At 43.5% G+C, this 72089-nt stretch overlaps 1 protein-coding gene across 5 annotated transcripts; it reads right to left on the bottom strand.

The window, feature by feature from the left end:
• Positions 1–29006: 29006 nt before the first annotated feature.
• Positions 29007–35735, bottom strand: IRX6 (iroquois homeobox 6). 5 transcript variants are annotated; one of them, XM_008963880.4, is made up of 6 exons: positions 34655–35735; positions 33167–33424; positions 32355–32464; positions 31867–32174; positions 30451–31062; positions 29007–29463 (listed from the first exon to the last, which is right to left on the bottom strand). In XM_008963880.4, the coding sequence occupies exons 1-6, from the start codon at positions 34697–34699 to the stop codon at positions 29456–29458; spliced, it is 1341 nt and encodes a 446-aa protein (XP_008962128.4). In that variant the 5' UTR covers positions 34700–35735; the 3' UTR covers positions 29007–29455. The 5 variants fall into 5 exon arrangements, with proteins under 5 accessions (XP_008962128.4, XP_034796080.3, XP_063454081.1 ...); XM_034940189.3 differs by having other exon boundaries at positions 29007–29460; XM_063598011.1 differs by having other exon boundaries at positions 31936–32174.
• Between the last annotated feature and the right edge of the window lie 36354 nt (positions 35736–72089).

Genomic DNA, 72089 nt, shown 5'->3' with positions numbered 1-72089 from the left:
TTATCATTATTATTATTACTAATTTTTATTTTAAGTTCTGGGGTATATGTGCAGGATGTGCAGGTTTGTTACATAGGTAAACATGTGCCATAGTGGTTTGCTGCACCTATCAACCCATCACCTAAGTATTAATCCCAGCATGCATGAGCTATTTTTCCTGATGCTCTCCCTCCTGCCTCAACAACCCACTGACAGACTCCAGTGTGTGTTGTTCCCCTCCCTGCGTCCATGTGTTCTCATTGTTCAGCTCCCACTTATGAGTGACATGTGGTATTTGGTTTGCTGAGGATAATGGCTTCCAGCTCCATCCATGTCCCTGCAAAGGACATGATCTCATTCCTTTTTATGGCTGAATAGTATTCCATGGTGTATACATACATTTTCTTTATCCAATCTATCACCGACAGGCATTTGGGTTGATTCTATGCCTTTGCTATTGTGTATAGTGCTGCAATGAACACATGTGTGCATGTATCTTTATAATAGAATGATTTATATTCCTTTGGGTATATACCCAGTAATGGGACTGCTGGATCAAATGGTATTTCTGGTTCTAGATCTTTGAGGAATCGCCACACTGCCTTCCGCAGTGGTTGAACTAATTTACATTCCCACCAACAGTGTAAAAGCGTTCCTATCTCTCCACAGCCTCGCCAGCATCTGTTGGTTCTTGACTTTTTAGACATGGTCACTATTAAAAATTAAAATACATAACCTTTCAATTAAGTAAATCACATTAAAAATAAAGATAATCTAGATTCAAAACTCATCACTTTCTATTTTTACCATATTGATGCTTTTGAGATTATTTACACCTATTGCATCTGTAAGGTGGGAAAGCCATATATGTGTGTATTCTTTCTGCTGTGCACCTCTTCCCAATTACACGATCAGTGATGTCCTGTTTGTAGCCAGCATTTGGCTGTGGTAGGAATATTTATACCACAAATTCAGCAAACACTAGAAATCAGGACTTGCCTTTTCTGCAACCTAGAGAACCAGTCAGGTTTTTTTTAACTTTTATTTTAAGTTCAGGAGTACATGTACAGGTTTATTACATAAGTAACCGTGTGTCATGGGGGTTTGTTGTACAGATTATTTCATCACCAAGGTATTAAGCCTATTACCCAATAGTTATTTTTCCTGATCATCTTCCTCCTCCTGCCCTCCACCCTCTGATGGGCCCCAGTGTATGTTGTTTCCCTCTGTGTGTCCATGTGTTCTCATCATTTAGCTCCCACTTATAAGTGAGCACATGAGGTATTTGGCTTTCTGTTCCTGTGTTAGTTTGCTGAGGATAATAGCCTCCAGCTCCATCTACGTCCCTGTAAAGGACATGATTTAGTTCTTTTTATGGCTGCATAGTATTCCATGGTATATATGGACCACACTTCCTTCATCCAATCTATCATTGATGGGCATTTAGATCGATTCCATGTCTTTGCTGTTGTGAATAGTGCTGCAATGAAGATACACATGCGTGTGTCTTTATAACAGAGGAATGTATTGTCCTTTTGGTATATATCCAATAACGGGATTACTGGGTCAAATGGAATTTCTGTCTTTAGGTCTTTGAGGAATTGCCACACTGTCTTCCACAATGGCTGAACTAATTTACACTCCCAACAGTGTATCAGTGTTCATTTTTCTCTGCATCCTCCCCATTATCTATTTTTTTTTGACGTTTTAATTACAGCCATTCTTACAAGAACCAGTCCATTGTTAAATCACCATTGCCTGGAGGTGTTCTTTAGGGCCACTCACTCCAGTAGGCCATTGAGTTATTAGGTCAAGTCAGTGAACTGCCATGGGGAAAACCAAGAATAGGGGTCGCAGCCCAGTCCTGGAGGAATGCGCAATCACCTTCAGTCACATTTGGAAGATGGAGCTTGACCCCAGTAGGGAAGAGAACAGGATTGAGATATTACCATGCTCTCAGGGGATTTCAGAAGTGGCCTTCTGACTTGGTTGAGGCTGGCATTACTGGGCAGTTTGCTGGACGGTGGGTGGCCCTGCAACAGAGGCCAATGAGTGAGCTGACATTTACTCTGTGCTGGTAAAAAATGTAGAGGCCAATATGTGAGAGACAAAAAGGAAGGAAGTGGGCAGTCGCTGAGGAGGAAAGATACAAGAAGAGGTATATGGCAATCTCACCCAGGGGAAGTTTATTAACCATGATTTTCAAAAAAGATATTATAGTAATTCAAGATAATGGTTAGAATTTTTATACAAGCAGCAGGATTTATAAGAAATGAAAAGTAGTCACCTCCTTCTGTCCCACTCCCCAGCTGTTGTTTTCAGATATTTTCATGCAGATGTCTTATTTCTTTCTCTCCCTACCTTCTGCTGTCTGCCAACTCTCAATGCGTTATTTCATAACTTACTTTTATTTCCACTTAAGGATGCAGCTAGGCTTTGTAGCTAGGCAGTGCAATCTTGTGGTTAGAGAATGGTTCTGGCTCTAGACAGCGTTAGCCCATCCACCTACCAGAAGTATAACCCTAGACAAAGTATTCTCCTCTTTATGACTCAGTTTCCTAATCTATAAAATGAGAACAGAGTAAAAGTGTCTCTCTCATAGGGCTTTGTGAGAATTCTATTAATTAATACATGTTAAGCATTAAATTGGAGCTGGCATGTGTTACCTTTCTATGGCAGATAATTTATCTCACTTTAATTTTTACGTCATTTACCATTCTATTTTATGAATGTGCTAAAGTAGATTTAAGTAGCCTCCTTTTAATAGACATGCAGGTTGTTTTCCAGTTTTTGCTACTACAAACACAAACAGTACTGCAGTATGTTCTTATGCAAATGTATTTGTGTAATTGTGTGAGTTCATGCATAAGAAAAAAATTCCCAGAAATGAAACTACCGGATCAAAGGTATTGTGTATTATCTACATCTATTTCTCTCTCTCCCTCTCTCTCTCTCTCTCTCTATATATATATATATGTGTGTATATATGGTTTTTCTTCTTCTTTTTTTAAACAGAGTCTTGCTCTGTCACCCAGGCTGGAGTGCAGTGGTGCGATCTTGGCTCACTGCAGCATCTGCCTCTTGGGTTCAAGTAATTCTCCTGCCTCAGCTATTCTCAGTAGCTGGGATTACGAGTATGTGCCACCACACCCAGCTAATTTTTTTTTTTTTTTTTTTTTAGACGGAGTCTTGCTCTGTCGCTAGGCTGAAGTGCAGTGACGTGATCTCAGCTCACTGCAACTTCCACCTCCCAGGTTCAAGGTATTCCCCTGTCTCAGCCTCCTGAGTAGCTGGGACTAAAGGTGCATGCCACCACGCCTGGCTAATTTTTTTATATTTTAGTAGAGACTGGATTTCACCCTGTTGGCCGGGATGGTCTCGATCTCCTGACCTCGTGATCTGTCTGCCTCAGCCTCCCAAAGTGCTGGGATTACAGGCGTTAGCCACCATGCCTGATCAAAGGTATGTATATTTTAACATTTGATAGATACTACCAAATTTACACTAAATAAGTTTGCAACAAATATATGTTTTCCAAATAGAATTTGAGAACGTCTATTGCATTTCAAAGGCAATAACTCTGGACACTATCCAATCTTTCCATCTTTACCAATACAGTAATTTATAAAAATGATAACTTATTGTTTACATTTTCCAAATTACTAACAAGTTTAACCATCTAATCATATTTTATTATCTATTACTACTTCTTTTGAAGGAAACATAAAATATCTATATACTTTGCCCATTTATTTGCATTTTTGCAGATTGCCTTCTGATTTATTTTTTCATGACAGAGAATAGTTTTATTTTTCTGTGGTCAGATCTACCAATCTTTTGATAGTTTCTGGGTGTTATGTAACACTTCAAAAAGGCCTTCCACTGTGCTTTTATTAAAACAAATGTATTTAGATTTCCTTTTAGTACTTTTATGGCTTCATATTTTATATCTAAATATTTGAGACATCTGTAAGTAGTTAGAAGTGCATTAATGATTAATTTCATTTTTTCCAAATATTGAGTCAGCTTTCTCAGCATCATTTATTGAATAAGCCATAGTTTCTCCATCAACTTGAAATGCCACTTTTATTTTTTATAAGATCCTCACATGTTATTTAGCTTGACTCTTCCTAATTCTCTTTCATTGTTCTGCCTCCTGAGCTCTGCAGTAGCACCATACTGTTTTAAATACTGTAGCTTTATAATACATTTTAAAATATAGTAGTACTAGTACCTTCATTAATTTTATTTTCAGAATTTTCCTGGCTCTCTTATGTGATTGTTTTTCTATGCAAATTTTGATATCCTTATGTCAAGTTGCTTCAAAAAAACTCTATCAAAATTTTAACTAGTAATAACCTCCTTCTTGGAAAGGCTCTTTCTGACCCACCTTCTCTTTTATTCCTCATAATAATGCTAGCCATGCCAAGCCGCCTTTACAGGGGAAGGACCTGAGGCTCTGAGAAGTGATGACATTGGCCCATAGTCACCCAGGTAACATGGGTGCCAAGTCATAAGATCAAACCCAGGTTTTCTGGCTCCAATCTAGTGCTCTTTTCATCACCCCCAGAGAAATACAAATGAGGAATCATTCTGAGAAGCGAGGAGGAAAATATATTCATCTCTGTAGAGAGCCTAAAAAAGAACTAATCAATCTGAACTCATTCAGAATCCAGGTGTATGCTGAGTTGTGCAACACATCTTGTCAAATGAAACCGCCTGTCTACCTGCATTGTACAATCTTGAACTTCCTCAGCTTAGTCCCCATGAATGACTATGGAGCAATTTGTAACACAAAGTGGCATAGGACTTCATATTAATATTATGTGTTAGGTGCAACCACACTACTGCTTTGAGCTACTTACTTAAGATGGTGAAAAAAAATGTTGAGATTTTGATCTCATGTTTTAAATCTGGCCATTATAAATAGATAGAATTTCAGCTTAAATATACTAATGATTTTTTTCACTATGCAAATTATACTGGTTCCTTAGCAACAGAACAGATAAGTGTTTCCTTTCTAATTCTGTGTATGTTAGTTTAGAGAAGGCACACAATAAGTTAATTAGAGAGTGGTTGGGGGTGACTTGTAAATGTCATATGAACATGCTGCTTGCCTTTATAGCACTCGAAGACTTTTAAATGTGTGGGTTTCATTTCTGGCATGGTTGGCGTACTTTTTGTCTCTAGAACCTTTTTCCAACTAACATTTGGAATAAAGATTTGAAAGTGGTATGTGGTGTCTTTGGTTGTAACTTCTAATTACAGATGTGCTCAGTTTTGGGGAAGACAGATATATAAAAATCTAACCAGAAAATAAGAGAAATCAGGGCATGATTAGAATCCCAGGGTATCAGAGGTATTATTTACACAGTAGCACCTCCTTATCCTTGGTGGGGGGGTATGTTCCAAGACCCCCAGGGGATGGCTGAAACTGCAGATTATACTGAACCTTATATACAGAATATTGTATCATTATTAGGTTGAGAACTTTCACCTTTTCACTTAAAGAAAGCACTCTATGGCTTCTCTTTTGCATATCCAAATTGCCAGCATCACTACTTTTGTGCTTTGGGGCCATTATTAAGTAAAATAAGGGTTACTTAAGTATAAACTCCACTGTGGTACCTCAAAAGTCCACAGTTGATTTGATAACCCAGACAATTTAGCAACTAACAGGCTGAGAGTGGTTACAGCATAGATTTGCTGGAAAAAGGGATGATTTCTACACCCTGGGCAGAAAAGAGCAGGGTGCTGGAAGATTCCATGATGTTACTCAGAATTGCTTGCGACTTAAAACATATGAGTGGCTTATTTCTGGAATTTTCCACTGAATATATTTGGACCACCATTGACTGAGGGTAACTGAAACCATGGAAAACAAAACCATGGATAAAGTGGGACTTCTGTAAATCTCTCATTTTACTGGGGAGAGGACTGGGGTTTAGAGTGAACAAATGTTTTACCCAAGAGACTAGTGTCTATACTTGGCTGAGTTTCTAGTCAAACCTAGGACTCTTGTATTAGTCAGCATGGATGTCATGAGAAAATACCATAGAGTGAAATTTATTTTCTCACAGTTCTTGAGGATGGGAAGTCCAAGATCAAGGTGCCAGCATGGTTGGTTTCTGGTGAGGGCCCTCTTCCTGGCTTGTAGACAGCTACTTTCTCCTCACATGGTGGATGGAGGCAGGGAGACAGAAAGAGAGAAAGAGGGCAAGCTTTCTGATGTCTCTTCTTATAAGGGCACTGACCCCATCAAGAAGGCACCACCCTCACATCCTCATCGAATCCTAAGTATCTCCCTAAGGCCCCATCTTGAAATACCATCACATTAGGTAGTTTAGGACTTCAGCATATGGATTCAGGGGGATTCAAACATTCAACCTACAGCAGCTCCCTATTGTGTTTGCTATCCCCCTTTTATTCTAAGGCTTGCTTGCCTCTGTGTTTCTTAAATAACGAACTCTTTAGTGTCTGTTGTTAAGGGTTTGTTTATATTTCTGCCTGTTTCCAATTCATCTTGGACTTGATTTCTGCCAATGCCACCCTGTGTTCCATCTTCTCATTATGGTTGAGCTGGCCTGTATTGTATCTGATTCTTGAACTGTTTTCCGAGAAGGGATAGAGAGAGATGGTGTGCTAACGGGAGAAATTCTATAATATCCTGAATAAATTCTAAGATAGAAAAGCTAAAAAGAGCTTTGAGAAAAAAACAACATCAATTAATTTATTAAAATTATAACATAGTCCAACCTGGTGCCTGGAAGACTGGACCAGTGGCGAGAAGAAGGACTGTTCTGCCATCAGTGGGTTGGTGATCAGAGAACATCAATATTCACAGGTGCACCCAGGGAGTGGGCTTCAAGAAGTGAGCCTCTTGGGCACTTTAAAAAGGTATGGAAATTTTCCATGAAGAAGATAGGAACTCTAAATGTGTGCACTGATACTGAGCTCAACAAAGCTATTGGGGCTAAAGGAATAAGGAACATCCCATACCACATCCATGTGCGGTTGTCGAGAAAAACTAACGAGGATGAAAATTCACCAAACAAGCTCTGTACATTGGTTACCTATGTACCTGTCATCACTTAAAAATCTACAGACAGTCAATGTGGATGAGAACTAACCATGTTTTATCAAATAAAGTTATAAAACCACACACAAAAAAATAAAATAATATCTAGTCTCCTATTTTGATTATTTCAATTGCACAATTTAAGTTTTGACATATGTTTACATATGATGAAACCACTACTTTTACATTGATCATTAAAAGGCTTAAGGCAAAGACTTCCTTTATATTTTACAACATCTAGCAGAGTAAAGAAGAATAGTTAAGTTGACAATGATACAAACTTTCTATTGAGAGACGAAATCAAATTTTCTGTTAGGAATGCATTTAGCTGCAAGTAACAGAAAACTCAACTAATAGTGGCTTAAATCATATGGACAATTATTAACTTTAAGGTGAGTCTGGATGTATGCAGTTTCAGTAATTGTTTAGAATATAAATGATGTCAGGCTTACCCTCTTGGTCGCTGTTGGTGCCACTGCCCCAGGCCTCATGACCTCACATGGCCTGTCCAAAGGCCAGAAACACGGGAAGCCAGAGGCGAGAGGACTCTGTATGCATCTCTTTCCTTTTATCAGGAAAGAGAAACCATTCTCAGGAGCCTCAGGGGGTGTTCTGTTACATCTCATTTGCCACCACAAAGCCAACCTTTAATGTAGAGGAGGCTGGGAAAGCCTTTATGCTGGGACGCCACTGGGGAAAAAGGGGCTTGGGTGTGCTGCTGACTGGCAACCAGTTGTGACATGCTGGATCTGCTAGCAGAATGCCTGGCCCCGGCCCCTTGACACTCACCATCCCAGTATACATAAACTGGGTTCTACTGGGAGAGACTGGGGACTTTCTCTTGGCACAAGTAGGCAGGCCCTTAATGCTGAGAAGTTACACCCCTGGGAGCAGCCCCAAGTCATCGACAAATTGTAGATGGAGGACATACCCCAGCTTCCTTACCCTTGAGTGGGGCAACTCCAAAGAATATTTCACTGTTTCCTGGTAGTTTTCAGTGGGAAGGAGCCCCAGTTGCCCTTAGGGGTCACATGGTCCTCTGAATTAGCTTTCTCATCTTCTGTCTCTTGTTTCTTCACCCCACAGCAGTATTTACTGAGATCATCTTCCCAATAAACCACTTGTGTTCAAGTCTTGTCTTAAGGTTTAGCTTCCAGGAGACATTCAGCCCAAGATACTAGACATGTGAACCTCTTTACCTTCAGTTCTTCTAATTGTGGAAGAGAGATAATCCCACCCAGGTAGGCCAGTTATGAGAGTCAATGACAAAACATATGTAAAAATACATTGCAAATTGCAAAGCATGAAATGGACGCAGGAATAATGTGAGCTGGAAAACAATGTGCTTTTTCACTCAGGCCATCAGTTTAGATTCCACTGATGTAATTTCACCAATATTTGTCAAGGACTGAGTCTTTGGGCAGAGACTCCTTCTTCTGACAGGTAAAGGAGGTTTGATTGCTAAAGTGGTACTTTCTCTCAGTGTCCACTAAGAGCCTTGCTTTTATGCCTGTTACTGCACTAGGATTCAAATTAGCTATTATTCTTTAGAGATGGGGGGTGGTGATGAAATAGTCTGCACTCTTGCATTACAGTTTATAATATTCAGTGTATTGACCAAGATAAACAGCTAATTCTCTGTCAAGTTACTCAACTGGAAATTTCTTGGGGTTGCCTCAAAACTTTACCCCTGGTTTCATTTTCTCCACAGGAAAATACAAGTACCTTGATATATTGGATACAATCACTTTAATGAAGCCAGGCTTTTAAAAATAAGAAGCAAAGCCATCTATTTCCATGCCGTTGAAACTTTCTTCTCATATGGCTTGAGGCTTCGTGTGTGTGTGTGTGTGTGTGTGTGTGTTTTCTTGACCTCCAAACTGGGAAGCTATGGGCTGTCTTCTTTTAACTCCTAGAGTTTTCTCAGTGCTTTTCTTCTGATCTCCTAAAGTGGACCTGTGCTATATTCAGGCTGGCTGTATCTAGTCTAGCTGTTTCTGATAGTCGCACCTGTGTTCGATATTTTTTATCTGCCCCTTCAGATCCATTCTCTGCCATTCTTTGTCCTTCCCTGTGTCCCTGAAGATTGATCTCTATAGACTGCATCACCAGCTCCCTTGATATCTGGATTTCTATTGGAAGGTGCTGGCAGGGGTTTGGAGGGCATGAGAGAGGTATGGGTATTCAGAACCCTGATACCTTTGGGGCTGAGTTGCTATTGGCAGTGGCCTCTTCCTCTACTTACTACCCCAGCTCCTGTCCAGGCAACCTATCTACTTCTGTCTCATATTCTACTAATATTCCCTCTCCTGGCTCCTTCAGGCTCTGGGGAAGTAACGGCTTCCCATTGTTGCTGGTCTCTGGGTGCTTCCCCTCTCCTGGTTGGCTCCCTTAGACCACACTTCTGTAACAGCACTATATTGAACTCTCCCCAGTCACCCCTTCAAGGGTGCCTTCTGCACTCTACTGTCTCAGAAAGCATACCAATTTCCTTCTAAGAAGTTACCTTTCTCCATCTAGATAGAGCTAGTGGGACATCGAGGGATCCTGCCTTTCTTCAGCCAAGATGAGGATGTTGTGTAGGAACATGTGGCTTAAGCAAGTCCAGCCAGATGCTCTGTTTCTGGAATTCAAACCAAGAGCAGAGCAGTCACAAACCTGAGCACAGCTGAAGCTCAGTTTTCTGGCAGCAAAACCAGAGAGGCTGATGAGAAGCTCTTATCACTCAGAAATCCAGAGTTGCTATGGTCAGTGGTTTTCCAGGCCTGATCCTGATGGAGGCAGCATTCCTCTCCAACCTCTGAGCCTCTCTGGAACCATCCAATCAATTTCTTTCTTTCTTTTTTTTTTTTTTTCTCTAGTGAGCTGGTGTAGATTTCTGTTGCTTACTACCAGATAATCTTCACTGATCTACGTCCCAAGCAGCTCTTCCAGAAATTGCCTTCCCCAATCATCCACATGGATTCACCCAGAGGCCCTACCCTTGTTTCTTGATCCTTTTGCTGGACTTTAATTATTGCACTTAGTATTAATAGTTGCTACTTTTGACAGCTTCCATCCTGCTATTCTCATGTGCACCCACATATGACAGTGGCTTTTCCTGATAATTTTCAGGGATCTCCCCCCAACCCTTTTTTTTTTTTTTTCTTTTTTTGAGATGGAATCTCACTCTGTCACCAGGCTGGAGTGCAGTGGCGTGATCTTGGCTCACTGCAACCTCCGCCTCCCAGGTTCAAGCGATTCTCCTGCCTCAGTCTCCCGAGTAGCTGGGACTACAGGCATGTGCCACCATGCCCAGCTAATTTTTGTATTTTTTAGTAGAGACGGGGTTTCACCATGTTGGCCAGGATGGTCTCCATCTTTTGACCTTGTGATCCACCTGCCTCAGCCTCCCAGAGTGCTGGGATTACAGGATCTCCTCTTTTTGCAATTGCTAGTCTTTAACTGTGGTTCTTGTTTATGCATTCAGGACAAAAGACCTGAGTCCTACCAACCAATGCCAAACGATAACGAGGGAGTCTGTGCCTTAAATTAGTTGAAACCTGTAGTCCTTACATATAAAGCTTGCCCCAAGGAAATGTTATTGTCATGACATGGTTTGAATGTAGACACAAATGTTATGTTTAAAATGTAAGTGTGTGATTGGCTTTCAGAAAGATAGTTTTAAAATACTGGAGGCAGCCCAGTCTGGTGTTGGCGGCTTTCTAATAAGCAGCCCAATGATACCTGCATGACCCCATAAATAATAAGGACTGAAAGCCTCTACCCACAGCAGCTTGAGACAACAGAAGGTAAATAGGTCACAGCTTCTCCCATGACCAGCTGAAAAATAATTTATTTTCTTTAGGAAATTCTCCAGTTGTTGGAACAACACCCGCCCCCTACCCTATCCCCACAGCTATTCAGACTGATCCCTTGACTCGAGTGGTGCAGAGCTATAACTCCTTATAGTTCCTCTTTGCTCAAGGACCTCCCTTTCCTTTCCACTGGGTCTTGGGAGAGGTGACTTTTGTTTTACTTGTGTTTTTCACACTTGTGTTCTTTGTGTAAAGTGCACATGAAGACGAGGAGCCGGCTTCCAGTCCTCCCTATGGAACTGGTTGATGCATACTTAATTAAACTGACCCACCATCTCTTTGGGATCACCCTTCTTTCTCTTTCTGCTTCCTCACAGAATGCCTTCCTTAGCAACCAAGGTCATAGTTAAAAGGGTGTTGGGCCTGGAAGGAAGTTTACAGACCATTTCATCCATCCCCACTGTAGTGGGTTGAATTTTATTTATTTTATTATTATTTTTAAGCTTTTTTTTAAATGAATAAATTATTTAGTGGTGATTTCTGAGATTTTGGTGCACCTGTCACCTGAGCAATGTATACCGTACCCAATGTATAGTCTTTTATTCCTCACCCCTCCCACCCTTTCCCCAAGTTCCCAAAGTCCATTTATCATTCTAATGCCTTTGCATCCACATAGCTTAGCTCCTACTAATGAATGAGAACATATGATGTTTGATTTTCCATTCCTCAGTTACTTCACTTAGAATAATGGTCTCCAATTCCTTCCAGGTTGCTGGAATGCCATTATTTTGTTCCTTTTTATGGCTGAGTAGTATTCCATGGTGTGTGTGTGTGTATAATATATTAGGATTTGGGCATGTTTCAGGGAGATAAAATTCAACCCACTATACATAATATATATGCATATTACAAATATATGTAATATATATTTTATATGTAACATATATATAATTTTATATATATATATATATTATAGTGGGTTGAATTTTGTCTCCCTGAAACATGCCCAAATCCTAATCCCCAGTACATGTGTATGTGACATTATTTGGAAATGAGGTCTTTGCAGATGTGGTTAGGTTAAGTATCTCAAGATGAAATAATCCTGATTTAGGTTGGGTCATAAATCCAATGACTGATATTTTTATAAGAGACAGAAGAGAAGAAGGAGGAGAAGACTACTGAAGACAGAAGCAGTGACTGGAATGATGCTACCACAAGCCAAGGAAGCTGGAGGAGGCGAGGAAGGATTGTCCTGCAGGAGTGTGCCCCTGCCAGCACCTCGATTTTGGACTTCTGGCCACCATGATGATGAGACAGTAAATCTAAGCCACCAAGTTTGTGATAATTTGTTACAGCAGCCCCAGGAAGCTAATACACCCTTCCATGTATGAAGGCTTGAAGAGGAAAGCACTTGGCCAGATTCTCCTAGGGGTTAGAGGTGACAGATCAGGGATTAGAATCCAATTCTCCTGACTCACAACAGTTACTTTTTCTGCATTGCCCCCTTTCATGAAGACTTTCTCCAGCAGTCGGAAAGAGGTGTGGACTTGTGCCAACATCCAGTGCTCAGCACATGTCCCACTCCTGCCCTAGAGTTCAGAACAGAAGCTGACCCATGGGTCACTGGCCACGCACTCAGTCCATTAATCAATGTCTTGTATCAGCCCCCTGCACAAGCACAACGCTGGATTCAGTGGGGGATCCTGGGACAAACCTGCTATGGATCCCACACTGAGGAGTTTATGGCCTACTTGAGTTGGCGCAGAGTATGGGGATAGAATATGTTTGCAGAGCTGTAATTCAGGTAGAGTCATACATATTTAATTTATGCAAATGCACCAATATGAGTTTTTAGCTTGAGAGAACATCACCCATAGATGATGTGATTCCGTCAACTGTTCTACTCCGTGTGAGTGTTCCCTGGGGTAAATGATACAGGCAGATATGGATCTGCCCTTCTTTCAGTTGCCCTGAGTTATCTGTGTCTCTTGTGGTTTCATCAATCTGTCTGAGTAGGACTGTCGAGTTTAAAAATACCTATTTCTCTTACTGTCGGCCCCCAACCAACCACATCATCCAGTACTCAACCAAAGAAATGGCAATCCGTTTCTTTATTAGAAAAAATTTTTGGCATTATTGGAATGTATTAGAACATATCACTTCCAAGGTGGCAGCCGGCTTCATAGGGGATTTTTGAGCATAAGTTGGCTTAAATGTCATCTTTATGTCCCCAAGGTCTAGTTATGATGCGACGTCACTGCGTAAACCCATAAACCGATTCCAGCATGAATATAGGTTATCCATGGTTAGTTATCCATTTTCACACTGTGAGCCCTCAGGGACATTTTTTTCCATTCAGTAACTATATGGATGGCTCTCCTTCTCCTCACTCCTTTACATTCTACTGTGGATCATCTCTGTTTACAACTCTCCGCTCCTCTTTCTCACCAGATTCCAAGCTCTTTGAGGACAAGCTCCACATCTGGTTCATTCTTCCTTTGCCTATGGTGCCTGGCACAGTGTGGAGCTTCCAGGAGGTGATGAGTAACTGTATGTACAAAGAACAGATACTTACACTTAAATCCATGTTTTAGAGCATCTGGCCCAGTCCTACCCACTCTCTGAGGAATGTAACATTATAAAAAACAGTTAAGAGACAACCTGGCCAGGTGTGGTGGCTCACGCCTTTAATCCCAGAACTTTGGGAGGCCAAGGCAGGTGGATCTCTTGAGCCCAGGAGTTTGAGACCAGCCTGGGAAATGTGGTGATACCCCATCTCTACAAAAAATACAAAAATTGGTTGGACGTGGTGGCATATGCCTGTAGTCCCAGCTACTTGGGAGGCTGAGGCGGGAGGATCGCTTGAGCCCAGGAGGCAGAGGTTGCAGTGAGCCAGGATCACATGACAGAGAGAGACCCTATCTCAAAAAAAAAAAAAAAAAAAAAAAAAAGACAACTTACAGCATGGGAGAAAATATTTAGAACATAGAACAGAGGATTCCTATTAAGACTACAAAAAAGATTCTACCAATTAATGAGAGAAACAAGTACCCAGTTTAAAAATAATGGGCAAAGGACATAGGGACAGGTAATTCATGAAAGAGGAAAACATATTCAATGTCACTAGGAATGAGGAAACTGGAACCAAAACAAAATTGAGACACCCCTGCATACTCATTTTCTGGCCCATCTAACACCAGCGAATATCAAGTACCAGCAGACTGGGGAAAATATGTAGTCTCATATATTGCTGGAGAGAATGTAGCTACATCGGGACACTTTAGGAGCACTGTAACTTATTAAATGTTTGAAAGTGCATTCCTATGACCCTACTTTTCAAATCTACCCTAAGTAAACACATTTGCCTGTATGCCCAAGAAGGCATATACTAAGATGTTCAATTTTGCAGTGCTTATAAAAATTAAATTTGAAGGGAAAAATTGTAATGAGTATACATTGAAAACAAGTATATAAATATATAAATGTATATAATATAATAAATAAACAAGTCTAAAAATACATGAATAATATATACACATCAATACAGAGGGGTCTAAATATACCATGAGAAACTCATGCTTTGGATCACAAACGGCACTGGAGAGGGATGAGTTACATTTCTGTTTACCAACAGATTTAATTATCCCAGGAGGTTGACATCATTTATGAAAGAAATACACAAAGAATAATGCTATCTCTACATATTTGTATGGAGATATATATATATATATATATATTTTTTTTTTTTTTTTTTTTTGAGATGGAGTCTCACTCTGTTGCCCAGGCTGGAGTGCAGTGGCACGATCTTGGCTCACTGTAACTTCCGCCTCCAGGGTTCAAGGGATTCTCCTGCCCAGCCTCCTGAGTAACTGGGACTACAGGCATCTGCCACCACTCCTGGCTAATTTTTGTATTTTTGGTAGAGACGGGGTTTTGCTGTGTTGGCCAGGGTGGTTTTGAACTCCTGACCTCAAGTGATCCACCCACCTCAGCCTCCCAAAGTGCTGGGATGACAGGCATGAGCCACCATGCCAGGCCGATTTATATATATTTTTGTAATGCAAAGAAAGGAGTTAGAAAGCAACACACCAAACTGATAAAAGTGCTTACCTCTGTGGAAGAAGAGACCAGAATTCTTTTTGAGGGGAAAAGGGGTCAAAGAAGGATTTTGGTAGAGGCTGGCTGGCTGGTCCCCACCTGTGCTTCCTCTTCTTTCTGGTAACCAAGCTAGGCAGCATTTCCCAGCTTCTCTTGCAGGTAAGTTGTGGTCATGTGAGCCAGTTGCAGGCCTGGCTCATAATAACCTTGCACATGCAACCCTCTGGGCCTTTTCCTTCCTGGGTGACTTTGGAAGTTATGTGTTGAAAATGGTGAAGTCACAGAACAGATGGAAGATTCCTGGAGAGAGAAGCTGCCTATGGACCAGAAACACTGGAATGGGCTTCATATGATCAAGAAATAGACTTCTATGCTGTTAAATCACTGAGATTGTGTTGTCTCTGTGCTAGGAACTAGCTTTGCCCAAACGAACACTGGAATTTAAGTGTTGATTGAGGTGTTTTTACTTTTTTAATAAGGAGAATGCATTCATGTATCACTTGCAATTAAATAAAAATTTACAAAGAAAGATCGAGTGAGCCGTGAGCCCAAACCCTATCTTAAGACAGCAAAGTGCTCAAAATTCTATGTGAGTGATAGTGGATGCCTATTCTGGGTATCTGAAGCTCTGGGTGGGGTCCTGCTATGCACCACTCAGAGAAATGCACCCTCCCTTCTTGTAGAAGAGCATGAGAATAGAGTCAAAAGGTCTGAATAGCAATCCTAACTCCTGATTCCACCACCTATGGAAGCTTGAGCAAATCGCTTTACTTCCATGGGCCTCAGCTTCCTCACCTGTAAAAAAGGCAAACTGTTTAGGACAGGTTCCCCGGGAAGCAGACTCTGAGACTCCGAGGTGTGTCAGGTGAGCGCTCCTGACCTGTGAGGGGTGAAGGAAGCAGAACTTTGCAGAGGGAGAAGTTGAATTTGGGGCACAGTTGGCACAAAGACCTCAGCTGATTCCACAGGGAGCTGGGATGGACTTGTAGAGTTGTCTCTAATTGGGGCAAGGCAGGCAAGCCTTTGTAATTGCTCCCAAATAGACCAGGTTTTGGATGCAGGCTTCCCTGGGGAGGGACTTGACCCTGAGAGAGCTATCGGCAGTCAACACTCCCAGCAACTGTGGAGAGGGGTGCCTTAGTCCTGAGGAGGGCATCTGGACAATGCACCCCAGCTTTCACCACATACACCAGTGCCTACAGCCCGAGGCTGGGGAGAAAACCAACTAAGACCTTGAATTTGAAAGAGCTTTGTCTATTAAAAAGATCTTCCTTATATGAGATGATTTAAACATATATCAGACACTCACCAAAACAAATAGTGTATTTATGGGGTTGTATGTTGTACCCCATAAATATATCAAATTATTATTTGTCAATTAAAAGTAAATAATTTTTTAAAGTTTTAAAAAATGCTTTTATATATGTATATGTATATATCAAAAAGAATAATACTGTTATTAATATTCTATGATTCTCTCCCCTCCTTCCCTCTCTCTCTCTGGTTCATGTATATCACTGAATTCAATTTCCTAATATTCATGTAGGGCTTTTGCATCAGTGTTTACAAGGAAGATTTTCCTGTAATTTTCCTTTCTTGTAAAGTCTGTGTGGGGCTTTTATATGAAAGATATGGGGGAAGAAAACTATACAGAAATACAAATAGAGGAAGGTCAGGTGGATTTTCTTTTTCTTGCCCTTGAAGGGGTGTGAGTACCTCCCAGGGGAAATGAAACCCCAAACCACTAAGTACAGAGGGGTCCCGAAGCAGAGGTGGGTTCAAATCCTCCTGATCGGGCATTTTCTCTGTGTGTCCATTTAGTAGTGATGAATGGAGGGACGGTGCTAAATTGTTAGTGCCTCCTCTGATGGTCTGAAATTAACAGAGACCTGGCATATGTCAGAAAGGTGAGGGCCAAGGTCATTTCAGGGTGAAGTTAAGGGAAATGGACTCCAGATGATCGTTCATGCTGTGACCCCCATCTGTTTGATTGTGTTGAACCCTAAGAGTGAAATCACTGCTGTTTGAATTCAAAGCTGAAGCTGTGGTGCATCGTTAGGGATCTGAGTATTTTAGCCACCAAGCCGCAGGTTCTAGAAACACTAGGCTGGAGGAAGTATATCTACGTCTTCACGATTCTGTGAAGTGTTTTGTAGACTTGCAGTATTTTATAAATGTTGAGTTTGGCCCATATGTTTTTATGTCTTGCTCATGGAACTTGGCAACTTACAGAAGGGATTACTTTAGCTGGGGAGTGGGGTGATAAGAAGCTGCTTATTGGTTCTATTACTAATTAATTGACCAATCAGTTTTTTTATTACAAAAATGGTGACAGGTTCTATGTTGACCAGGCTGGTCTTGAACTCCCGGCCTCAAGCGATCCTCCCACCTTGGATTTCCAAAGTGTTGGGATTACAGGTGTGAGCCACCACTCCCGGCTACCTCATTGATTCTAGAGGCAACTTTCCCCAAAAAGAGACCAGTGCTTTCCAGGGGACTTGGATATGATCCTTTGGAATATGAGACAAAAATATTAGAACTTCTTATTTTCTATCTTTTTTAAAAAATGAATATTTTGTATGTATTTATATTGTATATATATTATGTTATAGTATATGCCTTTAATTTATAAATAAACACACACCCATGTTTGGGGTGCCCCTTTGAAAAAAATTTTATAGTAATAGATATTTCTGGTTTAAAGAATAGGACCTTTTAGGGGATCACTGATGCCCTCTTTAAGAATTTGACGAAAACTAAGGATATATTCTCTCGAGAATACTACACACATATGTAAGGTTCTGCAAACCATTTTAGGGGACACTGAAGATTTCTCTCAGATTTCTCTGAATGTCAGGGAAAGAGTGCTTGTTTTCAAGTGTCCTCACTCAGGGATTATTCTAGCATATCTTTAGGGCACTCCAGCGTCTGTTCACCCAGCAAGGACCTCAGTTATGAAACCTGGCAGTCAGCATGAAGGGCATCTTATGTTCCTTCTATCTGGTGCCTTCCTGAGCCAAAAGTACTGGACCCAAAATAATCGGCCATCTCCTATCACCCACCCAACAGGACAGTCCCAGTGGGTGCAGAAATCCTTATTCATCTCCCATTATTCATATTTGTACACACACACACACACACACACATGCAGATTTATTATGTATTTTTATTATAAAGCTAAATCTTGCAGAAAATTTGGAAGGTTAGAAATGTATGAACCAGAACAATTAAAATACCCATACTCTTACCTTCCAGAGATAACCACTGTTTTCATTTTGGCACAAGACTTTGAAATCCACTCTCCTATGCATCTTTGCACCTATGGAAGGATTATTTTTATTGTTGATTTAAAGGAGGTCCATCTTCTGAGTTTACCCTAAAATATCCCTGCTTGTGTTTTAAAAAAATAATTCCAGCTCCCTTATTGATTTTTTTAAAAAAGATTTTTTCTTGAACAAGAATGAGACAGATAATTGTGTTTTAGTATATCTAGCCAAAAATAAACAAATACATAAATATTGAGGTTCCCAGGATCTTGAACTCAAGGCAGAAATTTGGGCCCTTTCTTATTCACATCCTTTCAGTTATTCTCCAATTTTCTGTAAAACTCCTCTTCCCTTGAAGGTCCTTTTCCTCTTTTCCTTTTCTGACCTCGCCTCCTCTCCCGCATCCATTCACTTTTTCAACATATGTTTCTTGGGTAACCACTTTGCATCAGTCACTGAGCTTGCTGCAGGAAAACAGACTCAACTTCACTCCTAACTTACCCTTTTTCTATTTCTTTTCTTTTTATTTTTTGTCCCAGTTGCTCTGTCTTGTTAACATACACTTGCAGGCATTTATTTTTTTCTTTGTAACTTACACCTCTAGAAACATCCCCAAATGCAGGTGGCTTCTCTGACAGTCAGTATTCCATAAACCATCAGATCCATGAAAGAAGCCTCTCTCTGCTGAATTTATGGATTGGCAAAGCCATTTCATAAAAAATGATTAATGATAATTAACATTTTAACTTTGGGCCATTTAATGGCACCTGACAAAAGGGTCAAGTGAATCTCATGGGTGTCATATGTCAAATGTCACAGTTACATGATGGGGCTGAACAGTAGCTAAGAATTCAATGAAGAGAATGTGTGGGGAACTGCAAATGAAACTTCTACACCCATTCCCAGGGGGCTGCTTCTCCTTTGCCCCTAGTCAAATTAGACACCCCAAATTAGAAGTATGTGGGCTTCGGTTTGAATGTATGTTTGAGCATTCAGTTTTGTAAAATATGTAATGGTGCCCTACTCCTTCTGCCTCATGTGTTCAATACTTAAATGCTGTACATTAAGAAAAGTCTAATGAATTCCCAGCATTAGCAACTAAAAGTTGAACTTTTCAGCCTTGCTTACTCTATAACTTGCTCCTTAAACTTACCCTTTGCTGGCTCTGAGCTGATTCCCTCAATGCCCATCCATCCTCATGTCCTCATTTCACTTCCTCACCCCAATCCAGGTCCCACTTCTGCTTCTCTCCCACTTGTTCTTTCCCCTGTCCTCTTCTCCTTGAAAGTTTACAGATCACCATTCAGCAATGCTCTTCCTGGCTCTAACCAGCCCTCAGGAACCCTCTTCCAGAGGGAAGCCCCACCTTTGCTCTGCCCTAACCTCACAGATGGGACCCAAACACAAACTACCATCAACACAAAGTTGAGCATCAAGTGAGACCAAGAATCGATGTGTTTCAGAAATGGAAGGTTGGAATCTCCCTGGGAACTAATTAGATGAATGATCAAGGACTAAGCAAGATGGTGGACACCATGTAATAGATCTGGATCCACTGGCAATGAGAGTTTGCTATTGAGATAATAGATGATAACGAAAAGGAACAGATTCTTGGTGAGGGAGGAGGACATTTCTCAAGAAAGAGAAAATTGTCTTAGCAAAACAATGGTTTGGTCAGAAAGTGACACCGCATGCCCAGATTCCAGCATCTGGGGAGTAGCCCTTTGCTGACAAAATTGGGACCTCACAGTGAGGTGACACAGGAGATACTTGGGACTATAGTCTATGTCATGACCTTAGCAAGAAAGTAGATGGCAAGCTGAGGCTGTTTTTCACTTCTCCAAGGAGCCCCACCTCAGTTGAGGAAGTTAATACACTCCTAACCAACATTTATTGAGTATGTGTGTCAGTCCCTGAGATGAACACTTAACATTGACCAGCTGATTTCATCTTCACCACCACCCCATGAGCTAAGTTCTAGTTTTATCGTATCTTATATAAGAAGACACTGAGGCTCAGAGAGATTAGGGAACTTGCTCACTGCCACCCAAGTACTAAGTGGTGAAGCCAGAACATGGTCCCAGCTTGGTCTGACTTTATCCACATTCCTAATCACACTACCAAGCTCCTGACCATTTGAGTGTGTCATGGTGGCTAAGCAGTAAGAAAAGGACAGATGTAAATAGTGGGTGTTCATGAACATTTATTTAAAAAATGTAAAGGGGGATCTATTTAAAGAAAAATATGAAGTAAAAATAATACAAGTTTGGATTGGCCTAAATCTTGAAGGTGAAATGAAAACTACCAGAGGCTGATAAGCTCTGAAATTGCACATAGCAGGCCTCAGGAAACAGTGCTATTGGGTATGTTTAAGGAGCAACAGAGAATAATGAGGAGTTTCTAGCATATTAAAACAATTCCCTACTGTTAGACCGAGTAAGCGTCCCCATGTACCGCAGCTATTCTGACCTTGTGTTGCTTGCCAATGTCAATAGCTGTTGTCACCAGTGGATGGGCCTTCCGTTTGGTACTTAGAGATTCTCTTTATGCACTTAAAAGGCATCATTAGTACCAAGTGGCTATTAAAGCAGTCTTGCTGTTCAGAATGATTTTCTGAAGCAAATGCAGAGGAAACGTGTTGAGGGTTGAAGTCATTAGCTGTGACCACAGAAGGACTGACGGTGGGCAATTGTGCCATTAATCTTGATAAGGGGAAGTGTGAACAATTCATAAAATTTGCTTGGTGAGGTAGCTCCCTAAATGGACACTGGAGTAAATGACCCCATGTCTTTGCTCTAGGTAAGAGGGACACGTGTGAGCTGTGACCTCAACTTGGCATAATGAGTGGTGGGGACCCAGTAGTGACTTCAGGCCTTGCTGGAGAGGCAGGCCTGTGGCAAGACTGGCTGGAGTATAGGAGTAGGAAGGCAGTTACAGCTGACATTTTATATAATCCTTACTGTCGGCCAGACATAGTTCTCGTGCTTTAGATATGAACTGTTTAATCCTCACAGCAGTGCTGTGAGGTAGGTACTATGATTATTCCCATTTTAGAGATGAGAAAACTGAGGTCTAGAGAGGATATGCCACTTGCCTGAGGACGCACAGCTAGTAAATGGCAGAGCTGGGATTCAAACCCAGGTGGTTTGGATTCAGGGACTGTGTGTTTACTACTTTGCTATACAGCATCTTAGAGTGGGTGTGCTTCTTCTGCCTTCACATGGGCTTTGGGCTTACACAGATCCGTATTTGAACCCCAACTCTGCCACTTCCCAGTTGTTGGACCTTTGACAAGTGACCTCGCTTACTTAAAACTCAGTTTCGGCTTGGGGCGCAGTGGCTCACGCCTGTAATCCCAACACTTTGGGAGGCTGAGGCGGGTGGATCACAAGGTCAAGATATCCAGATCATCCTGGCCAACATGAGGAAACCTCATCTCTACTAAAAGTACAAAAATTAGCTGGACGTGGTGGTGCCTGTAGTCCCAGCTACTTGGGAGGCTGAGGCAGGAGAATTGCTTGAACCCGGGAGGCAGAGATCACAGTGAGCCGAAATCGTGCCACTGCATTCCAGCCTGGTGACAGAGCGAGACTCTGTCTCAAAAAAAAAAAAAGACTCAGTTTCTACATTTTTCTACATTTGTAGAGAGGAGAGTTTTTATGAAATTATGTGAAGTGTCGGGCAATTAACAGTGCTTGAACACATATCACTGCCCTCTTCTTCCACACTGAAGGTACAGATCCTGCACTTGCCAGGCCAGGACACTGAAGGGGGAAAGTAGATGGACAGAAGGATGCTGCCTCAACCACAACCTCCATGGCGAGGGGCCAGCTTAGACCACTGGCCAGAAAGACAGTGCCCTCTTCCCTGTCACCTGCTTCCTAACTGGCCTCTTCCATTTGGGTTCTAGATCAGTCTAATATGGACTGGATATTTGTGTCCGCCTAAAATTCATATGTTGAAGCCCTAACCCCTAACGTGACTGTATTTGGAGAAAGAGCCTATTAAGAGATGACAACGGTTAAATGAAGTAATCAAGGTAGGGCTGTGATCTAATAGAGCCAGCTCCCTTAGAAGAAGAGCCAGAGACACCAGGGCTCTGTGTCTCCTCCATGTGAGCACGTAGCTGTCACAAGCTGTCCACAGTCCACAAAGTGGCTGTCCACAAGCCAGGAAGAAAGCCCTTACCAGGAACTGAATCAGCTAGTACCTTGATCTGGGACTTCCCAGGCTCCAGAACTGTGAGAAAATAAATGTTTGTTGTTTAAGCCACCCAGCCTGTGGTGCTTTATTATGACAGCCTGAGTTGAGACATTGTATTGTGATCCCATGTTGAATGGGAGAGTAAAGTCTGGAAGTGCATTCAAAACTTGACTTTCACCAGTAATCCAAATCTGGTAAAGATGGCTATAAATTCTTTGCTACTCCCGCCGTGGAGCAATAGAGTCAAATTCCCCTCGTCTTGAATCTGGATAGGCTCTAGTGACTTGTTTGACCAAAAGAATACCATAGAAGTGGTGTTCTGGGACTTCTGAGGATGGGTCAGAAGAAGCCTTGCAACTTTCATCTCGACCTTTGGGGATACTTGCTGTTGAAACACAGCCTGCCATCACATGAGAAAACTCAAGTAATCCAAGGAAAGCCTTGTAGGGGGTGAAACCGGGATCCTCCTTGGAAATGGATCCTCTAGCTCCAATAGAGCCACCTCTTCTAATAGCACATGGAACAGAAACAAATCCCTCCTACTGAGCCCTACCCAAATTACAGATTCTTTAGAAATGCCAATGATTATTGTAGGTTCTTTCAGCCATTATGCTTAGGGGTGATTTTCCATTGCAATAAATAACTGGAACTTCAAGAAATACTTCCAGAACACCTCTACCTCTGCTCAAAGCCACCTCTGAATAGCCCCAGGGCTGAATTTGTTGGCTTATGTGCTGAGGATCTCCTGTGTGGGGGAGTCTCCTCCCATCACCTGAGATAGGTGACAGGCAGAGCTGAAAAATGCCTCTCCTGGCTAAACACAGGCCTTGAATGTCCAGGGTTACGTTCAGTTTTGAGCTCCTTACAAGCCATGTTGTAAATTGTGAATATCAGACCCCATTTTACCATGCGGGGAACATGGAATGCATAGGGCTAAGGGAGAAGCCACAGGCTTTTAGACTTTCAGTCTTCCAATTTCCTCTCCACCCCTCTGCCCATCCACAGCTTCTTGAAAATGCTGAGCCTGGAAAGAGAAACAGCCTGGTTGTAGTTCACTGGTTCTCAACCTTAGGTGCACATCAGAATCACTTGGGAGCTTTAAAAAATACTGCTGGGCCCATGCCTAAAGATAGGGTTTAGTTGGTCTACTAACAATTTGCCACTGACAATGTGAGCTGGTCTTGACATTAAATAATGCTGAATCTCAGAATAACCTAAATTATTCCCTTTTCAAGTCTCCTCCAATCCTCTGATTACAAAAGAGAAGTCTCTGTTTGGTGCTAACTTGTCTTTAACAACTCTCCAACTCTTGCTATCAACCAAAATTTGGATTTTTGGATATTTGTCTGCACCCAAGTCTCTTGTTGACATGTAATCCCCAATTTTGAGGTGGGGCCTGGTGGGAGGTGATTGGATCACGGGGACAAATCTCTCATGAACAGCTTGGGCCATCTCCTTGGTGAGGAGTGGGCTCTTGCTCTGAGTTCACATGAGTGTGTGGGCACCTTCTCCTTCATTCATTCTCTCTTGCTCCTGCTTTTGCCATGTGACGTGCCTGCTACCCCTTTGCCTTCCAACATGATTGTAAGCTTCCTGAGGCCTCCCTAGAAGCTGAGTAGATAGATGCCAGCACCATGCTTCCTATAAAGCCTGCAGAACTATGAGCCGTTTAAACATCTTTTCTTTATAAATTACCCAGTCTCAGGTATTTCTTTATAGTGCTGCAAGAATGGGCTAACACATCCCCACAGCAGCCAGGTGAGAAACCCATAGAGTTTATAAAAGAGGCACATCGCAACCTACCAGGAGAATGCTGAGTCTCAGAGACATTTGGTGACTTGCCCAAGGACTCAGGCCATTGGTCCTCCTTTTCCCCCTGCCCCAACTTAACATTTAATGAAGAAAATTATGGCAATAGAGGGGACCTCTGCCATATAATCAGTAGAGGCCCATTAGACTCCATTCCTTTTTTTTTTGAGAAAGGGACTCACTATGTTGCTCAGGCTGGAGTGCAGTGACACGATCATGGCTCACTGCAGCTTCAACACCCTGGGCTCAAGCAAACCTCCTACCTCAGCTTCCTGAGTAGCTGGGACCACAGGTGCATGCCATCACACCCAATTTTTGTATTTTTTATAGATACAGGGCTTCATCATGTTGCCCAAGCTGGTCTCAAACTCCTGAGCTCAAGCGACTGCCAGCCTCTGCCTCCCAAAGTGCTGGGACTATAGGTGTGAGCCACTGTGCCTGGCTCATTTCTTACTCTGATCCCAGAGTAAAGACAAAACAAGTCCCACTGAGGGTGGAGAGAGGAGGCGTGGAAATGAGGAGAAAGAATGAATTATGGAGAAGATTAAGACCTTTTAGTTTAGAAGGCAACTTTCAAAAGTTACTTGCAGAAGGAAATGGGTTCAAAAAAGAAAGAATTTTCTAATACCAAGGTTGCAAGTGGCTGCGCCAGGAGACAGCCACGGTGGAAAGGCCCAGCCCTCAACGGTTCTTTCTTTCACTTAAGATAGTCTTTCTTTCCTTCTGTACACATTTCTCCAATGTGTACAGATTCTTGACTGCATGCTCATGTTTGGGGACAGAATTCTCTTGCACACCACGGTACATGCTACTACTCAGGTGCTTCCAAACCTGAATTTCTAAATCATCTTCAGGCAGCTGGGACATGCAAGTTAGCCTCCTAGTTCTCCTACTCGCCCTCCAATAAGTACACATCTTTGAGCTTCTGGATGGGGGAAAAAAGAGCTGAACTAGATGAGGAGATTGAATGGGAATCCAGATTAAATCTTGCAGGAAATGTGTGCACCTGTTACTGGGATGTGATTTACTCTTGGCCAACAGCAGGTGTCCTAAGCCCTCCTGTTGAGCTTAGAGTCTGGCCACTCGAGGTTCATCCACCACTATGCAGATCAGAGGCCCATCGGGCCACCTGGGGTGCTTGTTAACAAGACAGAACTCTCAGCCCACATCCTAGTGTGATTCTTTAATCTTTAGCTGATTTTGATGATAGAATCCATGGGCTACATTTTGCCAAACACTGACCAGGGGTGTCTCAGACAGTGTGTACCCAGGAAATGTGGGCAATGGGATAGGTAGAGATGTTCTTGGCCAGGATGCAGGGGGTGGGTCCAGGAGATACCACAAGTTTTTTCCCATTGGACATTTCGGAGACGGAAGGAGGTCAACCTAGGAGTCCAGGGCATGAAATAATAGACTCTAGACATTTAGAGTCTCAGAAATAGATGGTCTTGTTAATAATTAAATAAAGAAATCATAAAATAATAGAATACATTGTAGTAGAACTTAGTGGTTAAAGAATCAGTCTTGCATAGAGCCTGCCTCTTTACTTAGTAGCTGGATAACTGACGTCAAGTTACTTAACCTCTCTGAGCCTATTTCCTCATTCGTTAGTGGGGCATACTGTTAGGTGTAATATAGTTACTTAACCTCTCTGAGCCTATTTCCTCATTCATTAGTCGGGCATACTGTTAGGTGTAATATAATATGTCTTTGGACTATTGTGACATATGAGCCAGCACATTTAAAAGAGCTGGTGCAAGAGACTAAATGTGTGTGTCCTCCCAAAATGTATATGTTGAAATCTAATCTGCAGTGTGATGGTATCTGGAGCTGAGGACTTTGGGAGATAATTAGGTCATGAACTTGAAGCCTTCGTGAATGGGATTAGTGACCTTATAAAAAAGACTTCAGAGGGTTCTCTTGCCCCTTCTATGGCATGATGATGCAGTAAGATGCTGTCTATGAACCAGGAAGCAGACCCTCACCAGATGCTGAACGTGCTGGCACCTTGGACTTCTCAGCCTCCAGAAATGTAAGCAACACCTTTCTGTTTTTTATGAGACACTCAATTTATGGTACTCTGTAAAATAGCAGTCCAAACAGACTAAGACACATGGCATTGAGTCTGACACATGGTAAGGGCTCTAGAAGTTCTTATTATCATTAACAGGATCATAGAATCTTAAAACTAGAAGTGATCACAGAGATCATCTAGTGAATCCAGTGTCCATCTAGTGACACTGGCAGGAAAGAAATAAGGAAGACACTGGGTGTGCTGGGGGTGGGGGGGAGCTCCCCTGGGTGGCTTCTCCTCACCTCCAGAGGGCCTAGCCCCTGGTTGCTGTGCAGCTGAGGGAAGGGCCACTTTAGCCATAGAAGGAGTTTGGAGGTCCAGCTTGTATACATCCTACAAACCTGAGAACCTCAACTTTCTGCATTTACCAACATTTACTTCGCAGAGTTCACAGTCCAGCTGTCTGTGGGCACCAGCAGGCTCAGCCAAAGAGAGCAGGGCTGCATCCTCCCTCCCCTTGCTCTGGTGTTTAATCAAGACAGTATTCAAAATATGATTCTGGGAGATTATATTGGGAGATTTGCAGGAGGCTCTCGGGGGGGCAGAGACGGTGGGAACAGATTGCCATTGGGGGCTTGAGGCTGGGATAATCACAGGCTCAGACGTGCCATTCTCAGGCCCTTCTCCTAGACCCCTGGAGCTCACCATCAGCTCTGGAGGAGATACTGAGCAGCAGGATGGAGAACTAGATCATCCCTGTATTTTACAGTGGCAGAACTAGGAGGGGAAGGGGCTTGTCCAAGCCACAAAACAAGGTGGTAACACAATTGAGAAGGTAAAGCAGGTTTCTGGGATGCCAGGCTGCCCTTCAGCCCCTCTCACACCCCACTGTCTCCAGCCAACTAGGATCAGACCTTTGAGATAACCCTAGGCTGCAGGCTCCTGCTTTGGGCTGGGGAAGGCAGGGAAAGGCTAGGCCACCCAGGCAAGAGATGTTTCTTGCAGCTGGAGAGACAAACTCCTGGGGTCCTGGGTGGTGAAGTAGGGCAACTCGGGAAGGCCTCCTTTCCCAGGTTAGAGCTGAACTGCTGGAGGTCGTGTGAAGGTGAGATTCCCCCTAACCCCCACCCTCTGGATCCCAGACCCTGCTCAGCCACATGAACTGAGTTTAGTGGGGTCCCTTCTCCAATATGGTCTTCAGCTTCCCATCTCCAAGTGTTGACTCTCTGATTCTAAGGATCCCTCTCCCCTCCACGAAATGGCTCTCTAGGGCCCTACTCTCAACTGGAAGCCCTAGGATGCCTCTGCCGCCTCTGCGGTCTCCGGAGGGGTCTACCTGGCCCCCTAGTAGGGGGTGGGGTCGAGAGTGCCTTGAAAGAAACCTCCAGCTAATGCTCTTTATTACAAGCGTTAATCCCGCAAAGCCGACTGGAAATAATGTTTATCTTTTCGCAGTTTAATTTTCCGGACCCTAAGCCGCGGGTCAGCGAGGGCGACTGGAGGGTCCCTGGGGAGGTTGGGGGTGGGAGCAGCTGTTGCCCAGGAACAAAACGAAAGCAAAGAGGGGTCTCCCAGAGGAAGCGCGGGCGAGTGTTCGGGCGGGCGAGCGGGAACCGAAAAGGGACATTGACCACGATGGAAAGCTGGAGTTGGTCTCCACCACGGACCGCTGTGACCCTGAGCTGTTCACCTGCCCTCCCGTTTGGGCTTAACCTTCTCATCTGAAGAGGAGGTTTGCAGTTTTTGTAAGTCATGATCTCTAAAGTCCCTTCCGACAGCAAAGCTGTCTTTTCCATAGAGAAGAGCTAGGAGGTGGCGCGCTGCTTCGGCTTCCCTAGCATTTCCAACCTCCACATTTGCCCTCATCGTCCTCCAAAGGTCTTCAATTATCCTGCCCAGGAGGCGGACTATGCTCGCCTGGATTTCAGTGACTGATAGTCTGGCATCCGCGCTGGCCTGGAAGGCCTGGCCTGGCCGGGACCCGGCGATGGAAACGCAGCTCCCCAGGGATGCAGGCCTTGGGCGCACACCCCAGCTGCCTTTCGTCCTGCCTTCCCGCCTCATTTGCTCTTCGGAGCTCCCCTCTAGGGCACTGCCCCGGGTCCCTGCTTCCCTGCGAGCAGCGGTGCGCTCACTCCCTGGCTAAAGCCAAAGCCACTAGACGCGGGACGCGAACGCAGGCAGCCTCCCCCACCCACCATTGCGCGGGCGTCTTTAAATCTCTTACCCCCAACCCGGTCGCTCGACACTCCTAGCAAGGGGGACAAAGACCCCTTCCCTGCCCGTCAGTTCCCATTGGTTGGCCTGTACCGGAAGTGTTTGCTGACACTTTTGATAAAACGGGAAGAATGCCCCCTCTCGCCTCACACCGACCCTGAAAGCTGCCTGACCTCCCCATTAGGTTCAGTTCGATCGGAGGAGCGCGGTCCTCGTCACCCCTCCCCCAATAAACTTACAACCCAAATACGAACCCGGAAACAGATGCAGTTTCCAGATAAACATCCTGACAAGTCCCACCACTTCCCATGCGCAGGACCCGCGAGGTGGTCAGCTTGGCTCCACGGATTGGTTACGCAGCGGTTAGTCCGCTGAGCTGCAGGCGCCACGGCCTTGTCGGTTACCTGGTCAGTTTCTTTCCCAGCTACTAAAGGAACTGAGGTATGCAGCCCACGCCGCGCTGTCGCAAGAATCCCTGGCCGCAATGCATCTTTGCCTGCACACCGACCTCTCAAGCACCTCTGGCAAAGATAGGCCACACTACATGGGTTCGGACTGATTATTTTTAAGGACACAAGGGCTTAGGAGGGGGAGAAGACGCACAGGGTCCTTATTGGCCGGGTCAGTGATGAAGTTACAAAGTGAGTGGGGTTGGTGGAGGTGAGAGACAGGGGTGAGCAGGAGAGGAAGCCTTGCTGAATCCACAGAAGGAAGAGACTTGGTAGAGTCGGTGGGTGGGGCAGACTCCCAGCCTCCCACTTGGCCTTCCCCAAGGTGCCCTGCCATCTCCCGTGGGGTCTGCTAAGGTTCAAGTCGGCCCACCACCCCAGCTCTGCGTGCAAGGACAGCTGCTAGGAGGGTTTCTGTGTGTCTGTCTCTTAGGCAAAGTGAGAGCTCCTGGTCCCTGGCAAGGTCTGGCAGCTTCTTAACCTGGAGATGAATTCGAAACGTGGGGCCCATTTCCAAGATTCTTTAGCAAATCGCAGCCATTGCGCTAACCTGCTGAGAGAGGAAAGGTTGATTAAAACCCAAAGGCTGTTTACTGGCAATTCTTAGGAAACCTCTGGGTCAGCCATGTCTCTTCTGAAGGCAAGCAAAGGGTCTAGAGGCAATTAGCTTGCCAGAGGTAATGTTTGGATCCGTTGTGTAAATTCAAATAACAGTGTAACCCACTTTTCTAAGCCAGCAGCTAATCCTGAGAGAAATTACTACAAAGAGCAGAATCTGACAGTAATTGCTGGAGGCTGCCTCATGCTTGGGGAATGTCCCTTTGTGGGATGAAATTCCCTTCCACCAGGTCCTTAACACAGTGAAAGAACCAGCCAGCATCAGGGGACACTGATTGGCAGTCACTGGCCTGCCTGGGGATGAGCCCTTGGTAGAGTGCTCTCTAGGGACAGTACCAATCTGGGGCCTGAAGCTGCTGACCGCAGGGGCATGTCTACAACTTTCCAGGGGTTTTGGTGGGACACAGAGAGGGCTGCAAGCTGGACTTAAGCACTGACCTTAAATCTGTGGTGTGCGTCTGGCCCACAATCTTAGACTTCTCCAAAAGCCCTGGTGCCTGCCCAACCCTAGTAAACTCTCTGAGCAGCACAGCAGGGGACCAGCGAGTCTCCTCTGAAAAGCAGGCAGGGGACAAGGGCGATTGTGCTAGAGGAGCATGGTGATGCACACCTGGTGGATTTGGCAGTACACTGGACCACACGAATGCAGAGATCCTGGTTGTCTATCTCTCGAACGGCTTTCTAAGTGATTCTAGGTAAATTACAGTCTGCCTGTGAGTTTATTATTATTTGACTTTTAAATAAGGGAGTACTAGAACCTATCTCTACGCTTCCGTCTGAAAGAGCGCTGTAAAGCAATCTCCCGTCAGGTCTGTGGGAGACCTGGGCAGACGGGAATGGCAGAGGGTGTGCAATTGCCGGGCGGGGCGGTAGGTGGGTGTCTTTTGCATAGATACTCCCAGCGCCGTTGGGGGCCCACTACCTTCTGCTCCAGACGGGTACTGGCACTGCACTACAGGCTCGCTCCTCCGCGGGCACGGCGCACAGTTCAACGGTAGTCCCTGCAGGGCAAACTTGGGGTTTCCAAAGGCTTTGGGTATGCAGGAAGACTCGTCGCACGCGGAGTCTCTGGGGACTGAGAGTCGCCGGGCAGAGGCAGGAGGCTGTCCAGGAATCTTATGGCACTCAGGACTTCGTGGCCTAGACCGGGCTGGGGGTGCACCTTCAACAGCGCTGGCTGCAGCAGTGTGCGCCAGAGACCAGATGCGCGGTTTCTCCAAGCATGGGTAGTGCATGGTCAACCTAGGGCTGCCTGTCTCCGCCGAGAGGAAGTCAGCTTCTTCCGATCCGGAAGGGTCATTGAAGGAGAAGCGGGGCGCAGCCAGGCCGCACTCCCTGCGCTCCAATCGGCCCTCTCGAGCTGCAGCGCAAGGCCCAGGCAGTGACTGCGCGCCCTTTCGGAACTCCGTCAGCCTGTCCCCAGCTGTGGCCACTACCTCCTCGTCTTCAGCTTCCTCCTCCTCCTCCTCCTCTTCCTCCAGGTCTTCCAGGTCACTCAGCCGGAGCCCCCGGGCCTCCTGGCTAGCAGTAACTTCTGCAGGAAATCAAGAGCGAGTGAGAAAAACCCCAGGGCCCAAGGGAAATCCGAGGAATGTCCATCCCTGAGAAGCTTTTAGCAAGAAGCGCCCTGCACTCAGGGCATCCGCAGTGTAATTCACCAGACCTGACGTACCACCCCTTGCATTTGCCCAGGGTTGTTGGCCGCCTGTCCTTGGGAAAGAATTTCTGCCCCAGCCCTGCAACCACCCTTTAGCGGACTCCTCCTCTCGCGAGCAGTGCCAAGCCAAGGAAATGCCACTTGGCGCTGCCTGAGTTCTGGATCTGTTTCTCAATTGTGAAAAACCAGGGGGCAGTTTTTACTCGATTTCAACATCTACAAGTGGCTGCTGTTATATCATTTAATTCAGCAAATATTTACTGAGTGCCAGCCATCATTTAGGTATTAGGTGTGTAGGGCATATGGCAGCAAGTAAGGCTTCTGGGGGAGCTGCCATTCTAGAGAGGGAAGTTGGGTATGTAAACTTTCTCACAGTGACAAGTATGGCAAAGGAAATCCAAACAGGCTGGCAGAACAGAAAATAACTGGGAGGCTATTTTGGCTTGGGTGAGGCAGGAAGAACTTTAGGAGGTAACACTTTGATGTCAAGAAGAAGCCGGTTGTGTAGAGAATTACAGGTAGGAGGCAGTGCACAGGCTAATGCTCTGAGACAGGCAGGGAAGTGCAAGGGTAAGTCTGAGGACCTTCCAGAAAATCTACCCTACAGGGCAGCTTTTGAAAGACCAAACTGCTTGATGACTTGTAAAACCCTTAAGGTGGGGTGGTGAACGTTTTCAGTACCTTTGGTGTCAGCAGTTAGGCAGCCTAGTGAGTCCTCCTCTCCTCCCTCTGCCTTCCTCTCCTCCCCACCTTTGTTCTTGGGCGCCCATGTCATTTTGTTCTCTTTCTTGAGGCGCCGGCGTGCGTTGGCGAACCAGGTGGACACCTGGGTGAGGGTCATCTTGGTGATGATGGCCAGCATGATCTTCTCACCCTTAGTGGGGTAGGGGTTTTTGCGGTGCTCATTGAGCCAGGCCTTGAGTGTACTGGTGGTCTCCCGGGTCGCGTTCTTTCGGCGACCGGCGCCACTCAATTCCACTGCGCCATACCTGTGGGGGAGAACCTGGCTCACATTATAGAAGAGGAACAAGGAACTGCAGGCAGAGGACAGTCTGTGGCGTGGAAGTGTGGTTCAGCTCCCTCCCTCTCCCCTGCCACCATCCACCCTACCTTGGCAGTGGGGGAGGAAAGACTCACAGTGCCAGTCACCAAGCCCCTTCACTCCTTACCCTTCATATTGGTACTGCCCCAGAGTCCGCTCATAGGGATAATAGGCTCCTGGTTGTGCCAGGCTGGATGTAAAACTCCCTGCAGCCTCCTTAAATTCATACTGTGGATTCTAGAGGGAGAGGAAAAGAGAATTCAGGAGTACAGTTGGGGAGGGGGCACATGGGGTGGTAGCTAAGGGTCTGGTTCAAATCCCAGTATGGCCACTGGTACTGGCCGTGTGACCTTGGGCACAGTTGCTTAACCAGTGGCTTAACCACTCTGTGCCTCAATTTCTTCCTTGGTAAAATGGGGATAATAGTACTTATAGGTTATTGAAGAAGACCATGCTGGCAGAATGCTTGGCAGAATCCCTGGTGCAGAATAAGCAGTAGTTAAATATTAGCTGCTGTTATTACTGTACCACTTGTCCCTCCCTCCTTTCCCCCGTTACTGCCCCCCCCCCCACCCCCTGCCCCACAACACACACCAGCTGGGGCACTTCCTGCTTTACTCTTCTTCAGGAGCTTTTCTCTGACCCTTTGTATCTCTGTGACATTGGGCAAAGTATTTGAACTCCTGTGCACCTCTATTTCCTCATTCTTAAATTGAGATTAATGATTACTTGCCTACCTCACAGAATTAATAGGAGTATAAATGTTTTCTAAACAGTATGAAGTTCTGCAAACTGTAAGGTACTGTATTTTTTTGTCCTCCTTATACACACAGTCCTAACCATTTCCTTTCCTCGGGAGGTGTGGGTCTTTCCTTGACTTTCTCTGGATTTCACCTGTCTCTACTGCTCACTCCCCTGGGACTCCACCCCTGTACTCACCAGTGCCCCATACAGTGAGGGGGGCTCTGGGCTATAGGGCAGGTAGCCAGGGTAGCTCTGGGCAGCTGCAGCGGCTGCATAGGGGGCTCCATAGATGCCCAAGGTGGCGCCCAGCTCCGGTCGCGCACTGCCCAGCAGTCGACTATCGTAGGGTGTGCAGCAGAGAGCGGGCGCTGGGGTGGAGCCTGATGCCACATCTGAGACAGAACGTTGGGTAGATTCGCAGCATGTGGTGCTGGAACTTGCCGACACCAGAAACTATAGGGGCAAGAGAGAGGGCACTGGAGGTCAGAGACCCCCCCCCGACCCCCCCCCCCGCTCCCGCTGAAGGGAGCTAGAAACAAAGAAGAGAAAATCAGATAATCAGATTGCACCTTCATTCATTCCTTCATTATGCATTAACTAAATGCCACCTGGGCTGAGCATTCTGTTAGGTGCTGGGACGGGAATTATAAAACGCATTTTAACCAAACTGCCCATATAGATGCTCCTACTCCATTGCTAAGGCCCCAGAGCCCCAGGAGGCCGGGAAAATGTGAACATTTTGAAACCGGAATTAAAGACACCAAACCCTCTGCTCCCTTCCCTACCCTCCTCCCAGGATCCTGCAAAGGCGGAGCTAGAAGGTGGCCTTAGAGACCATTATTAACGTCTCATTCCTGCTCCCATTCTATAGATTGGGAGTGGATAATCAGAGAGAGTATGAGACTTGTCTAAGATCACACAGCAGGTCAAAGGTCGAGCCGGCACTAGACAACAGGAAAATACACTCAGAACTCTAGAGAAAAGCTGGAGAACAGTGGAGGGGGTGTCCGCAGAACTTTCCCAGGAAACCCTTGTCATTGCACAACATCCACTTTGGTTTGGAAAATCGAGGGAACCGGAGAGCTTGGGCCCGCCCAAGGAAGGGGTAGGAGAATAGCCGAGGTCAACAAATCAACAACAATATGGTGAGATGGACAGCGTTGTAGCCTACAAGTTCTTTCTTTCTCTTTCTTTTTCTTTCTTTCTTTTCTTCTTTCTTTTTCTTTCTTTCTCTCTTTCTTTCTTTCTCTTTCTTTCTTTCTTTCTTTCTTTCTTTCTTTCTCTTTCTTTCTTTCTTTCTCTCTCTCTCTCTTTCTTTTTCTTTCTTTCTTTCTTTCCTTATTTATTTCTTTCTTTTCTTTCTTTCTTTCTCTCCCGGCCACCTCAGACTTCTGTATAGGAGGAGGCCTGACTGGGAGATCCCTGTGATCCCACCCACCTCACTGAGCGCGTGGTCAGAGTGCTCATGTTTCAGGTCACAAGATTTTCCAGCGTGCACTCCGGGGTGAAACGTTCTCATTTAGGGACTGGGGATGTCAGAGGAGGCTGTGACACATTACCCTGGTCCTTGCTCCTTCTGGCTTCCCCCAGGACACAAGAGGAGGAAGATCAGAGGCAGGCGCCGTGCACTAGGCACTCCCTCCACCCAGTCTGTCCCCTATCCCCCATAGAGGCGCCTCTTACCTGGGAAGCGCCGCGGTACGGGTGTCCAAAGTGTGGGAAGGACATGGTGGCTGTCCCTGGCCCGTCTCTCTCTTCCCTGTCGAGTTCCCGTCTCAGCCCAGCTGTTCCGCGCCCCCAGCAGTGAGGCGTCTCAGTTCCTTACACCGCTGCGGATGCCCAGCGCCGGTTCCTTCGCCTGGTTGGCCCCAGTGGAGGCAGAGCCGAGGGCAGCCCGGCTGCCGAGCCCTGCGCTCCGGAAGGCGCCCCTCCGGCCCGTGGGGTCCGGAAGACAGAAGGGCCCATGGATGGGCAGGGGAAGGAAGAAGATGCGGGTTCCCAAAGGCGCGTGGTGGCGAGGTGAGGCGCGGCGCGGCGCGGGGCTGTGAGGCTCCGGAGGTGTCCCAGTCCAAGGTGGCCAGAGGCTCAATGTGACGTCACGGTAATCCCGGGCCGCCAGACGGGACCCCGGGACCCGGGACCCTGGGCCACCAAGCGTGCCAAGCGCAGCCAGCCCGTGCGCGCGCGCGCACTCTCATCCACACTCACACTTGCTCCGGGAGGTTTGTGCAGCTGGCGAGGAACGTCAAAAACCCTGACCCTTTCTGCTCGGCGCTGAATCCTACCCCTTTTCGCCTGGAGCTCACGCGCGCGCGCGCACACACACAACCTCTCCAAATTACCCGGGAGAAGTAGGAGAAACGCCTCCCTCTGAGCCGCGCAGGCCCCGGGCGCAGCGCGCTCACCTCCTCCCCTGCGGCCCGGAGGAGGCGAGAGGCAACCGGGACGGCGAGGGAGGAGAGAATACAAAAGAAGAGACAGGAGAAAAGTGGGGGAGAAAGGCAAGAGGGAGAAGGAGGAGGGGAGAGGGGAGACAGGAGTCTGAGTGAACAGAGGCGCGCGGGGGAGGGGGAGGGAGCTGGGGTGGGCGAAGGCTGGGCGGAGGCTGAGCACTGGCAGGTGGAGGAGAGCAGAGGCCCGGGGGAGAAGCCTCCAGCCCGGTTCCTCCGCCCCTGCGCTGAAGTAAAGTTTGTTCACGCCACAGGCCCGGCTCTCGTTGGAGCAGCTCCGGGCAGCGTCGGTGGATCCCACTGGCCCGCCCATCTTTGTCCTCGGGGATCTGGTTCCCCGCCTCAGCCTCCCCAGGACTCGGGCTAGATTCCGGCTCTCCAAGTCCTGGCCCGGCCCAGGGCCTTGACCTTGGAGCTTCTGCAGCTGCCTGGTCCTCGAGTAGGCCGGATAGCGCCCCCTCGAGGCCGAGGCTCGGGATCCCTCAGATTCCGTCGGGAAACTCGCCAGGTCCGATCCCTGGCAGCCGCAGGCTGCTTGCTAAGATCCCTGGCCATCTCCTCCGAAGGCAAGGCTTGGCTGCCTCGCGCGCGCGCCTCCCGCAGTGGCCGCGGGGCAGCCAGGGAGCCTGAAGTAGGCGCCCGGTCCGGGCTGCAGCCCCTGCGCTCCGCTGGGGGTGGCGCTGGAGAGCCGCAGTGGAGCGCTCCGGGAGGGCGGCCCATTCCCTGCGCTCCTCCTGGATGCCGGGCTGGGCCCAGCGGTCTGACCACCCCCTCACTCCATCCCAGGGGTCTTCAAAGGGGCACTGATGGGTGGGCGGTGGCGGGGGTGGGGGAGGCTCGTTGGTACCCAGGAAGGGGCTACCTCCTCTAGGCCTGGCCCCGAGACATGGAACCTCCAATTTGCGAGCACGGTAGACTGCACATCTGAAGGCTCAGTACTCTGGCCCCAGCTGCCCTTCTGAGAGCCTCCAACCCGCGACCTCTAGGGGTGAAAAGGGACTGTCGGTCTGGTAGGGGAAGGTCTTCGGTGGGCACTGCAGGGATCCAGTGGGATTTGCAGGCCAGAAACCTCAGAAAGCCTTGCCTTTCACTTACCGGGGTCACCGCGCTTTATACTTTTAAAATGCTCTCCCAGGCTCTTGCTGCAACTCCTCCAAGGAGCCATAGGGGTTGGTTCAAGGGCCCAGTTTTATTTTCTAGTTGAAACGCGAGAGCCTGTGGCCCAGAAGATAGCAACGGCTCTGGGTTCTTGTATGAGGCGGGGCAAGGTCTGGGGCCCTGGATGGGGCGTACCTCAACTCCAAGTTTGCCACTAGCACCTTACTCTGATCTCTTTAGCATGACATCTCTAAAACACATTCTGCAGAATGCTCAAGGAGCTTAAAGAAGCCACAAAGCAGAGACTCCTCTGCTTAAGAGATTGTTAACATGGGGACAAGCTCCATTCTAAATACTAACAAACACAGCTACTGCTGCTGCTGCTGCTGTTACCTTGGAGAAACCTTGCGTTCATCCAGGGAAACTCCTAGTTAGAAAAAGAATTATAGTCCTCACCAGATTGACTTAGTGATAAAAATTCACAGTAATAGATAGATCCCTTGATTTTTCAAAATGCACTTTGGAACTATCCACACACTTGCAGCTTGGATACATCTATGCTATTTTTTTAAAGTAAGAATTGGAGAGTATTCATTAAATTCATCCCTTGGGGAAGATTACTGCTAATTAATTAATTGCAAACATTTCCAGAGGGAAGGTATGTCAATTGTAAAGTAATAAAATTAGATAGTAGAAATACTGACTCAGCAACTTCGATTGCCCATTTGTTCCTAAGCAGAATTTTTTTTTTTTAATTTTATGACAGAAAAATGGGGCTGGTGGTGGAGAAAAAGCATTAGCCCTGTCCCTTGGCGATATGGTTGCAAAGGAGAAACTACCATATAGGATTTATTGATTTTTAGCTGATTTATAAGACCTCTGTTTTATCAATGCTGTGTGCAGGGCCTCCAGGCCTACTTCTTGTCTTTGCTCTCTAGGATTTGAGAAAAGCAACACAATTTTTTAAAAAGAAAAGAGGATGTTGAGGACCAGTGTGGAAGAAAATTGGGAAGTAGGACTATGAAGATATCTTGGCATTTTTCTTCTTCTGGAAAGACAAGCGAACAAACAAAAGAGCAGGTTTTATGTTAAGACACCTTTTCTATTGTCCTCAAAGTTGCTTGATGGTTTTTTTGCAGCTTCTATCAAAATACTTCCCAAGGAGGAAGGCCTGCCATGTCTCCTCTGGCTTCCCAGCCTTGCAACACCTTGATTTAACATTTCCTTCCCAGGGAGAGGCTGCACCCACGGTAAACCTCCCCTGTTTTGCTGACATTTGATTGTTACCACCTTGAGCATTTAATGGGGTTTCCTAAAAATGGTTTTTATGAAATGTGCCTACTCTTCTTGTTATTTTGGGACCCTCGTAACAAAACAATGCCAGTGGGTTAAGCCAATATCAACCTCTGTCTGGCAGAAACCTCAGGTGAGAAGATGTCTGTTTCTTGGAAAATCGGATTGAGGGGAAGCTGCAGTGGAATTTGCTTTTGTCCTCCTGACGGTTCACAGACTCCCACTTCAGCAGCCTTGGGCTTCTCCACCCCGGCAGCTTTTCATTGCTTTGTTCAGCACTGATTAATTTAGTTTCGGAGAAAAAGCCCCAATTGTATATGTGTACACATAGAATTTTATTGAAGCAAGTAAATAAATCCATCAAATATAGACACTCCCAGTTATATTTAAGGGAGTCATTCCACCTAAAGTATTTTAAACAAATGATAGAGATTCTTTTGTTGTACTGTGCAACATGCCTGATAGTTCCTCTAGCTGCTCATTAAAACAAATGTGAAACAAATTAAACAATCAAAAGCCTATCTGTACCAGAGAGTACTAATCCACATTGTTTATTTGAAGCTCTTATTGCTTTGCTTCAAATGCACTGAAGTTCCTAAGCAGGCAGAGTAAAGTATGTATGTTTCACAATAAGCTTGCATGCAGGTACCACAAAAAACAAACAAACAATAAAAGAGGAAAAACAAACTGTATTTCATTATTTTGGGTTAAAAATGTCTATGATTTTCTAATGATTTATAAAGACAGCAAATTTTACGGGGGGAAATATAACAACCTGGAAATGCCCCAAATCAACTTCAAATGCCTCAAATCCCAGATGGAATGAGCGAGTACACGAACATAATAACAGAGTTGAAAATGTGCTAAGTTATATTTTTTAAGTATGGATTTTTTAGTGACTGTTTTTGAACTGAGAAGAATAAAATTTCCTCAAATCTATGCATGAATGAACAAGTGCATCTGGACAGATGCATCTATAATTTATACTGATCAGTCACCGCAGGTCTCATGGAGTAAAGCCGAAATGAACACTAATTGTTTTGACGGAAGTAGTGTGCATGGCATCTGATTGTGAAATGCAGTGAGTCCCTGCCTTGCCTGAATACATATTGTCAACAGCAACTCTGGCATCAGGAGGGGAAAATAAAAAGACAATAATTCCCAGATGAGAGTGTTGAAGCCTCTTGTCAAAAAGGTGCCAAATAGAAAGAAAGAATTAACTTCTTCAGGATAAAGTGAAAAATAAGACTGAATGAAGAGGTCTTGGTTTGACAGCATTGTACTTCAGTTTAGAGTTAAAATTAATAAAGTGTGTTAATAATAGTAAAATTCTGTAGCATTTGTTGAGTGCTTGGGAGCTTTCCTAAACACCTCTGCTTTATCTTATTTAAGGCTCATGATAAGGATATTGGAGAGGTGAGAAGCAAGTCTAAGATCACACAGCCAAGTAAGTGGCAGAGGAAGGATCAGACTTCAGACCTCCTGATTCTGGGTCTTTTCACAGAACCATATTTCAAACATATAGAAAGCCAATCACAGCCAGGAGATATTGCTAACTCCAGTTGGACTGTGTGAATTCACATAGTGTGTGCCATGATGATGCAGTATAATTTAGCAGAAAAAGCATCTTAAAGAGATGTCACTGTAAGAAAATTAAGTTCAGGGTCTCTACCCCCTATTTTATATGACTGTGTATTATGAAAGAGCTTATGTAGTAATTGGGAGTTTTAGAAATTTGGTGCGAATCATTAATTGAATGGCAAAGAGCAAACAGACCCAGCCATGACTGATAAAAACATACAAAAAACCAAAATAGCACCACTCCCCTGCCAAAAAAAAAATCTTCAAAAAAAAAAAAAAATCTAGCCAAAAGATAATGTCTCTATTTCTACAATGGTTTAAAAACAACTCCTTGAAATTAGTTACGGACTATTTTCAGAAAGAGGAATTTTTAAAAAATCTGGTTTTGGCGTCAGTAGGTGGGGAGGTTTGCTGCATTAACTTCTCATTTTCAAAGCAGTTTTTATGTATAAAAATTCTTGATTATTTTTATCCTGTGGATGATGGCATCTTTCTAATGAAAAGCTCAAGGCATCTGATGTGTTTTCAAGGAATTAAACTTTAAAGTAAACAACAGATGTATGGATTTGAAAACCAGGGAACAATTTTTGAAGCCTAAGTCTTTCGAAAAGAAATGCATGTAAGAAATTAAGACTTTAAAGGAATAACACACAGGGACTCACCGGGATAAGATGCTATGCCCCTTTCTCCCTATGTGATAGGACCTAGAAATGGTCCTTCAGTATACAATTAGGAAATAGAATATTGGCCTAGACAATCAAGAAAGGGAGCCATGGTGTTGCTGGCTTCAGCTACAGGAGGGGCTGTATGTTGTTGCAAACAGCCCTCTAACTGAAGCATTGCTAACATGGAGTTTATAAGGATATTTTGTCATCTTCCCCCTAAAGGATTTCACCACTGTAGATGTGAAGCTTTCAATTAAAACATGAGCAGCTTCCAGCTTTATACATTTTCATCTTATTAGCAGCATTTCCCTAGAATTCTCTTCCCCATGCTTTCCTCCTACTTTTAAAGCTGAGCATTAGAACTGGCCGGGATCGTTCTTCTCTGTGCCACCTGGGGCCCACTACTTTAGGGAAGCTGGGACCATTTGTAATGTCACGTGCTAGCCATAGGTAATTTATAACAAATCTTCACAAATCAATAAAAATATGGAAAGTATATCATTTTTAAAGAAAAGAGAGAGAGAGAGAGAGAAACACATGAGACATGCCCATTAAGAGCATAGCTGTTCTAATACCTGCATGTCTGCTTAGGTCTGCAATTAAAAACATTCTGATAATAAATCTCCTTGCAGTCTCTTTTAATGCTTTTAACTTTCCTGAAGGTTCAAATTGGTATCCCAAAAATGTGCCAGGACTTTCACAAGGTATTTTATAGACTCATAAATAAATACGGCGATTAATCTATGCTGTATTTCTTTCATATTTGATGACAATTTATGATGGCATTCACCCACTCAGTGCACAAAAACTCTAATGCACTTAAAATCGGATTTCAAACCAAACATTTTATGGGAAAATATAGTATTGATCATCCATTTAAAGACATCGTGAGGATAATTCATAACCTGTTGTAAAAAAAAGATCTCATGAGGACCCTACAGATGAGTGGGGCGGTAGAACAGTCTATTCATAAAACCAGAGCTATTGGATCTGCTCCTCTTGTTTTCTTCATCTATCTTTGAGTTTTCCAGCACTGATTACTTTTGCATGTTGCTGTTTTATAAAAAAAATTTCTTCCATGACATTTTTCATAGTGACAGAGGTTGTGGAATTTTACAGTGAGTATTTTCTATTGCAATTTTCTGTTGAGATTCTGAGTGCAGAGAGTTTCAGAGGCAATAGAAGACGTTTCTGTTACTTTGGAGTCAAAGCTATCATATGGTCATCATTATCCTTATTTGCTATTGACAGATTGTGGTGGTTTAAAGCAATCTCACACCCCTGACAGACTGTGGTTCTAGAATACTACGAATGCTTGAATATGTTTTGTGCATGTACAGTATGAGGGAGTCATAAGAAAAGGAGAGAATACAACGATGCTAGCCCTTCTCTTCAAGTAGCACACAGACTGTCTGGAAAGAAAGACAAGTATCATTCATTCAACAGACATTTTTTGAGTGTCTACTAAATGCCAAGCTTGGTTCTAGGAGGTGAGGATTTAGCACTGAATAAAAGCAGGTTCCTGCCCTCAGCAGGCTACAGCTCATGAGTTAAATATTTTCAGATCATCCTGGAATCACTTATCTAACACCATAATAATTTGGGAAAGGGGCTTAATGTTGATGGAATACGCAAAAGTTTCTAACCACAAGGTTGAGTACTTTTTAATTATGTATAATTTACCCTTCATTCATCCCTTTACCAAACATCTACTGAGTGCTTGTTATTAAAGAACACTGAGTTAGCAATTGGAGATTTAGCGTCAGCAAGACAAAATCTTTGCACCTGTGGACTTTGCAATTTAACTATATTTTCTACCTAAAAAGTGGTTATTATTTGTTTCATTTTATAGAACTTAGTCTATGAGAGAGAAGCTTGCCCAGTGTAATAGAGCAGTATTGACAATCTAGGCTTTGAGCTCAAGCTGCTGGCTTCCAAGTCTTCAGAAAATAACACATTTCAGATTAAGTGCTTAATTGCCAAGATAATGTGATTTCAAAAATCATGACCTCACCTAACGTGTAGTTGATCTGAGCTGCCATATTCCTTCTATATCACATGGTTGGCTTTCTCTGCCCTTTTATGTCTATGCAATACCAAATATCTGTATAGAAAATGACAAAGATGGGGCATTCAAATAGATGTTACAGTCTTCTTGACACCAATGCCTTTGGACGCTCAGCTGATATTTTACACATTTGCCTTCACCTAGTGCCACAGTTAACATCCAAATGACCATGCAAATACACCTCTCATAAATATTGGTTGATGGGGCTGGAGGAGGGAGTATAGCCAGGTTGGAATTTTGGAACATCAGCATTTCAGTTGCCTGAAATCTTCTCATATTACCTGTTACATGTATAACACTTTCATAACTTGCTCTCTGCTACTCTCCCTGTCACTCTGGGGGTTATATGGGGCAGGTTTTCTCACCCTCTTTTCACAGATGAGCAGCTGAGTTTCAGAAGGGTTAAGCCACTGGCTCAGGTCACATAACTGATTAGCATAAGAGAAAACCCAGCAAACTTTTGGTGTTTGGATTGCTGTCTGTCCTCTTACGGACTTAAGCACCTTTTTCAAGAAAGCATAAAGAACTTAAGAAAAGTCTGATCTTGGAGTTTGACACAGACTTTGGGTGGCAGCCCAGCAGCATTTTCCATCTCTGGGAAGGGGGCACCTTGCCTCTTTCATTTTGGTTTGGAGACTGGATTTCCCATCACAGTTTTAATGCCACATGCACTTCTGCTTTCTGGTTGTTCAGGTTTGCTCCAACCACAGATCCAAAAGAGAAAGAGAGTTTGCAATGTTCATAACAATTACATAGGCACAACGCTAAAGCTGAAGTATTTAATCAATGGGATAAATTCACCAATGAGATCTTGGTGTGGGTCTCTTTGCCTGCATTTCTGAAGCCCTCTGCCTTGAAGCTGACATCTTTCAGAGGTGGGTAGCTAGGTTTCCTCCCAGGCCCATGCTGCGCTGAGTCTGCAGAGATGGAGGCATTGGGAATCCTGTCTATCTCATGGCCGGGAGAAAATGAACTTGACAGAGACAGCATGAAATACAGGAGCGGGATTAGACTGTCAGTGTAGGCCGGAGAACATAAACCATTTCCTGTGTCACTCTTAGGCTCGAGGGCAGATGTAGAGCAGAGGGGAAACCTGCAACTATAATTATAAAATAGAAATTTATACATATAAATAAAGGAAAGGCAGAGAGTGGATATTAGCTACTAAAACTCTTTTTACATTATAAACACCACAGGGATATGAAAAAAGTAGTGTGGGGATTAAGGGCATCTTTTTGCTTTGGGACTAATTTATTACTCTAGATTATGCAGTTAAAGGGAGAAAGGGAAAATTGATACTTGGTTGTTTCTCTGTAAAAGTTAAATGTGAATTATGGGAGGGTCCTGCCCCTGGCTGTAAACATGCAATGGTGAAGAATAAGGCAGCCAAGGGTTGAAGGGAGCAAAGCCCTGGTCTGGGAGACAGAACTCTGGAATCTCGCCCTGGCTCTGCCTCTGATTGCCTGGCAGGCTTTGGATGAGTCTCTTCCCCTCTGGGAGCCTCAGCTTACTCATCTGCAAAATGGAGACGTTTAATTCGATGATCTACAAAGGCCACTTTCTTTTCCAGGACCATAAACCCCTTCTCCTAACTTTAAATGCAGTCTTTCCAGAAAGTTATTTTTACCATTGGTGGTGCATCAGAATCTTTGAAAAGCACAGATACCTTGTCTCACCCTCTGAGATTCTGAGCAAGCCTGCCTTGGGACCCAGAAATCTGTATTCAATGAAAACAGGAAATAAAAGTAGAACATGCACGTGATGAAAAGTCAACAACCTGTGGGAGATGTGGCTGGCTGTCCAGCTGATACCTGCTCCCTGGTCCTTCCTTGCTAACAACACCTTCATGTTGTCCGGCATGGCTAAGTGCAGTCATGGCCTCCTGCTCCCGGGTTTCTGGCATCTTCTGCTCAGGGGAGAGAAGCATGCCATGTGACCCAATTCTGCTCCATAAAACTCGGAGGAAATCTGAGTGGGAGATTCTGAAAAAGCATTTGTTTTCATAATAGAAGAGGACAGAGGCAGTGGTGTCACCTCCACCTTCTTTTGAATATGGCCATGATAACTAAAGCATTCATTAGTTCAACAATGTTTATTGAGCACTTACTCTGTACCTGGTAGGGTTTTAAGGTGCTGGGATATGGCTGAGAACAAAACAAAGTCCCCATCCGTACAGAGCTGACATTCTAGAACAGAAGATAGACAATAAACAAGGTACACAGGCAAAATACGTGGATGTTGGATGAAGAAGAATCCCATGGAGAAAAAAATAAAACAAAGAAGGAGAGTTGCTATGACAGTGAGGCCAAGATAATTGCAGGAAAGTAGCCCTGATACCAAGGAGACAATAAACCACTACTTCAGGACTTCTAGTTATTTAAGACAAATAAACTGGTTTTGTTTAAGTCTCTGTTAATTTGTTTTTCTATTACTTACAGCTGAATGAATTCCTGAGACCGTGTGTAGGAAGGTGCAAAGAGACAAATAAGTCATCTGATTATTTCATCCCCACTCCCCAGAGGCATGGACTCCGAACAGTTTCTTGGCTGCCTTCCAGAGTTTTCTATGTTAATAACATAAATATAAGTTATACATAGGAAATCTCTCTCTCTCTCTCTCACACACACACACACACACACACGCACACACACATAATGGCAGCTTGGTGGTTGGGAGCCTGATGGAGGCAACTGATACGGTATAGCATAGTATATGGACAGCCTGATTAGTGGCCCCACCACTTACTAGCTACATTATCTTGAACAAGTTGCTTAGCCTCTGTGTTTCAATTTCCTCATCAGTAAAATGGGGATGATAAGCCTGCCACACAGGTTTCTTCTGATGATTTAGTAACTTATTATGTAAAACACATAGAACTATCCCTTGTACATTGCAACCACTCAGAGATGTTAGCTATTTTCTATACAGTGAATGCCATTCTACTGCTTTTCCTTTTCACTTAAGAATCTATTTGTTAAACTAGAAAATCTAGAAGAAGTGGATAAATCCCTGGACACATACACCCTCCCAAGACTGAACCAGAAAGAAGCTGAATCCCTGAACAGACTAATAATGAGTTCTGAAATTGAGGCAGTAATAAACAGCCTACCAATCCCCCCCACCCCCCGACCAAAAAAAAAAAAAAAAGAAAAAAAAAGCCCAGGACCAAACAGATTTACAGCTGAATTCTACCAGAGGTACAAAGAGGAGCTGGTACCATTTCTTCTGAAACTATTCCAAACAATTGAAAAGGAGGGACTCCTCCCTAACTCATTTTATGAGTCCAGCATCATCCCGATACCCAAACCTAGCAGTGATACAACAACAACAACAACAAAAAGTTCAGGCCAATATCCCTGATGAACATTGATGCAAACATCCTCAATAAAATCGGGGCAAACTGAATCCAGCAGCACATCAAAAAGCCTACTCAGCATGATCAAGCCAACTTCCTCCCTGGGATGCAAGTCTCATTCAACATATGCAAACCAATAAACGTAATTCATTACATAAACGAACTAAAGATAAAAACCACATGATAATCTCAATAGATGCAGAAAAGGCCTTTGATAAAATTCAACATCCCTTCATGTGAAAAACTGTCAATAAACTAGGTAGTGAAGGAACATACCTCAAAATAATAAGAACCATTTAAGACAAACCCACAGCCAATATCATACTGAATGGGCAAAAGCTGAAAGCATTCCCCTTGAAAACCGACGCAAGACAAGGATGCCATCTGTCACCACTCCTATTCAATACAGTATTGGAAGTTCTGGCCAGGGTTATCAGGCAAGAGAAAGAGATAAAGGGTATTCAAACAGGAAGAAAGGAAGTCAAATTGTCTTCGTTTGCAGATGACATAATCTTATATCTAGAAATCCCCATTGCTTCAGCCCAATAGCTTCTTAAGCTTATAAGCAACTTCAGCCAAGTCTTAGGATGCAAAATCAATGTGCAAAAATCACAAGCATTCCTATGCACCAACAACAGACAAGCAGAGAGCCAAATCATGAATGAACTCCCATTCACAATTACTACAAAGAGAATAAAATGCCTGGGAAAACAACTAAGAAGGGAACTGAAGAACCTCTTCAAGGACAACTACAAATCACCGCTCAAGGCAATTAGAGAGGACACAAACAAATGGAAAAACATCCCATGCTCATGGATAGGAAGAATCAATATCATGAAAATGGCCACACTGTCCAAAGTAATTTATAGATTCAATGATATTCCAATTAAACTACCATTGACGTTCTTCACATAATTAGAAAAAAACTATTTTAAAATTCATATGGAACTTAAAAAGAGCCCATATAGCCAACACAATCCTTAGCAAAAAGAATAAAGTTGGAGGCATCACACTACCTGGTTTCAAATTATGCTACAAGGTTACAGTGACCAAAACAGCATGATACTGGTAAAAAAACAGAGACATAGATGAATGGAACAGAATAGATAACTCACAAATAAGACTACACATCTACATCCATCTGATCTTTGACAAACCTGACAAAAACAAGCAATGGGGAAAGGATTCCCTATTTAATAAATGGTGCTGGGAGAACTGGCTAGCCACATGCAGAACATTGAAAATGAACCCCTTCCTTACACCTTATACAAAAATTAACTCAAGATGGATTAAAGACTTATGTGTAAAACTCAAAACTATAAAAACCCTAGAAGAAAATCTAGTCAATACCATTCAGGACATAGGCACAGGCAAAGAGTTCATGACAAAAACGTCAAAAACAATTGTAACAAAAGCAAAAATTGACAAGTGGGATCTAATTAAACTAAGGAGCTTCTGTACAGCAAAAGAAACTATCATCAGAGTGAACAGACAACCTACAGAATGGGAGAAAATTTTTGAAATCTATCTGACAAAGGTCTAATATTCAGAGTCTACAAGAAACTTAAATTTACAAGAAAAAAACCCATTAAAAAGTGGGTAAAGGATATAAACAGACATTTCTCAAAAGAAGACATTTATGATGCCAGCAAACATTAAAAAAGCTCAGCATTACTGATCATTATAGAAATGCAAATCAAAACCACAATGAGATACCATCTCATGCCAGTCAGAGTGGCAATTATTAAAAAGTCAAGAAATAACAGCTGCTGACAAGGCTGCTGAGAGATAGGAACACTTTTACGCTGTTGGTGGGAATGTAAACTGGTTCCACCATTGGGGAAGACAGTGTGGCAATTCCTCAAAGACCTAGACCCAGAAATACCATTTGACCCAGCAATCCCACTATTGAGTATATACCCAAAGGAATATAAATCAGTCCATTAAAAAGATACATGCATGTGTACGAATGTTCATTGCAGCACTATTCACAATAGCAGAGACATGGAATCAACCCAAATGCCCATCAATGATAGACTGGATAAGGAAAATGTGGTACATATACACCATGGAATACTGTACAGCCATAAAAAGGAATGAGATCATGTCCTTTGCAGGGACATGGTGGAACTGGAAGCCATTATCCTCACTAAACTAATGCAAGAACAGAAAACCAAACACCTCATATTCTCACTTATAAGTGGAAGCTGTACAATGTGAACACATGGACACAGGGAGGGGAACAACACACACTGGGGCCTGTGGGTAGGGAAAAGGGGGAGGGAAATTAAGTATCAGGAAAAATAGCTAATGCATGCTGGGATTAATACTTAGGTGACAGGTTGATAGGAGCAGCAAATCAACATGGCACACGTTTACCTATGTAACAAACCTGCACATTTTGCACATGTACTCTGGAACTTAAAATAAAATAAAAAGAATCTATTTCTTCATCTTTCCAACATGCACAGAGATACCCCTCTTTTGACACTTGTGTAGTATTCCTCAGTATGGAGAAGACAGTATTTTTTCTCTTAATGACCATGGGATATTTTGATGGGCACTCTTGATGGATGACCACGTTCCAAGAGGATTTGTGCCCAGGCAGAAGCTAGCCAACAGCAAAAAAGAGAATCTGCTGAGATTGGCCTTTTTTCTTCTTTGTTATCTTTCATTTTACATACTTTCCTGTCTCCCACTCTCTCCCACCCTACCCTGTACTCTTTTCCCTTTAGTTATATGTAGGGCCAAGCATGCTTACAGGGCAGCATTTATAACTGATTTATAACATTTAATAACTGATTCTTTCTAGCATCTTATTCCATGAGGCCACATCTGTTTAAGAGTCGACTCAAAAAAAGCAAATAATCCAAAAGTCCTTTTTTAACAGAGGCATATGACAGCTAATTTGGAGCATTAATCTTATGAAGGAAGAGATGTTTAAATAACAACTGGTCCACTGGGAGACAAATTATTAAATAAATCAGAAAATAATAATAATGTGACATGCTAAGTGCATAATGGGCAATGAAACTAACTAATCTTAACTAATCTTGTCTTATATATGTGTGCAAAGAACCAATAAATGATCTGGCTGAGACAGACTAGTTGGGTTTTTAATCAGAGAAGAAAAGAAGCATTCCAGGTAGCAGCATTGTGAATGGCATACACAAAGCCCATAGAGTGAGCTACTCAGGGATCCTAATGGTAGGTTAGATGGGAAGGAATGAATGGAATGGAGCCAGAGAAGGTAGTCAGGGTGCATTGAGAAGGATGTTTGGTCTCTCTGAGTAACTCATCAGCAGCAGCTCTGGGCTCTAGCAGAGTGACACACATAAAAGTGCTCATGAAATGCAGTGTCTTCTGGAATTCCTTGCCCAGGCATACACTAGTTTTCTTCCCTGTCCGACACCCTGCTCTGTGATTCTCTGGGGACTTCAAAAGTAAGTAGGTGCAGTTCATGAGCTTTGGGGAAGAATACAGAAAAGTGGGTCATGGGCAGTGAGAAGCTGAAAATTATGTGTGTCTGTAATGAGAGTGAGTGGATTAACATAGACACTAGTCAAGATTCTTTTGGTTGCACGAAAAATGGATCCTGATTCACCTAAGTGAAATGAAAAAGCTACATTTGAACGGCAGGGGGATGAAAAGGTGACTTAAGACACCCCACCTTAGGAAGCCAGATGCAGAGATCCCAGCAAGAGGCTCAGGACTTTCTCTCGAGGAGACCGCCATGAAGAAATCTTGACCTCCAACAGGAATGTCCCTTGGAATAAGTGTCATATTCCTAAAAAAGAGAATCTGATTGGTCCATTTTTTTGGCTCAGAGTTTTTGTGGCTGAACCAATCAACTGTGGCCACAGAATGGTGGGGGTGTGGCCCAAACTTGGGCCCTGAAGGTTGGGGTGATCTGCTGTGAGCCCAGCAGCACTCATCCAACCCCAATCCAAAATGGCAGTTCATGATTTATTAATTCTTGGAAAGCGTCAATAATGACACTCTCCAGGAATGAAGCAAAGCTGTCCTCCATTCAAAGCTCGGCGTGGGGTAGTTAGATCTACCCTTGCTGGATCCAGACTTCAAGAAAGTTGGACTTTATAATTTATGAAGGCAACAGGGAGCCAACAAATCCATTCAGCGCACATGAAATATTTCAAGTGAGGCACCAGGGAACTGGAGCAGGTCTTAGAGAAGACGGATTTACATCTGGCAATAAATCCCAACTCCAGTAACCTTTGCACTTAGGTCTGGATTTTGTCTGGATATTAAAGCTTTTATAACTGTTTAAGAGCATGAACTCTGTAGGGGTTAGAATTTCTCTTGCCTTCTCTCCAAAGGAATTGGGCTGCCAGGACAAGTTTGGGGGGGTGCCTAGTACCTTTCATTGACCTGGCACTGGGACTCTTTATTTTGAGTGTGCTTCACCTCTGCCTACAGATGGACTTGGTTTCATTGCCTCTCTGGTGATGTCCTTGACCTTGCTGAGCTCCAGTGTCCTTACTTGTGAAATGGAGGTGTCCCTACTAACCTCATAGAACTATCACGAACACTAAATCCATAACATATTTGGAATCATTTTGTAAAATAACAAAAGTGAATTAATACAGTTATTTTGTGATCTTGCTGTAGTTTAGTTTTTGAGGTAGAAAACTCTTGCTTTGGGCCTCAGCTCTGGCTTGGGGAAGTCACCTCATCTCTCTGAGCCTCAGTTTCCTCATCTATAAAATGGGGACAATAGTGCCTATCTCATGGTATTATTGTGAGGGCTAAGCAGTAGTGCATAACTGGCCTTGTAAAGGTCTAAGCACAGGGTCAACACACAGCAAGTGACGACCCTTGCCATGCCCTGTGGAAGTATTCAAGAAGTCAAACCTAACATTCATGGTGGATGCAGGTGTCTCCATGGATTAAGAGGTGTTTGGAGTCCCTATTTGTGCAGATAGTCCTACTGTTCATCTATATACACTTCTTTTCTTCCTGGATATGCTGGAGACAATACTTCCAAGCCTCCTTGCCATTAGAAAAACTCATGTTACTAGTCTGGGATACAGAAATATGAGCAATGTGAGTCACTTCTAGGCGGAGGCAGCAGGAAGTCTCCATGTGAGATGATCATTACTCTCTTTCCCTGCTTCTGCAAATGTGCAGGCTTTGTGTTGACATGGTGGAGCTACTGGATCTCTAAGTCACTAGAGAGGAGAGTTGGTCTTGAGACTCAGACTTGCAGCAAACCTTGCATAAATTAACACACTGATACTTGGGAGATATTTCTTATTGCAGCATATCCTAGCCTACTCAGACTAATATATGATTCTGTTGCTTAATACCTATGTGATCTTGGGCAAATAACTTCTCTGAGGTTTATTTTGTTCATTTGTAAAATGGTATAAATAACAGCAATAATTCATAAGGCTGTTAATGAGATGATGCATGCAAAATGCTTAGCACATGGTTTGTCATATGGAATATGTTTGATGGATAGTGGCAGATATTACAAAAATAATGTTAGTGGTGTGATGGTGATGATGACGATGACTTAAAAGCTAGATATGATTACTGATTTAAATCTTTTCATTTAAGTAGAAGAACCCAGACAGTCTCCAGCTCTGGGGTCGGTGAGAATCTTCTCTGGCACATGTTGGTACATGGTTCATTGTATCATGTGGTATCAATTAAGTGCCAATATCCATGGGTATCTGTAAAACTTCCTAGTCTATATATAAAAAGATAAATACAATAAAATTGTCTTCATTTGGAAAGATATTAATCAAAAAGTTTGACCATAAATCCACACTTCTGTTCATAGTGCTGTTAACTACTTTTTTTATTTAACAAGAATGTTGTCAGCTAGCATGCTGAGCACTGTCCCTGCAGGGATAAATGAAAACTGGCCTGTGCCCTCAACAAGCTTAGAGTCCATAGGATGTTTATAATAATTACACTTGAGATTCTGTATGCTTTATATCTTCACCCCCACCTGCCCCAGTATCAGATTGTACACAATGTCATTCTGTAGAAAGAACTTGTGCTTTATGGAAAGGGGGATTTGAGTCTGAATTCCAGCTCTGCCACTTTCTAGCTGTGTCTTTGGGTAAAATCATTGACTTTTGTTAGCCTTAGTTTTCTTATCTTTAAAAAGGACATAATAATCTCTATCATGTTATAAGAAATAATTACAATATAGGTAACATACTTGGGGCAGATCTTAGCATTTAATAAGTGCTCAATAAGTACTAGTAGTTCTTAAATTTCTTGAGGGCAGAGATTCTACATTATTTTGTATTCCCAATGCTTGGATCATAGAAAGTGTCCCATTTATTTATGAACTAACAGGCAGAGAAAAGTATATTTCATACAAAAGCACTTTTAGAGGAAAGCAATTTTGATGGTATTCGAGGTATTTGTATATTTTGAATCCACTTTTGGTTTATGCAGAAACTTTAATTGAATTTAGTTAATTTGTTTTTAATTAAAAATAATGGACCTCTGTCATAGAGTTATGCACTTTGTGCCATAGAGTTATGCTGCTTATATTTTTTAATTTTTAGCAAATTATTATCACTGGATGGGTGAGGCCCCTTCTTGCCAACTTATTTCAAATTTTTTCCATGACTTCCATTTCCATTCCCATTCCCCTTCCCATGATATGGATATGAGAGATATATGTAAAATATGTAATGTGGTTTCACATACATGTTTTTAATTTATGTAAACTTGTCTGTTCTAAAAACTTTGCTCTGTTTCCTAATTTTTTCATAAAACATTCTATTTTTGTGACCTGTCCACACTTCTCTGTGTACATCTAGTTCATTATTCCTCACTATTGTATAATATTCCATGTAGTCACTTTTTGTTAACCAGAAAATTGGGTTTTCCAGAATACCGCTGTTCCCCAGCCAAAGCTACTATACTAAAAATGTTGTCTTTATTTAGTACTGGGAAAGTCAGTCATTAAATTATCGCCTATGATGCTATTATAGCAATGACAATGGCACATGCCCAGTTGCCCACATGGAGAATTATAGAAGGAAAGAACTAAAAGCAAGTTCTTTGATTTCATGCTTCTCTGTTGTGTGTGTGTGGGCAATGTGCATATGTGCTTTTGACTATAGTGTACTTTACTGTGTTTTAAATAAATATTCCAATTGACATAATTGAAGTGAATTTTCATGGTGCATGAAAGTATAAACTCAGGGCTATGATGTCAATTAGAACAATTCATACCCTACAGTCTAAACAGCCTTGAGTTTAGGGGCAGTGATCTATATTCAAGTTTGAGTACTGCCGCTTGCTGGCTGAGTGATTTGAGTCAAGCCATTTAACCTCTCCCATAAAGTGGAGAAAAATAAATACAGGGATGTCATGAAGCTGAGATGACATAACAATTAGACAGACTATCATATATTTTGTTTGTTTCAAATATGGAATTTTAAAACTGGAAGTAATCAGCAAATATTCAAATATCTACTCTGATATTGCCCTTTCCCATTTTGTGCCCTTGAGAGACATTGATGATTGAGCCGGACACAGCCTCAGGATTATTTCCAAGTTAGCACTCAAGGAAGTCACTACCAACTGATTACAGCTGGCTTGCACTTAAAATTTCAAATTTGTCCTTTCTGACTTAGGCAGTGTGGTAGGTCCATCGGGGAAGAGCAGAGATTAACATGTCCTCAGGTCTGTCCTCAGAAAACTTGAAGCCGAGAATGGCACATAGACACAATGAACTCTGATACAAAGTGAAGTGTAATCTTATGATAAATCAACAAAGAACCACAGATAAACAGAGAATTGGGAGATTGATTCCATGGACTGGCATCACTGAAAGCTTCTTGGAGCTGATGATATTTCAGCTAGATCTTCAAAGTCAGGGACAATTTCGGAGGTACACATGCAAGGAAAACATTCCATGTGGGAGGGAAGAGTATAGCCAAGTTTAAGATGTGAGAAATACATGTGTGGAGAGTAGCTCAATCTGGCTTCAATCCAGGTGGTGTACGGTAAGATAAACAAGCTATACTGAACATTATAAGAAGTTTAGAACATTTTCTTCTGCTGCAGCTACTATTATACCACTCCTCGTACTAACTGATATTTATTGTGCATTTGTGCTGTTTCAAGCACTGTGCTAAGCGCTTTAGATACCTGATCTCATTTGATAATCACAAAACTCCTATGAAGTAGTGTATCAATTAGTTATAACTGTATAACAACCTAGTCCAAAACTTAGTAGCTTAAAAGAACAATCATTTATTATTTATCATGGGTATAGAGAGGTTCTGGAGATCTAGACCAAGCTTGGCTGGTCTGAGGCTCACTTATGCATCCGGATTCAACTAATAGATCATCTTAGGCCTGGCTGGTCTTAGGTGGCCTCAGCTGGGCTGGTGACTGTTTTCACATCTTTTCATCAGGTAGCTTGGGCTCGTCCACATTCCAGTGGCAGGATTCTGAAACATGAAAAGCCTCTAGAGGTCTAGGCTTAGAATTGGCACACAGTCACCTCTGTTGGGTTCTGTTTGCTTCACATGGCCAGCCCAGATTCAAGGAGTGGGGCAATAAGCTCCACCTCTTGATGGAACCTGCTGCAAAATCACAATCACATTGAAATCAACGTACCAGAAGTAGTAAGTACTATGAATATCTCCGTATTTTAGATGAAGAAACTCTGGCTCTAAGAGGTTGGGTGTCTTGCCCAAGTAAATATAACTGGAAAGTGAAGAACCAGGACTTGCACTTGGCTTGGTAGGCAGTGGGGAGCCAAAAAAGATCTTAAGCACAAGAGTGACACTATCTGGAGAAGAAGAAGTAAGGGATATTTCTATGGCTAAATGATGGCACCACGGAGAATGCAAATCTTGATCATTCCAGTATCAGCTCACTCTGTTTTTGATGCAAGTGTACTATAGGTCTTGGGACTTTGCATTCTCTTTGTGGAGCTCTGTGGTTATGGTGTCAGCTTTTGAAAGACATCTTCCTGGGGCCGCCTTTGCTCCAGGCCTTTAATCATCTGTGCTTTTCAGAATACCAAGCATCAGCCTTTCAGAGCTCCTTTCCCAGCATGACTTGTGAGTCATAGGTATCTCCAAGCTGAAGGGACATGTCAATCCAAGGACCTATGTAGGTGTTCACCCCAGCATCCCTGCACGACAACTGCCATTGGCTGAGTGTGCTGGAGACTGCAGACAATTAGTGTGGACCTCACATTCCCAGAGGCCTCACCTGCCATCAGCAGGAGGTCTAGGCATGGGAACATGGGACCCTTCCTGGAGCCAGAAGCAATCAGATTCAAACTTAAACAGACTTGGGGGGCAGAGCTCTACACCCACTAACTCTGGTGACTGGAGGTAAAAAGGCACACAGTGGCTTGGTTTTCTCCAAGGTCAAGGGCAAGGAGATTTTTGTAAGTCAAGGTATTTACAGCTCACAAATTCAGAACCACAGTTACCATTACTATTGATTAAAGATGGCCACTTGTTCAGGAGAGCCTACTGTAGCTTAGTAGAAGGTTAGGAACACGTGCTTTGAAGAAAGAAAAACTCAGGGCTGGATCTTGTAAGCCCTGCTATAGTGTGGATGTTTGTCCCGAAAATCTCATGTTGAAATTTGAACTCCAGTGTTGGAAGTGGGAGCTGTTTGGGTCACGGGAGCAGATCCCTCTTAACTGCCTTGCTGCCTTCTCATGGTGATAAGTGAGTTCTCACTTTGTTAGTTCCCATAAGATCTGATTGTTAAAAAGAGCCTGGCACCTCCCAACACCTCTTGCTTCCTCTCTTGCCATACGATTTCTGCACACTCTGTCTCGCCTTTGCCTTCCACCTGAGGGGAAGCAGCCTGAAGTCCTCCCCTGAAGCAGATGCTAGCACCATGCTTCCTGTACATCCTGCAGAATCATGAGCCAAATAAACCTCTCTTCTTTATACATTACCCAGTCTCCGATATTCCTTTTTAGTAACACAAACAGAATAAGACACATCCTATTTCCTCTCTGTGTGGTATATTGGACAAATGGCTCAACCTTTCTGGGCTGCAGTTTCCTCTTGATAACATGAAGATAATAACATCTACTCTTTGGGGTTGTCATCACAATTTAGTGAACTAGTTACAGAAGCTCTCCCAGTAGCTACTCAAGAATAGGGCTGTATCATTGGAAGAGGGAAATCCTAAGTTTTGCAAGGCTGCCCAAGAAAGAGCCAATTGCAGGCAAAGAACCTGATCATCCCTGTTCCAAGCCCTGATATTTGATAATTAATAGCTCTAGCCCCTGCTACTGTGTCCTGCTTGGGGAAACCCACTGTGTCTGTCGTTCTCAAAACTGGCTACACATTAGAATCGTCTGGGGAGCTTTAAAATATCTCAAAGCCCAGGTTGATCCCTAGACACGTTAAATCAGAGGTGGGCTGGGGGGCGGGATGGCTCAGAAATTAGTATTTTTTAAGGCTCCCAACAGGGTTGGGACTAGGACCAGGTAAAGAAACTGCCTAGTTTTTAAAATTTAAGGAGGCACTCACTCTCAGGAGGTGATCCTGTGCTTGCATGTCCCTGAGAATGAGTGCTTCCTTAAATGCTGCATCCTAGATACTTCACTAGCTCACCCTTGTCCTGGCTCTGCTCCTGAAGTGATTCCAATTATCAGCTAAAGTTTTAGCAATCATTAAAATGATGAACTTACATAAGGTATTCCTGGGTCACAAAAGTGGCCTGCCTTTACTCTACTTCCCTCTTCTGCTTTCCTTTACTCCCTTCCACCTGTCTATTCCTCCCTGAAAAATGGCATAAACTTGTACATCATCCCAGCATTTAGCAAATAAAGTATCCTTTAGTTAAAAGAACTCATTCTCTTAAGTGCATATTTTTGTAAATTTTTTTTTATTGACCTTTTGTAGGGAGATGCCCTGTACCCCAGTGACTTATCAAGATTTCCTTTTGAATAAGACTGGGCTTTCCACAAGAGAGATCTGCTTAATTTTTTTTTTTTTTTTTTAAAGCTTTCGATCTCATAGCACCTGGTTGCTGTGTTTATTATGTTATGTTGCAGAGGGCTGTCCCTGGGCAAATAGGGATCACACTTGCGATCGTCGTGTAGTAGTAAAGAAACTGATGCATACTCAGCGCTTTCAAAAATAGGCAAATGAATGACTGGCCCTACATTTAGATTCCACTGGAGCCTCTCCCTTTACATCTAGGGGTCCAGTTTCACCGTCGCTGTCTCTTGGAGCAGCCCCAAGGCAGAAACTGACTGTCAGCACCACATTCTGCACACAGTAGGAGTGCAGGAAACATTTATTACAAGAAGGCAAAGCACCCAGTGCCCCTGGAACTCACACTCTCACTCTCAGCCTGGGAGGAGCTTCGAGACGTCCCCCAGAAGAAGTGTTGACAATGGCTCAGCAGTCCAAGGTGAGAAAAGGCTAGTGCTTGAAACTGGAGTCCGCCGCCCACTAGGAGGGATGAGGCTGTGCCTTTAGAGTGGGACAGTCACGTGGGGAAGGTGGAGGGCTTCCTACTCCAGCAGGGATGGCAGGGAGGAGAGAAAGGAGGCCTCTTCTTTCCTCCCCAGTTGGCCTCTAGGGCCTGGGGTAGGATTTGGGAGGGCAGGGGGAGGGTTGGTTGAGAAACCCTGGAGCTCAATTTGACATCAGGTGTGCTACCCGCTGCCTCTCTTTGAGGACGTGTATCTATGAAAGAGGTCTATGAATCAGACCCGCATGTGCAGCAGCCAAAATCTTTTTTTTATTAAAATGCTTTGTGCTCCAGGATACCAGGGAGTTAAGCTGATCTGCCTCTGAGAGTGTGTTTGCCTAGAGCACACTATTAGATACTTTGTCTCCTTTAAAATAATACTAAGAGATGGGCTTTATGTCTCTCGGTTCCTGCCCTATATTGCTGCCTGCAGAAACGAGGCCAGGAGAAGAGACCATTCGCCCTTCTGGGAAGGTCCTCGATGTACCATAAGCTGAGGTCTCTTAAACTGCCTGGATCCCCAGCAGCATGCAAGCTGGAGAAAAACTGGTTTGATTTTTAACCTGTCATTTGTGAAAACAGGGTGTTATCCGTCAGGAGGAAGAGACTGTCTCCATCCCCTGTTATAAATGCTATCACATCCTTCACAGTGGCATTCCTCACGGATAAAAGATTTTATCGAGATCATTTATTTATAAAGAAAATAGTGCCTATAATGGCATCATTACATTCCCCGTTAATCAGCTCTCTGTCTTTCACGCTGTGTTCAAGCCCATTAGTATTTGGAAGAGAAAATATATACATTTGATTATCCCTTGGCATGTCATGATTTAAAAAAGGAAGAAGACGGGAGAAAAAAAAACTGACAGCAAATCCTTTAAAGTGATTGCTTTTTACGGGCTGCGTGCACGAAGTTTTGTGTTTCTTTGAGCCTGTAAAGGCATCTGATAACACATTACAGTGGTATCCTCGGCAGGCTTTGGTCATAAATAACCCCCTTCTTCTTAAGTAGTGCAGTATGTATTATTTTTCTCCTGTGAACTTGGGGCCTCACACACACGATTCTCCAATTGCAAATAATAAAATGTGGTTGAGATCAGTATTTCTAATTCAAGAATAAACCAGGAGAAATGTCGTGTTTAAAACTGCATGAACACTGGGACTTAGCGTGATACACGAGTGAGCAGCAAGCGACTTCTCTTTTTGCCCAAATTTGAAGAACTGCCTAAGCCCTGCACTTCTCCATTTAAATATCTCTTGCTTGGGTTGCCACAAAGAGCCTTTGTACATTATTCTGAAAAGCCCTAGGCATGGGATTATGTGTTCTTACACGTCTTCTTTTAGGCATCAGCAGCAAAGTATACCAAAGGCAAATTTATGTTTAGAGCTATCAATAAAACATAACTGAGAGACTGCTAAATTAGTAATCATGAAAATCCTACCCAGTTCTCTCTCTCGATTTCTCTCTCTCTCTCGATTTCTCTCTCTTTTTTAATATTACGAAGCAACTTTTAAAGTATTTGCCTTTGGTGCGAGGGTGATCTCCTAAGAAAACGTATACTTAAATATCTCAGAGGTACCTCAAGGTCTTATTTTTGGATTGGGGTATCAAGGGAGGACTATACTAAAATCTAATAATGGTTTTAAGTTAAATGCCTTCAAGTACTGCCAAGAGCCTTATAATCAGATGTCCATCATGAAAGGCATAATTTATCAGCAAGATGGAAAAGATAGTGTTTGTCAGCAGTTGTTATTAACTCAAATGAATAGATGGTTTTGCTCAGGCCTCTAAAAGCTCTATTTCAATCTCACGGACACCAAGAAACTACACATGAAACCATTTAGTCAAGAGGGAGAATTAATCTCCCTCTTACCGCAACAACTCCGGATTTTCTGAAGGGAATATAAACAGTAAGGCGGAAAGAAAGATGCCCCCTCATAGGCAGTGTCAGGGCAATGTCCCGCAAAAGAGGAGAAAGTTCTTTCCTTGTGATGAGTTTCACACTTGGAGGGGGAGATTTTCTCATCATCAGGTAACAGAGCCATCCTGGTACCCCCTAAGGCAACAAACAAACAGGCATCTGGGTGTGGTTTCTTTTTGGTTCCTAAATCATTTGCAAGAGGTTGAGGGACTAGAAAACAGACGATTATCTCCCTCTGTTGCTAGAATATGTGGGCTGGAAGGCCTTCGAGATCAGTTGGCAGGGTGGTTTTCATTTTCTTTGTAGCCTTAGAACTCTTTCTTCTCTCAAAATATCATGCAGAACTGTGATTATAAAAGAGATAAAAGCAGACTGCACTGGTTAACGTGGAGCTGGGGGTTCAGATTCCCACCCACAGAGCCCCTGACCCTCCTCTTACAATGCTGTCTGTGGAAGGACTGAGGGCTCAGCAGAACATAATTTTAAAACCATTGCCTATTAGCCTCACTCACAGCTCAGTCACAGATGAAGAAACCAAGGCTCAGAGAGGGCAAGTGACTTGTCCAAAGTCACACAGCTTGATAAGGGCAGAGAAGGACCGGTAACGCCAGACAGGGGCTTTGCATGCTTTAGTTATTAAGATTCAAAAGCAGATAACCTTTGTTGGCTATGCCTTGCCCAAAACATGATTTCCAAGCCTCAGAAACTGTGCAAATCTTTGTTATTCTGTCTTTCCTTTCTCTTGCTTTATTATTTCTGGCAGTGAGCAAGAATACTTGTCATTAAGCAGACGTAAAGATGAAAAAAACCTGGTGACCATTTCCATCTTTTTTTTTTTTTTTAAAGACACTGGCTGCTTGCTGTATATATTTCATCTTTTCAGTTTGCTGTATGACTTTATAGAGAAGCTGAGACTTTAGTTACTGTGTGGGCATCTGTGTGGGCATTCTACAACCAATACCTCCCATCAGCTCTTCCACCCACTCCAGCAGGGACATCCCAGTTCTTACAGAGTCCCGTCTCCCTGACCTAAGTTTATCAGCACCAGACACTGAATGGAACCACAAGATATGCAATGCAGCAGCTGTAATTAAGACATGTTCCTTACCAAGAAGGCTTCTCATTTGCAGTGAGAGAAAATGAACTCCACCTGCCAATGAGAAGTCTGAGGTGAAGAGAATAGACCCCTGGATCTCTCAAGTTGTTCAACTGTTTCACCCTTCCTTCAATCATGTGCAATCAACAGGGCACACTACAGGTTAGAGATTGAGAGTTTGGGTTGTGGAATCACATAGATGTATACAGTCACTAACTCTGGTGCTAGAACAACTCACTTCACTGCCCTTTGTGTCTTAGTTTCTTCTACTGTAGAATGGGGAGGATAATAGCACCTGTCTCATGGAGCTATTTCAGCTGAACACTTAGTAAGAACTCAATTTCAGGAAAGGTCCTCAGGCTTGGCTGCAGCTTGGGCCTCCTAGGTCTTGATCCTTGAAAATCAGTCTGCAACTCACCCAGTCTCTCAATCACGAATGTGTTGGTGTGAGGGAGCAGGGAAGTCACCAGAGGCTGCAGAAGAGTCAGGGAAGACAGGAGCCAGCAGGGTATTAACCACCAGCCCCGCCCTCCATAAAATAGGCACACAGAGCTTCTTACACCTGGCGAATCTTTCCTCCATGCAGATGGCATCCTCCACAGCTGGGGAACTTTCAGGCCCTAGTGGGTTTGTGCTGTGTTATCTTCAGCTGAGTATTGCATCTCAGTAAATTTCTGAGTCCTTTGCAATTACAAATACTACAATAACTTACCATTCTCTGAATCTGTAGGCATCAGTAACGTCACCATCTCATTGCAACAACCATACTATTATTCTCATTCTGCTAATTAGTTTGAGTCAGAGTTTTAGCTTGTAACCAAAGGAATCCTCAAAATCTAGATACATCTAGATGCCAATCCCAATTCCCAGAGATTGAGTCCCTTACTTGTTGCTCTGAGTCTTCTATTGAAATACCACTGTGGGGTTGATCTCTAGACAGAATTTAATACATTGTCACAAACATCTGAGTGTCTCAGGAAAAGTAAGAGGGAAATGGCAATACAATCTGACAAGGACTCCAAAAGAAAGGGAAAGAAAGATCTGTGAGAATAGAGGGCAAAGGGAGATTGCTTCCAGCTCTGGGGATGAAGAAGGGGTTCACAGAGAAGGTAGCTTTTGCTTTGGGTCTTAAAAAGAAGGACATCAATGATACAGGTAAAAAGTCAAGACACTGTGGGGTATGTTGTAGCCAGCAATTTTTCCTTCTATGAATATGTTTAATGGGAAATGTCACTGAAGGCTTAGATTGGGGCTGGGAAGTACCAGTTGATAATAATAATAATGAATAGCATTCTTTGAATGATTCCTATTTGCTAGACTTATTTTATGTGCTTTACAGGTATTCCTTCATTGGATGCTCACACACCCTTTGGCTAGATCCTGAATTATTCCTCCTTCACATAAGAATTCATTCATATAAGAGGTAGGGCTGGGATTCAGACTCCTACCAAGTAGTCTGACACTCATAACCACCAATGACCCCAAATTCACAGTGTCAGGCCCTGGGGAGATGCTGGTGAATAGGATAAGTGTAGTCTCCACCCAGTTGGAGCTCACAGTGGTATATGTTGTTAAGAGTCCAGACTTAACTCTTTCTCATGTCATTTTTTTTATAAATACTAGTCAGATATGATAGAATCCTTACCCTCCAGTGTTGTGTGGCTTTTAAATTTGTGTGAGGATGTTTATGGTTAAATCTCAAGCATGTATTGTCCCACCATCCCCCACTTCCCCAGTAGCCACTGATTTTTGTGATTCTGGGCAGGCTGATGATACTACTCACCCAAGGTGGAATGTGAGTGAGACCAGGCTGAGTCAATCAGCACATTCCATGTACCAGCCCCATTTATTGGCTCAGGAGTGGGTGTGTGACTTCAGCTGCCCTGATAATATTGGTTTTCAGGTCTTTGTCTGGAAATGCTCTCTGGGTCACACACAAAGAAGCAGGAAGTATCCTTGGTGCTTATATTAGTCTGTTCTCATACTGCAAATACATACCAGAGACTGGGTAACTTATAAAGGAAAGAGGTTTAATGGACTCACAGTTCCACATTGCTGGGGAGGCCTCACAATCATAGCAGAAGTCAAAGGAGGAGCAAAGGCACATCTTACATGGCAGCAGGCAAGAGAGCGTGTGCAGGGTACCTGCCTTTTATAAAATCATCAGATCTCGTGAGACTTATTCCCTATCACAAGAACAGCAGGGGAAGTACACATGCTCCCATGATTCAATTACTCACACCAAATCCCTCCCTTGACAAGGGGAATTATTGGAGCTACAATTCAAGATAAGATTTGGGGGGTCACACAGCCAAACCATATGAGTATTGAAAGCTGTCTTGGGACTGCAAGAGGAAAAACTTGCTAAGGTTGGAGTCATTACCAAGCAAATGGAGCAGAGAAATCAACAGCAAGTAACGAAATCCGGATGACATCACTGGGCTCCTGGATCATGTTTCACCTGAAGTCTGGCAGGTTTGTAAACTTTACAGTCACACAAGCCAGTCTGAGTCAGGAGTCCATTGAAATCCAAAGCTTGCAGCATGGGAGGCTGTGGTAGCCACCGTTGGCATGAGAAAGAGTCCTCTGAGTCCCAGTCTGCTACTCAGTCTTGGTGCGACCTCAGCTCTTCAAGTTTCAGTTTCTTTATCTGTAAAACGAGAAGGTCAGATTGAAATCACAGCAGTGATGATGATGATCATGATGGCCACTTATCAGGCACTTAACTGCTTGCCATCTGCTCTGCTGAGGTTTTTATATATAACATCTTATTGAGTTGGTCCAACAGCTTCATGAAGTAGAAATTTGAAGAAGCTGACACTCAGAGAGACGAAATCACTTGCCTAAGGCCACACAACACAATTAGTAAATGACAGAACTGAGATTTGATTCAGGCATATAACACTATGGATCAGATTTTTTTTTTAAAGAGATCAGCTTCTTCACTGCAAAACTGCTCATAATTTTTGAGTTCTATGAGGCTTGGGTCAATAGCTATGTTACTCACACTTTATTCTCCAGTACCAGCCACAGTACTCAGCACATAGAATTTGGATAAACGAACGAATGAATGAATGAATGAGTGGCTAGATGATCTCAAAGAGCCCATCCAGCTCTAGAGTCCTCTGAAACCCACCTTGTGCTCTTTACCTAATGAGGGTTCCCAGAAGCATTTCTTGAGTGAAGGGCAAGCCCCTTTCCCCTCCTCTGAACTAGTGCCTACTCCACTGACTGCCCCCCACTAATGAGGGGGCACAGCCCAAGGGGATGGTGTCTCCAGGCTAATTATTTTGTGGCTGTTCTGGCCTCACAATTCAAAATATTCAGGCTATTGTTGGTGTTTTACATCTTGCCACTGTTGCCTTTGTCAACTTCCAAGGGCATGAAGCCATGGCCCAATGGGGTAGCCCTTTCAAGGTCAGCTTGACAGCAAACACAAACTTAATTGAGCTGGAATAATAATTTTTTCTCTTTGCTTGATGTGCAGGTGACAATACTTAAAATATCGACATGCCTTAATACTTTTAAATTCAGTTGTTTGCTGATCAGCAGCAGCTACTTAAATTGACCAATCTATCTTGCCCAGCCGGAGATCAAGGGATCAGCACTTAATTTCATTCCCTGAATAAAGAATTTTTTTTATATCCACATGGAAATATCAGAACATGAAAGGTTAAATCAATATGGAGTTTTACATTGCTTAAAGGGCATTTGCATCAAAGCAGCCCTGAATGCAATTCACTTGTTTAATGAATTTTTTATGCTTATTTAATGAATTTCACAAAGGTTTGGTGTTTTTCATAAAATGGATAAGGACTTCCAGTTTTATGAAATAATAAAAATGGAACTGAAGTTATGAAATGAGCAATCTCATTAGTTAGGCATGATATATTCATATGAAAATGTACATGTCTCTGTATTATTGCCTGGGCACCATTATGCGAACAGTGACTTGTTATAATAGCATGGCAAATATTCCTCTAGTTAAGATATCAAGAAGTGACAGAAGGAAATTGCATTTTCTCCCCATTTCTAATAATGACATAATTAATGCTCATTTAAAATAATTACCTGGGCATTGTTTCCCAAGAGTGCGGACGCCTAACTCACTGGTAAATGTGTCCTGAAATACTTCTGAACTTCAATAACTCAAATGATGTCCTTTGCTTTTTACATTAGTTATTTGTTGAGGTAACAGTGATTTCTTGCCTTTCCATTCCAATGTCCTGGTGCACAAACAGAATACACAAAACTAATTCTATGAAATATAGAGGAAATATCTTGTGCTGGGAGAGAGAGAGAGAGAGAGAGAGAGAGAGAGACAGAGAGGTTGAGATTGTGGTATTAATTCTTCCTTCTTAGGCTTTGTTTCTGGCTTATATATTTTTTTGGATTTTGGGCTTCTTACTTGGTGTCCAGAATTTGGTGAACTGGTCAGGTACTGATTCATCTATGATAGTCAGAGGTTAGAGGGTACACTGGTTAATAATTCAGGCTTAAAAACACAGAGGTATGTCTTGTGACTGTTTAACCACAGACTAGTTATTTATCCTCTCTGAACCTCAGCTGTGAAATAAGGATGATTCTTGGTAGTTCCTGAGTCCTGGGGTGTGGGCAAGACTAAATAAGCATACACATGTAAAGCCCAGCACAGTGTCTGGCATCTGGTAAGCTCCCATCATGTCAGCTGTTGGCATAGGTGGTGTTGGTGAGACGCGGGGCCTGGAATTCACTGGACACTCTGGTGCAGAGACTGAACAGAAGTCAGTGAATCAGCACCAGGCAGGGCCTCACTGGGGAAACTCGAAACTGTTTCATCTCACTTTCTTTTCCTATTCAAGAAGACAGGCAGCTGGAATGCTCCTCTGGCATTCAACACTGATATCAGTCTCAGCAACATTAATAATACAGTGCAACCGAATTAATTCTGCCTCCTCACTGAATTAATTCTGCCTCCTCTGATTTCAGAGGGGACAAATTCAGATGCACAATTCAGTGAGCATGTTTGGGGGGCTCACTGGGTGCTGGGCACCAGCAGGAGGGCTCTAAGCAAAGGGAAAGGCATAGCTCCTCCTCCAGGAGTTTGCAATGTTGGTAGGACCATAGGAAGCAGCCAGGATACAATTTTATTACCAATTAAACTCCTTGTATCTGTATAGTGCTTTGTAGTTTCCAAAACCATTTTGAGACTCGCATAAGTAGTCAGACCCTCTGATCTTTTAGGACTCTTTTGACGGTAGATTGAAATAATTTCTTTGGACTCAGAGAGGAACTTTGCATTGTGGTTACCAAACTGGTCTTTGCAATTAAAATTGGGTCCCAGCACCAGTTCTGAGCAGTTCCAGCTGTGTGGCCTCCGGCAAGTCACTTAACCTTTCTGAGCATCTATTTCTTTGTCTTCCAAATGGATGAGGACTCACTAAATTTGCAGGTGTGTAAGACACTTCCCTGCCTCTTTCCTTCAAAATTACTGTGTGCCCATATTCCAGGTGGAAATAAGAGTCAGAGAGGAAATAATGTAAGATGCTACCCCCCAGTGGAGGAGTTAGGCAATTCAAAACTCATAGCAAAGGTCAGCGTGCTATTGCCTTTTGGGAGTGATAGTGGTTGGTAAATTTTTACTTTGTGCTTCTTCGAAAGCAAACATTTAAAAACCACATATGATATGACTGATAAGAGTTTGAGTAATTTCTGCTATTTTCTATATTCACTGATATATATATTGTATACATACATGTACACACAAATGACTTTTAAAGCAGTTATTTTACACTCTTTAAAGTGTTACTCAATTCTTACTGAATATTCAGAAATTAAGACTTTCTACATGATTCCAATATGTAGTCTACTGTCTTTACAACAATAAAATGTTTTTTCTCATATAAAATCACTTTAACCTCACTTTTAATATCAAAAATATTCAAATTTTTCCTTTCTTCAAATTTCCCTCTATTATTAGAGTGAATCTTACTATATTATTAAGTTAATAATAAACCTAATACTATTTATTTAAACTGAAGTCTTTTGGGCTCTACGATTAGAGAGCCTTCTAAGCTAGAACCCTGTGTTTCATCTGTGTCTCATCTTCACATATTTGCCTGTTCCCTCTAATGCCCTAATTTCTTTCTTTCTTTCTTTCTTTGAGACAAGATCTTTCTTTATTGTTCAGGCTGGAGTGTAGCGGCACAATCATAGCTCACTGCAGCCTCAAACTCCTGGGCTCAAGCAATCCTACCACCTCAGCCTCCTAAGTAGCGGGGTCTCCAGGCACACACCACCACATCCAGCTATTATTTTTTTATTTTTAGTGGAGACGTATCTCACTATATTGCCTAGGCTGGTTTTGAACTCCTGGCCTCAAGTGATCCTCCCACCTTGGCCTCTCAAAGTGCTGGCTTGAGCCACCATGCCCAGCCAAGCTCCAGTTCTTGAGCCAAGTGCATGGCAGACACACCTGGGAGTGCCCAAGCCCACAGCCTTTGCCAGGACCTCCCATTCACAGGTGAGGGGTGGACCTGGCATCTATAAAATGAAAACTCTCCCAGGGTTACTCTGATTTGTCTGCTGGAAAGAAACCAAGGTTCTGAAGCAATAGGTAAGAAAGCTTGAAAGAATATGGCATGGACGCCAAGTAAAAATGACAGGGGAGTAAAGATTAACCTTGACATAATGCAGCTAGGTTTAAATCTTCCTTCACTCACATCATTTGCTCATCGCAACAGCCCCTCAATGTGAGTAATAACCTCATTTTATTTAAACATGGGAAGATGTTTAGATTCACAGGTTAACTCCCCTGTCCCACCTCACACCTCCACCTCCCACACTGACCCTCCAGATGCTCAGGATCAAACCTCAGAGTCATCTTTAACTACTGCGTCTCTCATCTCCCTCCGCTTGCCATCAAAATTGATCTGGAAAATGACTCCTTTTCCCCATGCCCATCTATGCAGGTCACAGTCACATCGTGCCCTTGCTCGGATCCTGCAGCAGCCTCCGACCTGGCCTCCTACCTCCTCTCTCCCTCGTGGCCCCTCAGTCTGTTGTTCTGGCAGAAGCCAGAATTAGGCATTTAAGATGCAAATGAGATCATGTTACACCTCTGCTCAAAACCCATCTCATTCAGAGGAAAATCCTAACTCCTTATAGCAGCAGGCAGCCTGGCTCCCTCTCTGGTCTATCTCTTCCTATCCTCCCTCTGCCTCACTTCACTCCAGACACTCAGAATGCCTTTCCCAAACTCCCAAGTACTCTCCCACCTGTGCACTTGCCTTTCTTCCTGGAACTCTCCTCCCTCAGCTATATGTGTGTTTCATTCACATTCTGGAGGCCTACCTAGCTCCCTTTTCTCAGGAACAACCCCCCTCCCCAGCTACTCCCTTAACTTGCTTTATTTTTCATAGTAGCCCTTAGGATCACTTGACATGGCACCTGTTCGTATGTTTCCTTGTTCATTATCTGTCTTCCTTCCCCACTCAAGCTGTGAGCTCAGTGTTACATATCCACTGCCTTGAACAGTAAGTGCCCATAGTAAGTGGTGGATGGACACTTGCTGAATGAATGTCTAGGCCCCAGGATAACCTTTATTCAATGTCTGAAACTGTTTCTCTGTTTGCCCCCATCATGTGCAGGGTGAAAGAGGAACTAGGTTTGATATGGTTTGGCTGTCTCCCCACCCAAATCTCATCTGGAATTGCAGCTCCCATAATTCCCACGTGTTGTGGGAGGGATCCGGGGGGAGATAATTGAATCATGGGGGCGGATTCCCCACATACTGTTCTCGTGGTAGTGAATAAGTCTCACGAGACCTGATGATTTTATAAGGGGTTTCCCTTTTCTCTTGGCTCTCACTCTCTCTTTTGTCTGCTGTCATGTAAGATGTACCTTTTGCCTTCTGCCATGATTGTGAGGCCTCCCCAGCTGCGTGGAACTGTGAGTCCGTTCAACTTCTTTTACTTTATAAATTACCCAGTCTCAGGTATGTCTTTATCAGCAGTATGAAAAGAGACTACTACACGCTTCAATCAGGCCTGGGGAGGGTAAGTATATTTTGTGATGATTCAGCTAACCGTGTGCAGACCCCAGGCCTACCCTTAAGAATGCTTTAAAAAGTGGTGTGGTGGTGCGCACCTGTAGTCTCAGCTACTCAGGGTGCTGAGGCAGGAGGATTCTTGAGCCCTGGAGTCCTAGGCTGCGGTGTGTAATGTCCATCAGGTGTCTGCACTAAATTGAGCATCAGTATGGTGACCTCTCAGGAGGGAGGGGGGGCTACCAGGTTGCCCAAGGAGAGATGAACCAGCTGGTTGGAAATGGAGCATCTCAAAACCCCAGTGATGATCAGTAATGAGACTGCACCTGAGAACAGCCACTGTGGTCCAGCCTGGGCAACACAGAGAGACCCCATCTCTTAAAAAAATGCTTTAAAGACAAAAGCAAAAAAGCAACAGAAACCATCTTATCCTGGAGCTTATTTCTCACATTCGCTTTGTCCTCCTCCCAGTGGACAGTCATTTATAAATCTCAGTTCAATGAGGTTTCCAACTAATTGAGGTTTTACTGAATATCCTATCCGGTGCATTGATTAAGGACCTCTCTGTGCTTATTGCCATGGGGAGTTGGGAGGTAGAAAAGTGAATGAGACAAGGGCTGTACCCTCCAGGTGCTGACAAATCCAGAGGGGAGAGAGACAGACACACAATCACTTATAACCCAGGCCAGAATGAAGAAGCAAGGTAAACGGAGATGACAGCCTTGTGCTTGGGGCCAGGAGGGTCCATTACATCAACTCTTGCTCGGTCCAATTTATCACCACCACTATTACTAATCTAATTAAAATAATAATTTTGAGTAGTCCTGCCTTCTTTGATATCAAAGGGTTTTTTTCTACTGTCAAAATTAATGATAAAAGAAAACAACTTGTTGGAATTAAAAGCAGTTGGGCTTGCTGATGGTTGAGAGAGGGGTGGGCTCTTCCTGGAAGGATGAGGAGGACTTGTGAGTACTTCTTTGAGGACCCAGTCTCCCATCTTCAACCTCCTCCAGCACAGCATCATGGCGTCTACAAAAATCAAAGGCTCATTAGGCCTGTTTCTATCATCTTTGCCATGTAATGCTTAACATCTGGGAGAGAAAATGTCCTGAAGCTTTTCAAAATAAATGAAGACATGCATTCCAGGTTTGTGGCAAGAGTCTCAGATGAGCCTGGTCACTTCCCACATTACTGAGGTCCGTACCAGCCAAGGTGCTCTGTGCCACCCACAGAAGTTTCTTGGGGGGGGGGGATTTCCCAGGGAATGATTTGATGCTCCATGGTTGCTGGAGTTCAAGGGCTATTTGACGTAGCGGTGAGCTAGTATTTTCCAACCCCATTCTCTGTTGTATTCCATTAGCCCTGGATGAGTTCAGGTGAGAGATGCCTTCATTTCACCATTGGCTGGAATCCCTCAGTGATGTTCAGCTGGCAACTGGCTGGTCTGTAGGAGACAAGATGGTTCACCCACATCTCTGGCACCTTGGTGGTATGGTTGGAAGGCTGGGTCCACCAGACCCATTCCCCTTTCCATGTGTTTTCAGGGCCTCTCCACATGGTCTCTTGAGCTGATTAGCTAGACTTCTTACATGGAGGCTCAAGGCTTGAAGAAAAACAAAAAGAAATTGCCAGTCCTCTTAAAGGCTATACCCAGAACTGGCATAGTGTCACTTCCACTCTACTTTATTGGCCAAAGAAGTTCTAGGCCAGCCCAGCAGCAAGGTGAGGGGAAATAGGCCGACCTCTGATGGGAGAAGCCCCGGACCCACATCAACACTTTTGACAAATCCCAGATTATTGGGAAAAATGGATCCACCATTCAATTTTAGGACAAACATTGAAAATAACTATGGACATGGGGATAGGGGTTCTACACTGGCCAGTGATGGCAGGCTGATTTCTTTTCTTTCTGTGCTGTATGTAATCCATGGTCAGAAGGGCTCTCATCTCCTCCCCATTTTAGAGGATGCTGCTCCCTGAAAAACCTCCTCTGTCTGAGTCACCCACTGATTTCCTCTTCCTTCCCCTCATCCCCCTTCTCTAGTCTTTGGAGCAGAAAAATGTACTCTGCAACCAGAAATCTTTTTCTGCTTTAGTATCAACTGGGAGACTGAAAAATGGCCCATGGCAGAGTCTGAGGGAGGGAAATCAAACAAAACAAACAAATAGTACCCTGATGCAAGCCTGACACAGACAAGGCAGATAAAAGCAGGGTTGTTGAGCGGTGCACATTCATGCCCCCATTCCTACCCCAACCCCACCCCTAACCTGTGCTAGCACTGCTTATAAAACAATCTCTGGGAAGCAAAAGCCCCCATGTGACAGTTTAAAAACAGTAATATAATCCACGTTCTCATTTCAACTCTAGTTGCTGAAGCCCAGAGGGAGAAACAGACTTGCCTAAGATCAGGCAGCATGTTAATAGTTAAGTCAGGTCTTAATTCAGCTGACCAATCTAGTGCTCTATTCAAACCAGTGCTTTGCCAGGCAAACAGAAATAATAATCAAATCAAAAATTGCCTTTTTATTAAGAAAAATTTTACAAAATTCAGATGTAGAGAAATGATATCATGAGTCCCTATGTGTCCATCTACAGCTTCAGCAATTATTAACACAGGTGTACAAAGTCAGTTTAAAACTGCTGACTGCTTTCTCCAGCAATGTGCCTGGGCTCTAGCTGGATGGGAACCTGACATTAGAGGGAACTGAATGGCTTCTTCAAGTCTGAGCTCTCTGTGTCAGAGGCTGTGGGTTGGGAGAGGTGGGTGAGCATGAAGGACGTCCTTCACTTGTGTTATAGTTCCTATTTACCCCCAAGTAATTTGGATCCGCTCTTGAATCCTGCTGTACTGATTTTAGCTTCCTCAAGTGACATGTCATAGCCTTAATTCTGGTACTTTTCTTTGTAATTCTTTTAGATTTTCCACTTGCATGATCATGTTTGCTGTGGAGAAAGGCATTTTTACTTCTTCCTTTCCAATCTGCATATGTTTTTATTTCAGTTCTTTGTACCAGTAGACTGTTTAGAATCACCTGTACAATGTTGAATACAAGTGAGAATTTGTCTTGTTTTCAATTCTAGAGGGAAAGTGTTTAGTATATCACCATTAATTATGTTAGCTGAGGATTTTTCACAGATGTCCTTTCACAGATGCCTTGAGAATTTTTATATGAATGGGTGTTGAATCTTCTTAAATGTTTTCTCTGAATCTGTTGAAATAAGCATGTAAGTTTTTATCCGCTTTATTTTGTTAGAATGCTGAGTTACGCTAATTTTCAAATGTTAAACCAACCTTGCATTCCTGGGATAAACTTTACTTGATGGTATTGTATAATCCCTTTTTACATGTTGCTGGATTCAATTGCTAACATTTTGTTAAGAATTTCTATCTTCATATTCAATAGGAGTATTGTTACACAATTTTCTTTTTTAAAAAATGTTTTTGAGTGACTTTAGTTATCAAAGTAATACTGATCTCATAAAATGAGTTAGAAAATATTCTCTCCTCTTTTATTTTCTGAAAGAGTTCATATGAAATTGGTATTATTTTCTTTTTAAATGTTTGGGAGAATTTATCGGTGGGATCGGTTGGGACTAAAGTTATTTTGTGGGAAGATTTCAATTTCTTTAAAAGATATAGAACCATTTAGATATTCTGTTTCATCTTGTGTCAATATTCAGTGCAATTTATCAAGGAATTTGTCAATTTCATCTAAACTGTCAAAAGTATTAACATAAAGTTGTTAAAATATTTCTTTTTTTTTTTTTTGAGACAAGATCTAGCTCTGTTGCCCAGGCTAGAGTGCAGTGGTGAGATCACTGTTCACTGAAACCTCAACCTCCTGGACTCAAGTGATCCTCCCAACTCAGCCTCCCAAGTAGCTTGGACTACAGGTGTGTGCCACCACACCTGGCTAATTAAAATTTAAATTTTTGTTGTTGTTGTTGTAAAGATTGGATCTTGCTCTGTTGCCCAGGCTGGTCTTGAACTCCTGGCTTCAAGCAATCTTCCCGCCTCAGCCTCCCAAAGTGCTGGGATTACAGGCTTGAGCCACTGTACCCAGCCTATTTCTTAAAAAATGTCTCTAGGAACTATAGTG

Source organism: Pan paniscus, chromosome 18 (assembly GCF_029289425.2).
Source record: "Pan paniscus chromosome 18, NHGRI_mPanPan1-v2.0_pri, whole genome shotgun sequence".
NCBI lineage: Eukaryota > Metazoa > Chordata > Mammalia > Primates > Hominidae > Pan > Pan paniscus.
Note: the sequence above shows the minus strand (reverse complement) of the source record. Positions and strands in the feature narration are given on the sequence as shown.

What these genes read in the sequence shown, in the direction of transcription:
- IRX6 (XM_063598010.1), bottom strand. Translation starts at nt 34,699, where the DNA reads ATGTCCTTCCCACACTTTGGACACCCGTACCGCGGCGCTTCCCAG. An exon ending in GGGCAGTACCAATATGAAGG is followed by an intron (nt 32,175 to 32,354) that starts GTAAGGAGTGAA and finishes TCTCCCCCACAG; the next exon opens with GTATGGCGCAGTGGAATTGA. An exon ending in CCTAACTGCTGACACCAAAG is followed by an intron (nt 31,063 to 31,866) that starts GTACTGAAAACG and finishes GATTTCCTGCAG; the next exon opens with AAGTTACTGCTAGCCAGGAG.